General features: G+C 31.5%; 3 protein-coding genes across 3 annotated transcripts; 1 reads left to right on the forward strand and 2 right to left on the reverse strand.

Annotated features, from left to right (window-relative positions):
* Positions 1-23259: 23259 nt before the first annotated feature.
* LOC129285101 (multiple organellar RNA editing factor 1, mitochondrial-like) lies at positions 23260-26222 on the reverse strand. The gene is made up of 5 exons (XM_054920654.1): positions 25759-26222; positions 24926-25023; positions 24744-24809; positions 23806-24587; positions 23260-23510 (listed from the first exon to the last, which is right to left on the reverse strand). Exons 1-5 carry the CDS (start codon positions 26139-26141, stop codon positions 23499-23501), a joined length of 1341 nt encoding a protein of 446 aa, XP_054776629.1. The 5' UTR covers positions 26142-26222; the 3' UTR covers positions 23260-23498.
* A 7148-nt stretch (positions 26223-33370) lies between these two features.
* LOC129286658 (transmembrane 9 superfamily member 1-like) lies at positions 33371-40364 on the reverse strand. The gene is made up of 12 exons (XM_054922635.1): positions 40174-40364; positions 38206-38398; positions 38019-38123; positions 36673-36690; positions 36478-36575; positions 36236-36388; positions 35933-36067; positions 35650-35816; positions 35321-35415; positions 34822-35195; positions 34028-34301; positions 33371-33858 (listed from the first exon to the last, which is right to left on the reverse strand). The coding sequence occupies exons 1-12, from the start codon at positions 40267-40269 to the stop codon at positions 33791-33793; spliced, it is 1776 nt and encodes a 591-aa protein (XP_054778610.1). The 5' UTR covers positions 40270-40364; the 3' UTR covers positions 33371-33790.
* Positions 40365-46718: 6354 nt separating this feature from the next.
* Positions 46719-52343, forward strand: LOC129285862 (serine/threonine-protein kinase SRK2B-like). Its single transcript, XM_054921802.1, has 9 exons — positions 46719-47404; positions 47610-47684; positions 47773-47874; positions 49846-49899; positions 50021-50113; positions 50218-50310; positions 51023-51127; positions 51213-51311; positions 51757-52343. The coding sequence occupies exons 1-9, from the start codon at positions 47285-47287 to the stop codon at positions 52084-52086; spliced, it is 1071 nt and encodes a 356-aa protein (XP_054777777.1). The 5' UTR covers positions 46719-47284; the 3' UTR covers positions 52087-52343.
* The last annotated feature ends 16406 nt before the right edge of the window (positions 52344-68749 follow it).

The raw sequence follows: 68749 nt of genomic DNA on the forward strand, positions 1-68749 counted from the left end.
ATTTCTTCGAATACATCATACATTTCGAACATATTCAAAACTCCGTCATTGGTCATAACCTCAACAACTCCTAATATGATCATATATGTATTACGAGGCATTTTATCTCGGTATACTCCATTTTCATTCTTGTCATTTGTAAATTAAGTTTATTCAATATATAAGTTATAATAAGATCTCATTTATTAATTTAAAAACTTTTAATAGAAATAATCATTGAAAGATTTTTTAAAAGAAGTTGTGTTATAATAATTAGTAAGACCTTATCAAAGATTGTAGCATGCCTCTTGATACCCCATTAAATAGGTAAACATTATCGACTATGGAGAAAAACATATGGTTGCAGATACTTCTTCAAATAAGTTCTGCGAACAACTTGATAACTTTCTAACCATTTAAGTTCTCAACCTTGTGTCTTAAACACATATAAGTTGGTATCCTTTTCTTGAATTTTAAAGCTTGGATTCGATGTAAGAAATTCAATACTGTATCTATCTTTTCCCTCTATATGACAAATATAATAAAAGACTCATTTGGGTGAGATGTAACTTCGTAGATCATTTAAAGTTGATGAGAAAGAATTAAACAACTAGTAATAAAGGATTGTCACATCATTGAAGGGTTATTTTTGTGAGAGGTTCCTTACATCATTGAATTCTTGGTGCAAAATGATTTTGTAACAAGAACTTAAATGATGTAAGAAACATCATAAGATAACCCTTCAATGATATGACAGTTCTTCATTGTTAGTTGTTTTATTTTTTCTCATCAATCTAAATGATTTAAACAAGTTACATCTTACCTAAATTACTCTTTTATTATATTTGTTATAGAAAGAAAATGTTAAGGTAGTATGGAGATTTCTTACATCGAATTCAAGTTTTGAAGTTTAAGGAAAGGATAACGACTTATATGTGTTTAAGATATAAGGCCGAGAACTTAAATGGCCAAAAAATTTTTGAGTCACTCGCTGAACCTATTCGAAGGAGTATTTGTGACCATATATTCTTCTCAATAGTTAAGAAAGTTTACCTATTTAATGGGGTATGGAGAGGCATGCAACAATCTTTGATAAGGTTTTATTAACTATTATAATATAACTTTTTTCAGCTTTCAATAATTATTTTTATTAAAAGTTTTTAAATTAATACATGAGATCTCATTATAACTTATGTACATTGAATAAACTTAATTTTTAGATGACAAGAATGAAGATGGTCATATCCGGAGCCATTGAGGTTATAATCAATGACAGTGTTTTGAAAACATTGGAAATGTTTGACAGAGAAATTAGCAGCTCTGCCTTAAACTTCAAGCTTACACATACTGAATAAAGACTATCACCCAACTTTTAAGGCTCACATGTAATGGTTTGAATGAAGCAATTCAGAAAAAGCAATGATAGAATGAAAATTATGAAAAATTTGTTCGAGTAATTGCTACCTTACTTTTTCATGTATGATTAATTTGTCTATTGTTTAGTTTTATGATTAATTTTTGATAAAACACATGTAGAAATGACTTGGGAATGAGGTTGCTTCAAGTGAAAGCGTGTGAGGCTTGAACTTGAAAATGTTATTTTCCTTGAAGAGCTTTTAAAATCAGGTTTATAGTTATAGTTTAAAGAGTAAGATCTTATTTTAGAGTTTAAGCTATACATATTTTAATATAAATTTGTAGATAATATGATAATTCATTCTCTATCATTTAGTTCTAAAATTTCTCAATTGTTATTACAACTAGTGCCATTTAAGCATGAATATTTAATTGATTTAGATATTTTAGCAGCAGCTTATACCATATTTCATAATCAATGATACCACATTATCATTTCAAATGATTTTTCCCCACCTTTTTCTTTTACTTATATGACCATTTGTTTTCTCTCTTTCCATATGATCTGCTAAATGGCCATCATAAAGAATCGCTTAATGGCATAAATTTTTAACCATTGCTTAATTTTGTCATGTTTTAAAATTAGTGTCAATCATGATAGCCATCACTCCAACAATGATAGCTATCACCAAATGAAATTTTATAATCAAGTCCAACAAAACGTCAAGATTAAGCTCCATAAAACAATGAATTCAAGGAGCTAGCATCGTTCAACAAGGCAAGAATGAGAAGTAATGCTGCCTTTTGTGGGACAGTTGGGTATGAATGATAAAGATTTAGTTATAAGGTATCCTTATCCATGTTTTGTTTTGTTTTAGCCTTAATGAACTCTCATTTTAATTATTCCCTAGGATAAAAAGATTTTATTAGCATAGCCTATGAAAGTTCGACTTTATAATATTTAGTATTTTTTATTTAGTGTTTTGTAGAGGATTTGACTACTTGTAGGTTCAAATTTTTTGTACTTGTAACTCTTATTGATTGCATCGCCTTCTTCTTCTGCTTGGAGAAAATGAGACAAATGTGATGGTGAGGATAATGGAGCTGTTGCTGTGGCAAAAATGATAGACATGCATGTTAACTTGATTCCATTGGATCATATCCGCAAATTGTTTTAAGGTGTACGGATCAGAAAAGTAATTGTTTCAAGGACATTCAAATTAATTGCTCTCTTCACTTGAACGAGCAAATTTAGAACATTCTTATATATAAAATATTTTAATTGAATCACGCAAAATAATAAAAGTCAGTTATCTAATTAAAAACATAAAAATATTTCATTTATTCCTAATTATTATAAATAAAAAAATAATTTTTTTAAAGTAAACTAATTAGAGTATTTATTTTTTACTCTTTCTATTTTAATAAAGGTAAAATGGTTGATTGATTAAAAAAATATGTTAGAAACCTGGACACAAAAGAGTTATAAAAAAATTTTATATATAAAAATGGAGGGAGCATTTCGCTGAGTGGCGTGTGGTGGCAAGAAAGAAATTTTCATTAAGATGAGAGTTCAGCATACAGGGATTATAATTGGATATTTCAAGGATGGTTTGTGACATTCAAAGATCATACTCTCGCTGAGAGTTTTTATTGGTTGAAATTGCTCCTTGGCTACTTGTAAGTTTAAAGATCATACTCGTTCTTTTTCTTCGATATTTTTGACCAATCTTTTTTCCTCGTTCGTTTTTTGTCTTGTCTTTTTCTTTAATAATTTCACTGAAGAATATTGTCAGTGGCGGAGCCAAGTTGGGTGAGGGAGTGCAAATGAGGCATGTAAAATTTATAACTTTACACCCTTTATTTTAATATTTTACTCTCTTTGAATTAAATAAAAAATATTTAAATTTAAAAATTTATTAAATATATAATTTTAATGATTTAAATAAGATATAAAGAACATACTTATAATGAAAGATCATATCAACTTATTCAGTATAATTTTTTAAATAAAAAATGATGATAAATTTATTTAGATTATTATAATTTTAATCCTAGCAAAATTATTATTATTTTCTTAAAAATATTAATTTGTTATTAATTACTCCACACCCCTGACCTAGAGCCCTAGCTCCGCCACTAAATATAGTATTGATAAAAGTGCCTATACAGAACCTGAAAGGACAGAACCTGAAAGGAATCACAGCTATTTCCCTTCCAACTTTGATTGTAATTAGCAAATCAAACCCGACAATTAGCACATAAATTAATTGGTTAGAGATGGTGTTAACTTAATTAAAAATCTTGAATTTGAGTCTAGAATATATTGTTGAATTAAATATTTGTTAAAGTAGCATTTGACTGGTGAATTTAAATTATAGATTTAAAATCTTACATTTAAATCTTAAATTTAAAATTCAGTATTAAAATATTTTATTTGGATAGTTTAATAAATTTCAAATGAAGAAAAAAGATGGGTTGAAATTCAAAATGAAAACAACAAAATGCAAGACAGATACAAGGGGGCCAAGGTTTTCTTTATATTTTTACTTATAACACATGTGTATTCATATATCATTATTGATTTTATGATACTAAAAGTTCACAAAAAAAAGTTTATAAGTATTTTTCAATTTATGTCACACCTTTTCTAATGGCAGACGATAGTCAAAATTTAATAGAATAAAGAGATTATACATTATTATAACAAGTTCATGATATTTTGTAATTTTGTTTACTTAACAATATGTAGTGCTTCACGAGAGAAAAACGTACTGTATATTCTTGCCATTTAATTTTTTTTTTAATGAAGTGTGGAACTATATTCACTAAAAAGGGAAAAAAAAATACAAGGATCCCTCATCATACCCTATCTTTTGAGAGAGGTGGTTGATGGTCAAAGATAAAAAATCATAAAAGACATTATATTGTGACTATAAGTTGAAAGATAATCACTAGAAAGAAGATTGGCTTGCGAAGAAATTTTTATTAATTATTAACAAACTTATGCAGCGACTTGAGAATATTGCCTATTGCCTTGAAGGATTCTATTTCTATTTTTTCTTTCTTTCGGTGAAGGACGTAACTATCAATAAATTAGGAGGAAACAAAGTTTACTTTGATAAATTCTTTGACAAGGCATTAACAACAATACTTTGGGTTTCAATGTTGGCAAGTTAAGATTAATATATTGACTATATATCATGCATAGATCATTATTTTTGTATTTCATCATCATATGAGAAATTTAAAATATTATCACTTATCGCTCAAATTAATTTAAACTTTTATTATGTGAGATTATTATTATCAACTTGATCTTATGAGTACTTCAGGGATTTTTTGACATTTTTTTGTATATCTCAACACTCAAATTCAAGATTCTAAAATAAGTTAATTCAACTTTTTTGATCAAGCAAACCATATACCCACTACTACAGAATTATGCATATTTGACGGTCATTTTCTTATATATTTGATGGTTAGAAATCGTCAAATAAGCCTTCGTCATTTATGCAGCTCCATATATTTGGTTATTTTAACTGTCAAATATGTGTCATTATACTTGACAGTTGTTAATATTAGTCAAGTATAAGGTACCAGAACTCAGACTTTGAATGAAAAACAAGGTCATACTTGACGGTTATATATGGGAACCGTCAAATATTGCTAACTATATTTGACGGTTATATTAGATAACCATCAAATATATGTACCTATTTGACGGTTATCAAAATAACTATCAAATATGTTGTAAAATTTTTTTTATATGGAAGCTGCATTTTAAGCAGCTCCCCTGCAACAGAATTGACATTTCATAATCCAAACAATCTCGCAAATATATATTATCATCAATAATATTTTTTCAAAATTAAAAAAACATGTACATATATACACACACACAGTACACATTAATTGAAAACAAAAAAGTTGCAAATCTTTAATCCTAAATCACAATTCTATCCTAAAAAACTGAAACAATAATTCTATCTTAAGCCACATTCTTTTTGCCTTCAAGCTAGACCAAATGTGCACTCACTAAATGCGTGAATTTTGCATGATCCATAGTTAAAATATGTGTTGGCACCACTCTTCCATGACTTCATTAATGTGAGCATCCCCAAATTCTTTATAATAAGCATCATTATAATGTTGCAATTTAAATTATAACCATATCAAAGTTAATTAGCTAACTAATGAAATTTTGCCATATATAAAATGTATATTTAAATTAAATGTGAACATTGGTAGGGATTGAAGTCTTAGCGTGAGTGATGATATCCTTAATGAATCTCATCATGCAATATCCACAGTCCACTGAATCTGGTCTTTGATGTGAGTGCTTTAAAAACAAAACAAACAAAATATATTAAATTATTGAATAATTGTTAATAAATACTTGAATAATTAATGTCTAAACATGTATCCTTATTATTATCCATGTGAACAATTGGTCAAATGGTTTGACCCTAGGGATAGTTCATATGTTGGTAGGTTTAAAATATCAAAAAACACAAGTATGAACTTAATTAATGCACTTACTTGTTGATTAATTCCATCATATCTTTACAATTAGCCAGTTGTCTAGTGGCAGAACACAAGTAATAGATGGCCAATTTTTCATATTTTTGTTCAGCCGGATCGAGGGTAATCAGCATCTAATGATCCCTACAATAATTAACAATTGTAAAGAATATATAATAAATTAAAGTAGTTAATAAAATTGAGAAAACACATTAAATATGTAAACCGTTTCTTCACTGATATACTGTTCAACAATGCAACTCTCAAGTTGACTACGGTTTTTGACATATCCTTTTAATATTTTCATATAATGCTCCACATGATACATCCATCTTAAATAAGTTGGGCCACACATTTGTACCTCCTTTACTAAGTGAATGGTTAGAAGAACCATTATGTCAAAGAAAGCAAGTGGGAAATACATCTCTAGCTCACACAATGCTTTTACAATTCGACTTTATAACTTCGGCAATTTGTTGGGTCAATAGCTTTACTACAAATGGATTTGAAGAAGAATCATAAATTTATGATTGTGTCTCACACCTTATTAGGTAAAATAGAACGTATCACTATTGGAATAAAATTTTTCATCAAAACATGACAATCATGAGATTTTAAACCCTTCAGTTTTGAGTCTTTCATTGACACAAGGTTTCTAATGTTTGATAAGTAACCCTCTGGAACTTTAACTGCAGCAAGAAACTCATAAAAAGAAATTTTTTCTTTTCTAGACAACGCGTGAGCTACTGGACAAAGAAAGGTGCGATCCCCTTCTCCTTTAGTGCTAAGTCTTCCTTATCTCCATAGAAAGCATGTCTAACCTTGCATTGATGCCATCTTTGGTCTTTCCAGAAATATAGAGTAACGTACCAACAACACTATCACAAATATTTTTTTTCGATGTGCATCACATCAAGAAAATGCCTTACAGAAAAACCTTCCAATATGGTAGCTTGAAAAAAATAGACTGTTTCTTCCACCCACTTGTCTTAAGGTGCTTTAAAAAAGGTTTTCCAAATTTGATATGCAAATCCTTAACCTTTTCAAACAATTGGTCACCAGTCAACATTAAAGGCGGGCCACATTCTTTTGAATTTCCATTAAAATATTTCTTCAATTGTCGATAATAATAACTTGGATGCAACCACTTACAATGCCCCATATAAGCATTCTTCATACCATGCTCTAACCTAATTGAATCTATGTTTTCTTCACAAATAGGGCATCCAAGTTTCCCTTTTATACTATACTCTGGAAAGTCATTTATGGTACCAAATGAAAAGGCTCTCAAATTAAATTTTTCTTCCTTGCACCCATCATACACCTTAACCCCTATCTCCTACAATAACTTAAAGTCTTCAATTAAAAGAGCTAAATACGTGTCTATGTCATTTTCAAGTTGTGTTGGCCCTAAAATTAGCATGGATAGCATCATGTATTTGCGTTTCATGCATAATCATAGAGGCAAATTATAAATTATCAAAATCACTAGCCAAGTGCTGTGGGTACTACTTTGGAGCCCATACGGATTTATTCCATCTGTAGATAATGCAAGGCGTAAGTTCCTTGATTCTTGTCCAAATTCAGGGTACTCATGATTAATCCTTCCTTATTGGGGAGAGTCAACAAGATGATGTAGTTTCCCATCTTTAATCCTCTCATCCGCATGCCACATTAAATTTTTTACATCTTCTTTACTACTATACAATCATCTAAATCTTGGCACAATAGAAAAATACCACAATGCCTTCTCCAAACTTTTCCCGTTATCTTTGAAATTTGATGTAATAGCCCATAACAACAACAACAACAACAACAACAACAATAATAATAATAATAAGTATAAGTATATATTTAAAAGTTGGTGTTTAATAGTAGTTATATTAATTTGGAAACATGTTTAGTAAGGAGAAGTGTTGGTTTAGTGGAGGTGATAACGGTCTTGTAGCTATCAAGTCCTAAGTTCGAACCGATCCTGGAGCATAAAGGAGAATTTTTATTTCTTTTACCTATATGAAATTACCACTTTGCCCTTAGAATAATAAATAAAATAAGGTGAGCTTTAGACAAGAGCAGATGTGTACTCCTCAGCCATTTGAGTCGGTTCATAGAGTGAGAAAGAGAAAGAGAAGTTTGGAAGCTTATAGAGATTCTTGCTCTTCGTTCTGTAGTGGTCATCGACTGTTCTTCTCTTTTATATTCTCAATGGTCGCCGGCTAGAGTGGAGCTTGGGTTACACTGGGTTGATCTATCCATGCTCCTTGTCTCTATTTTTCCTCTTTATTTTCTGCTCTGGTTCTATCTGTGTTGTCAACATCCAACAGCAACTGGGACGAGGAGCTGAGTTGCTGAAGTTGCGACAGTACTGTAATGAGTCTGGATTGTTACTGTTGATTCATTTGCTGTGTTTCCTTGTGAGTAGAGTCCAGTTTTTCTTCTCCCTTGTTTTGCTACAAGCTTCATTTTTCTCCTTCCATAACATGTGGCAACATCTATTGTCTCCTATGTTCAACATTTAAGGACCTTCTTCTCCCTCCTTTATTGTTCGTCACTATCTAGGTCAGTCAAGTTGAGGTGAGGAGTTTCAATCCTTGTATCATTAATTTTGCTGGGTTGTGAACGTAGGCTTCTGTTGCTATGCGTGAGAATATAAGTGCTGTGTGTGTACGTGAAAATGTAAAAGTTAGTGTGTGTGTGTTGCTGTTACTGCTCGGTTATGTGTAGTCATGGCAACTTCAAATTTTTTTCCTTTCGCCTATATTGTTACGCAGAGAGGAGAAGACTAAAATTTAAGGAAGAAACCCATCTAAACTTAGTGATAATATATGATAAATGTGGGTTGAGGGTTGAAATTTCAAAAATTCATCCTTCCTTGTGATTACATGTGCATATATAGAGGGGAGTGTTTTAAATTAAATGGATATTGTAGTTGTATAACTAAGGAAAGTGATTGAATTAGTGATAATACTTGGATCGATTTTAAATCATAATTTGGCTTTGAATTCTAGATGATGATGGTTAATTTGAAATTGTACTAAAGATTGGGAATCTATGAAATTTTTTTATATCCTGATAGAGGGTGAGGAAGAACGAGACCCTGATTAAAATTAAAAGAAAGGATATTTTATCTTTAAGAATTTGAAGTTCTTACGAGTAAGTGAATAGCATTCCATTTATTTTATTTTATTTTAATAGCCTTTTTCTAAAATATTTTATTCTTATGAATTATATTAATTTTGAAAATTATGAAATATCAATGAAGGACAAATGAGTTATGATATGTGCATTTATTGATTCTTGAAAATATATTTCCAAGATTGATGAAAGCATTTTGGTATGGTTGTTAAATTTTAAAATTTATTGGATACTTAATTAATGCAAGTTTATGATTTTGACAAATGTTGAGATTTAAAACAATTCATGCAAGTTTGGCAGTAAGAATGATAATTTATTTTAATGATAATTGTTTTTCTCGCATGTTTGAAGCGTGATTTTAAGAGAACTCAAAACAGAACACTACTGCGAACAGCAGTTCTATTAGCCCATAGCACGCTATGATTAAATACTAGCTAGTTTGTTTCGTGAGTTTTATTCTCATATTTGATATTCGTGGGCTTTGTACCTATATTTGATTTTGTGGTATAAGCCGTGTTTGGTTATTTACCCTTGTGGACTGTGTGTCCACGTTTGTTTCGTAGTTTCAACTGTGTTTAGTTACTTACCCTCATGGACTGATGTATCCACATTTGTAACCTGTTCTGTTAAGTTCTCAAAATTTTAAATGTTGATTAATATGCTTTTTTGAAATTTACATGATTTTGGCTAGTAATTTGTACCACTTGAGTTATATGTAAGCAGATTATTTTTTTAAGCATGATAACATAAATTATTTTTAATTTACTCTTATTTTACAAATATGGTTATGACTTACAGGCTTATAAATTTTTATGAAATTACTTTGAATTAGTTGATACCATTATTAGAGTTTGTTGATTTAAATTTTAAGGGTTTTACAATGGGAATGCTATTCACTGAAAAAATTTATTTTTAACCTCAGATTTGTTAGCTGACGCTAATCCCACCATCGACTTGTAAAGGGCAGAATAGCTACATTGGATGAAAACTTTTGGTTGGTACAGTTGCTTTTGATGTAAATATATAATTTGTATGTCTTTTTAATTTAAAAAAAAGAGTAGATGCTCCACATAGATTGTTGATAAAATTTATTTTGGTTTGTATATTGGTTGCTGGCTGGAAGGAGCTACGCCTCTGATTTATATTGTTATTTGTAAAAATTTTTGTTGTAGAATTTTTGGGAGATCCTAGTTAGGAGGTTCCACCAAAATTTTTATAAAAATGTTGACACTTTGTTATGATAATGAGTTTAAAGGAATTATTTTAACTCCCATGTAATTTGATTAATTTTTTATTTCCTTTTGTAAAATGGAATAAATGTTTATTCTAAGGCTTACGGGAATGTGTGAGTGGTTCACACCTGTGTCGGTCACCCTCTATTTTTGGGGCGTGACATGTGATGCTTTACATTTTAAACACTTAGTTAATGATTCATATTCATTTCTAAATAATATGCAATCATTTAGGCAAGTAAGAATTTTCTCATAGCTTATACTAATAGCACGTAACATTTGTTTTGCTTGATACATGTTAATAGAAAGCTCATTCAATTTGGATAGCATCATTTTAAAAAGTGCAAGCAATTCACTAAAGCTTTTATCACTCCAACCGCTACTTGCTTTCAAATTATACAAACTTAACACCCTTGATAATAATGTGAACTTGGTACAACCACTATACAAATAGCTTTTCCGCATCACTTTTTAATCTCTCAAGCATTTTAAGACAATCCTTCAGTTCCTCTTCAATTGCCCTGGTCATCTCTTCAAGATGGTCTTCCTCATCAACCTCATACGTACTTGTATCAAAATCATGTGACAAGTGGCTCTTACTATAACCTCGGTTCGCATCTCTTGCCTCTCCATATTTGTGCCAACACTTATAACTCTAATCAATTCCATAACATACTAAATGATCTTCTAATTTAGATGCACAAACCTACTTCATCAGACAACATTTTACATAAGGGTGCACCATACTAGTATGATCGTTTGTGTGCTCAAGTGCAAACTTAATAAACTCTTTCACCCCATTCAAGTATTCTTTCATTAATCGATTGGAAGACATCCATTCCTTGTCCATCTTCCAAATCTAGAAAGAATTATTTTGAGAAAAAATGTGATTAGTGACTCATTGATATTAGGTCTTTATCAATCAAATAATGAATCATGAGTCACTTGCTTTCACACATAATTCCTCAATAAACTTTATTGACTACAAGTACTTAAACTAATTTGAAGAATTTAGTTTCAATAAAAATTTCACTATCTACTAATAAGTAATAAAACTTCATAATTTATAATCTAATTCACTCCTACATAGTTAGGATAACAACCAAATTCACAAAAATATAATTTCAAATATTTGAAACTTAATAAAGCCATAAATTTTATTACTATTTAACAAAATTTTGACAACATAACGACTTATAATTGAAAGTTTTCTAAGCATTTTACCCTCTGTTTGAATTAAATTCAATCCCTATATAGTTCAATCAAACTTAATTCAACAACAACAAGTCAATTTCCTTAACGTTAACTAAAAAAATAAATGTAAAATATTTTTATTCTCTTACTCGACGATTAAGCCAAAAACCAACAACTAGCTAATGTCATGTGTACAAGCATGTATTTTTTCATTATAATCAAAATATATCTATACCCAATGGAATACTTCAAGAATAGTAGCCTCTCTCTTTTTTTTTTAATCTTCTTTTCAATGAATCTTGATTTTTATCTTGACATAGGAATTAAAGAACTATCAAATAATGATATCTCATCTTTGGATTCTAATATCAATAGATATATAAGCTACATTCATAAATATTCCTTGAAAGAGATGCTCTAAATAAATGTTAATTTTGATATATATAGGCTAGATTCATAGATATATAGGCCATATTTAGACCCCTCATCTTTAGACTCTACCTCAAAATCTAGCTCTTGCACTAATAAGGAACGTGTACTAAGACTAATTTTGAAAGAGATGCTCTAATTAGGTATAATAATTAATATTTCAATCTAATTCTCTTGGCTAAGAGTGCTTGGGTGATTTTCAATTTCTTAGAGGCATTTTGTCGAGCACCTTGCATGCATCCATGGAAAGAAAAGCAAACAACATCATCGTGCTTTCATTGAGCACCTAACCACAGAAGAAAATGATCAATGTAAAGCAAGTAATCCAATACAGGTATCAATCACAAACCATAGCTACCACAATCACCAATTCGAACCTCAACCATTTGAACAAAAAATGAGAACGAATAGCTTAAACACACCTAGGAATTTCTTCGGTCAATGCAGAACGAAATTGTAGAACAAAATAACTCGAATGGATTCCACCAAGCTAACAGAGTAAGAGCATAAGAATGCTGTAATTCTTCCCAGAGCAACAGCTCAATCTCTTGTGAAGGCTCTAATTCTTCACCAAGCTCTAGTTACAGAGGTGATTTTGTGCTCGGAGAAGCCAGGGCATGACGATGAATAATGGAATCTTCACAAATCAATGCTTCCAGAGGAGTTGAAGTGGCAGAGACATTTGGGTGGAGAAGAAATTTCAGAGAGATTTAGAAAGAGTTGTTTTGGGTGTCTGGTTTAGCTCCTTTGCAAAAGCAACGCGTGATATCATGCAGGTAGAGCTGATTTTAAATTATATAAGTTTGACGGTTACAAGGTTTAACCATCAAATATTGTGTCATTATATTTGATAGTTAATGATTTAATCGTCAAACTTATAGAAAAAATTTCTAAAAATTACCTAATTTAAATATTATAATTTAAGTTTAACGGTTTCATATATAACCGTTAAATATATTGATACATATATTTGACGGTTTTTGTTGTAACCATCAAATATTATTTTTTTCATTTTTGCCTTTCCTTATTCAATGGATTTTTCAATAACTGTCAAATATATAAGCATCAAATATGATAAAATTTCTAATAGTGACCACTCAACTTCGTCAATCATTATTTCCTTTAGAATTCAATGTTACAACTTGAACGGTTGTATACATTGATTTTCTTATGTATACAATGCAAACTATAATGTAGAAAATAAAGTAAATTTTTAAATGAAAAATCATAAGTAAAATTTTATATTTTAAAATTAGTTTATTAATTAATTTAAAAGTTTGAAACTTTTTTATGAAAAAAACATATTAGTATGTGCATGAATAAAAATATATAAAACCGTAAACCATAACATACACAGCTCTTCTTTTTGTCCTCTTCTAATTATATCAACTTCGTCCTTTTTTATTTTTCACTTGTATAAACTATAAACCCTCAACTTTGTCCTTTTTTACTTTTATGTTTTTCCCTCCCGTCGTCTTTTTCCCTTCTTTCATTCTCCTTCTTCATCCATTTTCCGTTGTCCTTGTTACTTGGATCGCGCTCAGTGCTCACACTTTCTTCTTCTCGCCTGAGATGCTTCGTTGTTCTTCTTTTGCCTTGTGTCTCTTCCTTCTTTCTTCTTCCCTCTGAGTGGTTGATCTGCAAAGCCTCCATCATTTGCCGTTTTCTTCTTCTCCAGACTTCATTTGTGCTCGTGTAAGTGTGTTCGAGCTGCTTCCTCCGCCTTTAATCACTTCCTTAAACTAACAAATACCTCTTACCTTTCTTGTAGCAACAGGAAAAAGGACATCTGCGAAGAGGATTTTAAAACGATGGACGTTCGAGAGAGAAGAAGAACCGAAGAGATGAAGCATGGAGATCTGATTGTGAGTAACCATCTTTCTCTTGCATTCATGGCTTCTTTTAACTCTTGTGTGTTATTTGCTGTTCTCGGTCATTTTATTTGGGGTTAATTTCTGGCTCTGGAAACGTGTAAAAGCAAATACCTGTTCTCACCAGTCACCGCCACCATCAATTTTAGAAATAAGAAGACACTACTGAACAAAGAATTAGCTGTGTCTCTACATTGCAGAACTTTCTAAATTTCCAATACAGTTGCTGCAACTCTTGATTTTTCCGCTTCCATAGATCTATACATGACCATTTTAACCTGTCAGTTTGCTGAAATGAAATCCTCATATTCATTATAATGGGCCCTTTGACACGGCCATTTTGCATTAATATAACTAGGGTCTCCAACTGGTTTCTTTGATGGTGTCTCAACACTCTGGTGTAAATCCATATTAAAAGGGGTAATCTAAAACAATGAAACACGGTAACTTGGTAATCAAGTATGTTCAGACAATTACAATGACAATTCACAGCTAGTCCCAAATCATAACAAATAATGGTTCCTTGAGAACTAATTGTTTGCTCATAAGAATCAACGAACCAAAATTAGAAGTGACATTAAAAAAGTCTCTTAATGCTTAAGGGGTCAAGAATCCACTAATTGTTGTCTTCGTATGTAATGATATATTGTTTGATAATAATTGAAGCATGAGATCCCAGTTGACTTGGAACAACTCGGGGAACACTTTGATTCTCTTTCAATTTTGCAGCATGTTTCAATTCACATCCCTCCTAGAGCTTCAAATAATATTCAGAATGCATGGATCAACTCTCCATCGTGCAGGATATATAGGTAAACTTAGCTAGCCCACCAAATTTGCATAATGTACAATTAAATTTTGTTGAGAAAATTGAAGAGAGTAAATAGTGAATATATTATGCAGGTGTTGGGAGAGTTTTATAACGATCCTGACAGCATTTTCAGCATGGCTCTCTCATTTTGAAATTGGGTTTCTGATGGTTGGTCACAATCATGTCCTTAACAATGTAGACATTCTTGGTGTGAGTCTCCTTTGCATAATTGACGCTTACCTCACCTTCTGCTCTGCTCTTGTTACCCTCACTCTTCCAGATCTCAATATTGGAGACTTAGAAAATTCTCTCAGGTTTGTTAATCTTTACATTAAATTTTCTGTATGTGTGTGCGTGTGTGTGTGTGTGTATTTATGCATTTATGTATTTAAAGAAAATGTAACATGAAAGAAATGTGTTTATAGCATTAAACTTTGCGAACGTCTTTAAAAAAAAAAACAAAGAAAGAAAAGCGATTAATTGTGTGTTTTTGTGTGCGCGCCCGAATATATAAACTGATATATTTTATATTCATACAGTTAAACAGAAAATATTTATATTCATATAGTTAAACAGAAATAAAGTATATACATTATCCTGTTATATGGAATGTACATTAACTTTTAGTTTTTTTTTGGTAAGAACTTTTAGTTTTATATGTTAATGAAGAAAGTAATTTTCCATATTTATCTTATACATGTTAGGTTATTTTTTATTTTACTAAATTTTTAGAAGAATATTTATCTGAAGTTATAAAATTACTATAAAAATTAGGTAGTTCGATAGATATAAATTTTATTTTTAATTTTTTTGGTTATTTTTGTGTGTTGTTATGTCAAACATGATTTATTTCTAGAGTTTATATATATTATATATATTGATTCATTTTTGCAGAACTTGAAAAATCTAATTTTTTTATCATGTTCTTTGGGTATGTTTTTGAGTACATTTTTTAAAATTTTTATAATATTATATAAAATTTATCATTCTGTCACTTTTGCTCATTATCAAAACATTTTTATCAAGATGGTTTGTATTAGAGGTGGCATCATGTATCCCGCATCGAGCATTGTGACGGTTGGTGGTAGATTACCGTTTTCATTTATCTTTCTTATTGGCCGTTCTCAGTCGTCCAAGAATCCGGAGGGACAATGAATCCTTCACCAGGTATGTGTGTGTGTCCACACACACACACACACACACACACACACTCTCTCTCTCTCTCTCTCTCTCTCTCATGTAATGTGTTGTATGTTTAAGTTCGTTGTACTGACAATTTATTATTGTCATAACCATAATTTTATCGACAGGCTGGTGAACGACAGCAGCAATACAACATCAATAATTTTTGTTGGATCAGATGGATTAGGATTCTCTATGTACGTTTACTCTTTGTTTAAGAGTTTTTTTTTTTTTCCAATTCATATCATACATTTTTTTTTACAATTTTTGAACCTTTTTTGAATATTTCAAAATATGTTATTATTTTTTTATCAGAGCAAAAAGATAACAATAACACAATTTTTTTACTCGCAAAGCAGCACATGAGCCCTAAAAACACAACTAATGCTCCACATCATCCTTATATATCATCAAAGCTAACTGGCCAATACATTACACATTTTTTTAGTATTGATGCGTCTTGAAGTTAAAAGTATTTTTTATTGTTAATTTTTTTAAGAACGTTGGACATCCTATGTTAAAAGACATTACTCTACTTTTTAAGTATAGAGAGCTCAACACTCTGAAAAAAAATTTGGTGGGAAAAAATTAGAGCATGACAATAATTTTGTTTTGGTTGAATTTTTGTGTAGATATCATATTGTTTTATAACACACTGTAGTGGATGTTTGTACGCCATGCTGGCGAATATGTATTCCCCTCCGGAGGTAACATGGATGGGTGCAAGGGATATAAGGTTCAAAGATACAAGCATTTGGATTAGATACAAGACAGCTATGTACTTTTCGCTCACCGCCTCTAATGCTGCCCGTTATTTGACACCTGACCGAGACCGTGATTGACATGCTTTGGAGTTGATCTTTGCCACCTTTAACACAATGCTCAACTATATCCTCTTTCATATCCTCTTGCTCAACACTGCAACTCTAATTCTTCAACAAATTATACAAATTTGTAAGTATTGCTTCTTATTTACAATTAAAACTTGTGTTTTTTAAACTTAGATCTCCCCCCCCCCGGGGTCAGCGCTGTTAAATTTTTCTGAGTTTTATCATAGTAAACACTAGTGCTTGTTTTGTCAGGGAGCTGGAGCATCAAAAGCAGAAATTCACGGTAGAAACATGATTTGGAATGGTTGGGTTTTTCTTTTTTGTTTTTTTCAATGTTTTTTGTGTATCATTAGCCACTTTTTTGTTGTTGTTCTTGATTTGGAAATCATATTTTGCTGGAAAAAACACTTGTGTAGTGTAGTTGTTAAGTCCTATGGAAAAATATTATGAATTCTCAACCGGTAAATTTACTAAGATGAATTGTTCTAATGTTTACCTAGAAGTTCTTTTCATATTTATTTTCTTAAATGGGAACTTGTTGTTCTGAGTAACATTATTACTTATTAAAATACTTTTAACATTGCATCATTTTTTTCCCTAATGGATGGGAGTAGTGTTATATAACTTTCGTATCTATGGCTATAATCTAGCAGTGGAGTTTTAAGATTTTGTTTTTTAAAAAAAAAAAAAGTGATACAAAAGACATGAACCAAGGGTAACAAGTTAGATTATCAACATTATTCTTTTCTTGACAATTTAGGAAATTTAAATTTTATTTAAAGAAAATAAACTACCTTTTCATCCTAAGTTTGTTTTTAAACCATGAATAATCAGTATAGTCCTTTAAGATCTAAGCTGAAGACAAGAAAACATGTAGAATAAAAATATCAAACATTTTGTCATTTGGAAAGCGGAAAAAATCATATGTAAAGCCTCATGGACTTATAATTTTGATGATTGGCCGTCTATAAAGATTAAAATAAACTCTTTACATCTATCAGCAAATCTAATCAAGTTTTCAAAATTATGCTTTTATATACACATTTATTCATTAGAAATATGTCACATTTTGATTGCAAATTCGAATAAATAAACTGATCAAGTTCTTTCTTGTTTCCCTCTTTGTTTCTTCGCCTTTTTCTTTGTCATATTTTCCTTCATTCGTTTTGCTCCATTTTCTTTATTACTTGGATACTTGCTCATTATTAGCCACTGCACGCAAAAAAGAACAATATCTTACTAATTGAGTTCAGTTTCTTTATTTTTTGATATTTTCAGCGATCTTTTTCCCAGTTCTTCTTTTGTCAGATCTACCATTTTTCTTCTTTTTTCAATGCTCTCAATAACTGAACCCTCATCACGTAAATTCAAAATATTAAAAATCCTTAAAATCATTATAAAAAAAAATCCTCTGATTCAGTCCAATCCACAACTCAACTCCCGTCCCAAAAAAAAATCCATGAGAATGAACTCATGATTTATCAGGATATTAAAAAATTGGTCTAATCATCAAACCGATTGAAACATTGACCTAAGGGTTAGAGATCTGATTGTATTTGACTTGAGGTTAAACTGGTCAAATAAAAAGTATATATAAGATCTTAATATAAAATAAATAACAGAATATAATATTTCTTTAATATATTATCTTAAATCTCTGCCTATTTGCTTTCGTGCAGCAGTAGGAAGATGAGAAAAGTTGATTTGAGGGAAAGGCTTTTCTTATGCACATTCACGATTCTCTATGCTGCCACTTCTGGGTTTTTCATTTTCAAAGCAAACTGTCTCTGATTAGGAGCAATGGCCAGGAAAGCAACACTCAATTCCTTCCTTTCATGATTCAAATGGCGCGTTATGTTCTTGATCGGCGTACATAACTTGGGCCCAGACTGAAGGCAATGCCTCTCATATTTCAGTCTTCATCTTTCTTCCATTCTCACATCTGCATCTGCTGCTAGGGCAGGCATTTCTTTTCTTGTTCCATCTCTTTCTTCTTACATTTTCATTAGGTTTTTTATCTTGTTAGTATCTTCCCCTCAGATTTTTTTATATTCTTCTCTTTTCTTCTTCTTCTGTCTCCAATGGCTAACGTAGCAAAACAAGAGAGCCATGGAGTGGAAGAAACGGCAACACTGGGCATCTGATTTTTCTTTTTCTAATTTCTTAAACTCTAAAACGTTGTTGTTCTAGAGGCTTTGGCAGGAAAGAATTAGCCCGTCCAACCCATCGTCCGATCCAGTGGGACATCCACACGGTTTAAAAAGAAGACTGGACCGGACAAGTGGTTGGTTTGCCCTTATTGATTTGGAACAATGTGAAGAACACTATGATGATTCTGTTTCAATTTTCTTGCAGATGGTCAGTTTCCGGGAGCATATAATGATACTTGTGATAATTTATTCAATGTGGTTCGCCCCTTTCGAAATGGAGGGCTTTCTCAAGTCTTCTCCAACCGACGTGCTTTGTTACGCCGATGTTGCTGTCAGTACAATCTACAGAATTGACATTGGCTCCAGAAGGAGTTCTATCAGGTTTGTTAATCTTTAAAATTTTCTACAAGAAAAATGTTTTTGCCTTTGTGAAAGTAAAAATTACTAGTCGTGTTAAATGTCATAAAACTTTGAACAATTAATTTTTGGATGGTATGGTGGTTATAGGTACTCATCAAGAAGGTTTCTATTAGAGGTGGTCTCGTGTGTTCCATTTCGAGTATTGAGGTTTGTGCTTGGAAGCTATTACAGAATTCCTTGCTTCTTACTGGGCATTCTCAGACTGTGTCTAAGACTTCCCCTGGTCAACCATTACTTCAACAGGCGTGTTGTATATGTGCATGTAATGTAAGTTCATTTATTACTTTCATAATAAATAACACCATGATTTTATTCCACTTCCACAGGCTTGAGGCAGAAGCGTTACTGAGTTATTCTGCAGGGTATGCTATCTTGATGTTTTTACTCTTCTTTAAGAGTTTCTTTATTTTCATTCATGTCATAAAATTTTGTTCATTATTTAAAAACTGAGACGAGATGGGTTTGGTTGACCCGTGAATCAGTCATCTAGCCAGTTATTGTCTAATTAAGCAAACTAACAATTTTTTGTGATTAACTTGACCCAATTTCATCTAGGAAAAACTTGGCCAATTTGGAGAGTTAAATGAGTTAGGCGGCTTTTTTTTTTTTCTTTTTCTAAATTCTCCTTTTGAATTATGAATCTCAAAATAAATCTAAATCTTTTAATTAATATTTTTAATAATGTTTTTTTATTATTGTCAAATACTTATAATTAATATTTGTATAAGAAATCTATAAAATTATATATGGATGAATATTCCATTTACTTGAGAATTAATAAATTTTTTACTTAAATATTATTTTTATCCATAGTCAAATATAAATATTATATATGTATATATTAATTTTGATGATATTATTTTTATCATGATCAGTTTAACTTCATATTGACTCTAGCTAAGTTATTGACTTTTGAATCAATGCAATCATAGATCTAAAAAAATTTAGTAATGGGGGCAATATTAATATTTTAAAAAAAAAATATAATTTTAAGTAATAATTAAAATAATATATAAATAAATTATATGAAAATTTTAAAAATATATCTTAATTTCATTTACATCATATATTTATTTTTATTATAAATAAAAGGGTAAACAATATTTTTAAATATATATGTTTGATAGTTTTAAAGAAAATATGGAGAAATTGATTTTTTATGGGGGCAATTACAATTTTAAAGAGGGGGCAAGTGTCATTTAAACAAACAAAAAAATAAGTGTAATTTTTACAAATTTTATGGGGCATTTGCCCCCTCTTTCCCCAACGTGGATGCATCCCTGTATCAGTGTCGTGATTGTTTTCATTACCAATCCTCTCCTAGGTATCTTGACTTTTACCTATGAATGAGGATTTGAACCCTAAACACTACAAACACTTAATACCATCCATCTTCATAATCAAAGCTAATTAGTATCAATACGTAGCACATTGTTTTTAAATATTGATGCTCCATGAAATTAAAGTGTGTGTGTTTATTTTAAGTTAGAGGATGGAAATAATTTTAATAGAATTTTGGTGCAAGTGACATATATAATACATTATGGTGAGTGCTTGTGGGTTATGGCCACAATATATGTATTCTCAACCAGAAAATATATGGATTGGTGCTAGGAATCCAAACTTAAAAGTTAGATATGGCATTTTCATTTTATTGGACAAGTCATGAATTCCTCAATTCACATGTGAAAATTCAATGTGAACAAGTAAATAATCAGCAATTCAGCAGAGGTTAAATTAGTGGCCATTAAATCACAACAAAATGTCCAATTTCAACACAATTACATTGCATTTTGCATAACAAAGTATCCATTTCATATACACCTTACTATCCCATATAAAACTCACATGTAAAATCTTGGTGCAATTTACAATAGGACATCTATAAATAATATTAAAAAGTTCATACATTAATAACACAAGGTTTGTATCTAATACATTATTCATTTGGTTTAGTAAAACTAAAATGTACTAGTTACTATAGTAAAAGTTACAACAAAACATCTGTAAATAAGATGACAGGGTCTATATTTTAACAACATAAAGTATGTCTAATAAGCTTATTGTCCAAGGTTAAGTCTAAACCATGATCTTGTTTTTGAACACAATACTAAGCAGCTTTAGGTCGTTGTTCAGTTGCAAGTCTAAGCAACAAAGAGAGATTAAGGTTTTTCGGCTTCTTATTTCTCTTAATCACCTCTTCATCAACTTCAAGAATATCTGATTGGCCAGTCATCTCATCTCCAACTTCTAGAGTCTACTTTCCCATTCGCCAAAATCCTATCGTTCCTAGCCAAAGCACCGAGTTCCAACTCTGAAAGGTCCTTCTTGAAAATGAACTCTTAGAGACCCATGCTTGCATGTCGTCCAAGGAACGAGGCCGTCTGATTTCTATTTCTGGCAGTTCCAAATTCAAACCCATTATTTACACCATTAGACAAAACCAAAAGCACATAGAAGGGAGAGCAAAGAAGAAGAAGAGAGGGAAGAAATTGAGTCAGCGCCGAATGAAGAAAGAGAAGGAAGAGCCATAGAGAAGAAGAGAGAAGGAAGGAAATGAGAGGAGTAATTGGGTCTTTTCTCCCTCAAACATATTAATTAGGGCCTAGATACGATTCTCCCAAGTAAATGGGCAATACCTCTCATAATGACTAGACTAGCAAAAATGTCACTATTAACAAGCCAGTACAAGAAATAATAAAGTTTATATAAAAAAATAATATTTTTATTAGTTTAAAATGGATGAACAATAATTTAAAAAATAAATTTCTCTAGTTTTAGAAATAAAAAAAATGGATCTCTGAAAATTTACGTGCCATAAGAAAGAAAGTGGATAAATTTTTGTTTATTAAATAACAAGATTTAAAACAGTATTATTTTCTAATATTTATAAAATTTTGGTTGTATCATGACATTATTATGTTTCTATTATTCTAAATTTTATATTTATAAAGATTTAAGTTTTTCTTACTTATTTTCTTGAATGGGACTGGTGAATATTTTATTTTCATTTGAACTTTTGAGATTGGATCTGTTTTATTTTCTAATTACATTTATAGGAATAGTGTAGTGTTCCAAATATAAGCTTCGTATTTGCGGCCATTATCTAGCGTTTCGACTTTCAAGAATCATATTTGCTAATGATAAGAATTAAACATAAAATGAAACAGAAAGTAACAAATGAAATTAACAAAGTGTAACAAGTTAGATACTTTCGTGAAAATAAGGAACCTTCTAATTCTAAGCAAGTTTTTTCAACTTTCAGTATAACTCTTTAACATCTAAACTAAAACATGAGAAAACATTTAGAACAAGAATTTCAAATTATTCCTTATAAAAAAATTCAAATGTAAATTAGGGAACATCCTTTTCAACAAAGTCCATGAATTCAAATGTAAATTAGGGAACATCTTTTTCAACAAAGTATGAAGCCGCATGGACTTAAGAGTTTTAAAATCGCATTGTTGTACATTCGCGTTTATTCTTGCAAATTGGAATCCAGTCATATTTTACTTTGATACGTGATAATTCTATGAATCAAAAACTAGTTCCACAATTATTAAAAGGAACTTGCACCATCAAAGTTCAACTTGGATATTAATTATGCAATTTTTTAGTCTTAAAATTTTGTTTATGTCATGTTTTGGTAGCTCATCCAAACCCTCAACTAATCTCAAAAACTGAATAATAGAAAAAAAAAATACCTTGGCCACTCCAACCAGCTTCTCTTTAAAAGCATCAATTTATTTCAACAAAAAAAGCATAAAATACGCCGAACACTCAGAACCCTTTCAACCCGGGTTCTCTTCCATCCCAAGTAGTTTTGGTTTGGTGCGATGGAAGCCTTGCACAGATTAGGGAAGCCATTAGGCCAATCAAGCCATTAACTTGGTCGCGTTCAGGTCGTGGGATGAACGCAAGTACGAAAACTTAAACCAAACCATCCAAATTTACTTGTTTATCCTCCGATCATATCATTTCTCTTTCTAATCTCCCATTCCATACAACGATACAAGCATTTTTCATGCCTACAGCTACAGATTACCCAAATTTGGGGGAAAAAATATGGACTATCCTTTTTATCATGCTGATGGTGGTGATATTATATGTGAAATGTTGGGTTTACGGAATAAGGGACTTTAACACTGCCTGAAGGAAGCCCAAGACCTTTTGGCTGACAACTACCTCAGATTACAAATCAAAAACGACATCCAAATGTAACAGAGCAACACATAGTAGTGGTAACTTGAGTAATTCATTTTTCCACGAACACCCGCGAAAATGTAATCAGGAATGCACTTAAAAATTCCACGCATATTGTCCAGAAAAATAAAAGAAAAAGTTCTACTCATGCCACCTGCGTCTCAAACTCTACCTGCCACAAATCAATATCTTCCCTGCAGAAAAATTCACAAAGAAAAGGGTCATATTTCCATCGCTTGAAATAGAGTAGACAACTTTTCCGATAGCACCAAGTACAGCGACCAAAGGAACGCCAATAACAGTTTCATAAATGTCTAATACACAAATAAATGTTAAATACCAAGCTTATCAATATTATTGGTCTTTACGAAAAGTGTTGTTCTCCTTTAGTAGGGACTCTCTGAGCGGGGAAATAATATGATCCTTGCCCAGTGTCAAAATGTAATAAACAATTCATGATCAATGCTAGTTTCTGTGGAAGTGGCTTACTTGTTCGGTGCCTGTTTGTCCAAAAGGTGCTTGGCTCCTCTGCTCTCCATATGCATTCCTTTGTTCCCCTGGCACAAATCTCTGACCTTCCCCTTGCCCTGAGAAATTTTGCCCATACCCCTGGTTTGTTCCATACGTATTTGCTGTACCCTGATACCCAAGTCCTTGCCCATAATTTCCGCCCTGTGAAGGATCATAATTCCTATTATCCCCAGTCAAATTTCCCTGTCCAGGTGGATATCTTTCCTGAGAACCCTGTTGATTATAAGAGGGTTTATAACTCTCCATATATGATGGGCTGAAACTCTCTCCTTGCCCCTGGTAAGCACCAGCTCCACCATGCCTATTCATAGGATCTCTCCCTACTCCTTGTCCTGGTGGTCCGAAGTTAGGTTGTGGTGCATGTTGCGATGAAGCAGGACCATATGGTTGCTGTGGTGCTTGTGGTGAAGCAGGACCATATTGTTGCCGTGGTGGATATTGCTGTGAAGGAGGACCATAGCTTTGTCCTTGGGGATAACTCTGTGTTGCTGGACCAAAATTCTGCTGAGGTGATTGATTTTGTGAAGGTCCAAAGTTCCTTCCATCACCTTGCATGGGCCCCTGATAATTGTAAGGGCGATTCCCTGGTGGGTTTGACATCTGATCCCCTTGCTGATTATATCTAGGTTGATTATATCTAGGTTGGTCAGGATTTCTATTTCGGTCACGTCTTCCTTGATTCCTTGCATATTGTATTGGTGGAGGTCGAGGAATGATTGTTCCATTAATGTACTTGTCTCCTATTTATCACAGAAAACAAATTACTTTGGAAACATTTGTGCATTAAAAGACCGGCTTATTTTTCAACAAGTTTAAAACACGGCCAAATAATATGACAAGCTCAGCCAACAAAATATATTTAGCCTAAGTGAGTATATCCAGAAAAAAACCCTTACCTCCATATTCCTTGTTCACCGGATCAATATACGAATCTGGTAGCACAAAGATCACTCCAGGAAGACCTGTTAAAAAGAACCAAATCAAAATATCATTGAAATCAAAATATCATTTTCTACTTTCCTCCCCAACCCACCATAAAAGAAATAAGTATGAATACGTGACAACATTCAACACCTACCATTAAACTTTTCTGACTCTTCTTCAGTCATGACAGCCTGAAATCCTGTATAAGTAGTTGTGCTACAGGCATAAATCTTCTTTTTTGCCTCCTCCACACTAAACATTTATTTAAAACAAGAAAAAAAGGAGAGAGGAAGTTTAAAAACAGTCCAAAAGAGAGATGATCCTATCACAAGATGACACCCCATGATGAAAGTATGAAACGGAATCCTGACGAATTCTTTGGAGAGTAATGAAGCATGAAATAAGAATCAAAATAATTAATTTAAACCAGTGCACTCTCAACCCAGAGCAAGGGTAACCAACAGCCAATTAATTGTGCAAATTTTGGAGAGCAAAAGACCAGTAAGAACCGCAGATGCTTCTAAACACACATTTTTGTTATTACAGCGTCAACATTAGTGCCGCCATAATAAGGAAAAGAAACCTGAAATTCATCACAAAAACACCAGAACAATTCCAGCCTAGTCAATTAGAAGTCATTTCAGACAATGAGTCAAGCACAAGCTACAAGGACTCAAGCCATCGTACACTTGGGAGACACCTTTCAGGCTACATTTATATCTGAGAGAACTTACAAACTAAAAAAAAAAAAAAAAAGGATCAAAGTATATGTCATTAAGAAGACATTCTAACATTTTTCAAGTTTCTAGTAAACATGTGGTCAAAAATGTACTTAATTTTTGTCCAACTGAAAACCCCAAATTAAATTGTTTTGGTATAGTCATTCGGAGACATGAGAGAATATTCATTTTCCATAAAGTTATGTTACTTGTTAAGGTCATGTTTACACAACCCACAGTGGTGTTAATGAAAGAGAAAAATAGAAACCTGATATTCAAACCCTTGGCACAAGTCTGCTCATAGGTCTCAACCATCTGCTGAGGAGTGGGCTTATTGTCCTTGGGGAAGTCCATGACAATAAGCCAGTGATTATAGTCACAACCTTCGAAAAGTATAGTATCGGGGCCGATCTCGTCGGAATTATTGGCGGACGGGGACCGAGCAGACAGAAGCGATATCGAAGAGGATCTGAATGCCCGGGAATGAACGAGAAGAGTCGGGGACTGCGATGGCGGTGATGCTGATGAAACGGCATGCCGAACTGGAAGGAATAGCGGCGGGGCGGAGATGGAAGAGGTTGCCGATAACGAGCGGTGGAGACCGGAGAGAGTTCTCAGGACACGCCGGAGATGGAGAGAGGAAGAAGCCATGGTTGACGCAATGACGACGATGTGAGAGCTTTTGGACCCCCGAGGGTTTAAGCCTTAAGGAGCTTTCTAGAGAGGCGAGGATGAGTGAAGGGAGGTGAGAGAAAATGCCATTAAAAATTTTTCTTTTTTTTTCTAAACTTACCGAGCCTTGAGTTACATCTTTTCTATTAAAAAATATAAAATATTTTTAATTAAATTTTATTTTTTAATAAAATAATTAATTATTTTTAAATTTATTTTATTTTTTATATTTATCTTTATTTAATAAAATATTTTATCTTAAAATAAATATAAATTGATTCATTTAATAAAAATAATTTTTAAAAAAGTAATAATTAAATGTCTTATATTATTTAATATTTAATTTTTAAAAATATTTTATATTTTAAAAAAAGTAATTACTGGTCGGCTGAATTTAATTTACACATCTCTAATTTATCACTTAGGTTTAGTGTCATGGGGCTCGCATTTTTTGATAAATTAATTTTATAATTGTTGGTTGTAGGGATCTTGAAAAACTAAAAACAAATGAAAGTGATCGAGGAGAAGTAATGTCTCAAAAAATTTTGACAAAAAGAAATGTACGTGAACAGTTATGGAAATTAAATGTCATTGAAGTATTCAAAAAATATCCCAAACATGCTTTCATTGTTTTTAGCTTTACCTATAATAATATTGACTTGACCTTGAATTTAAGGAACAATGCAAATAATTTTCTCACTAATATTAAGATAAAAAATTAAAAAAAATTAATTAAAGATTATTAAAGAAAATTTATATCAGTCAAGAATCAATAAATTTTAAAATTACACTGCAATTCCTTAATCATTGACTGATGTCAATTTTTTATGTGACATAATCAAATTGCTCTTAAAGGTTAAAATTTAAAAACAAAAAAAAGCTACCCCTTATTGTCGCCGGCACTAGCTGCCAGAGCCCCTACCAGCAGCGAGGTTGCTAAAGGTTGATCATTAATACTCCAGCATTAATGATGCTTTTAATGAAAAATAATAATTGGTAAATTAAAAGTGGCCAAAAGAAGGTTCAATCTTATAAACCTTTTAGCCACCTAAAAAGCTTCTAAACCTTATTAATTCCCCTTCCATGTGTTAATCTAAACTACTTTTATGTTAAAAGTGATTTAGATTAACAAAAAAATTTAATTATAGATACCAAAAAAAAATATTAGTAGTAATCTAAACTTCTAAACCACTTTCATGTTATAACATAATAATATGTTATTAATTTATAAATGACACTTGTTATTTTATCAATGTTACTTGTAATTTTACATGAATAATTGTAAATTTAGAGCTTTAAAACTTCATACATTTTATTTGTTAAAAATCCAAAGACAAAGTGATGCAGAACGAGGAAAGAGAATCTAGCAAAGAGATGAAAGCGATTAATAGAGAGAATAAAGAGAAGGAAAAAGTCAAAGGAGAAGTAAGATAACAATAATTCTTATTCAATCAAATGTGCGTATGAATCAAATGAGTTAAGATGCTATTTATAGGTCTCAACCTAACTCTAGAAATAAATGCTTGAAAATCCTAGAAATTCTTAAATTAAATAAAAAGATAAAATAAATGAAAAAATAATAATAAATGTTGAAAGATAATAATAATTTAAATTAAAACAAAATATTCATAATTAATAGGGGAGTAAATTATCTTTGATTTTCAAATCTACAATATTCTTGTAATATATTTACTAATCTCTTTTTACTTTTATTTCCATCACTTCCCCCCGACTCAAAAGAACTCTCCTCTAAAGAGGTATGGAGTTGGTAAGACTCGATCAAGGTGAGATCAAGCCGGTTAAACTCCTTTTTAGTAATCCAAGTAGCGTCTAAGTCTGAGAAGTCCTTCCAACAAGCAAGGTAGTCGCAAACAAGACCATTGGTAGTTAATATAGTTTGCTCATCCATGATCATATCAATCTTATCCCTAGCGAGTAGAACATTTGGCAATAGAGGGATTGAAGTATTGTGAGATTGTGCACTTGCAAAACCATCACTAAATAGTGGAGGAGGCTCAAAAGTGCCTTAGTATAGGAAAAGATCCTCAACATTAAAAATTAAACTAATAGACATATCAAGAGGTAATTCAAGTAAATAAGCATTGGTACTAAGTTTCTTAAGAATGTAAAATGGCCCAGAGGCTCAGCATGCAACTTTTTGAAAAAAAATTTAGGATAATGCTCAAGGCAGATATGAGTCATGACATAGTCACCTTGATCAAAATTTTGAGTGCAACAATGAGCATCAGCTGATAATTTATATTGATCATTACTAAGTGTCAGCTTGCGCTTAATTTCACCATGTAATTCATGATGTGGTAGGGATTCTATAGGTTCAAAAGTACTGGTTATCATAGGAAGGGGTACCAAGTCATTGGGATTTCAAAAGGGCATTTTCTTATAGATCGATTGACTGAACTATTAAATGCAAAGTCATCTGTAGGTAAGATTAAATCACAATTCCCTGGCTTATCTCCAACTAGACTTTAAAGTAAGTTACCTAGACTATGATTGGTCAACTTAGTTTAGCCATCAATTTGAGGGTGAAAGGCAAAAGAAATTTGAATTAGGTTCCAAAGAATTTCTAAAGTGTCTTACAAAAATAGCTAATAAATTTAATATCTCTATCAAAGATAATAGAAGTAGGTAGCCCATACAAGCATACAACTTTTCTAAAGAAGAGCTTGGCTAAGTAGGAAGCATCAATGGTTTTATTGCAAGGTATAAAATGAGCCATTTTTGAAAACCTATCAATGACAACTAAAACAAAGTCATATTGTCAAGCAGTATGGGGTAATCTTAAGACAAAGTCCATGCTAAGATCCTTACAAGGTACATCAGGGATAGGTAAAGGAGTATACCAACCATATTTTGTTTTCTAACCTTGGAAGTGTGACAAGTGTGACATTATGATAAAATCTGAGCAACGTCATATCTAAGAGAAGGCCAATAAAATCTATCCTCAATTAAAGCGATAGTTTTATCTCTACCAAAGTGGTTAGCTAATCCTCTTGCATGGAGTTTCCAAATTGGGAAGTCTCTCATATATGTTTAAGGAATACACAACTTAGTGCCACAAAAGAGGAAACCATCCTTAATAAGGAAAGATGTATGGTCATGATGAGATCCATTACCAACTTTATGATAAATGACTTTAAAGTCAAGGCATGAGGTGTAGTCATACTTTAACCTCTTAAAGCCTACAACATTAATACTCATAGTGTGCAAAAGGTTAATCTTATGACTTAAAGCATCTACAACTTTATTCTCAATTCTTGCACGATACTTAACAACAAAAGTAAAATCTTAAAGGAATTCAATCCCTTTGGCATATTTGGGGTTTAGACGGCATTAAGAGTTTGTGAACTTAAGAGCCTAATAGTCAAAATACACAACAAATTGTTTAAGGAGGAGATAGTATTTTCAATACTCAAAGGACCTAACTATGGCATAGAATTCCTTGTCATATATGGAATACTTCTACTTAGCTTCATTAAGCTTTTTACTAAAGAAAGCTACAAGGTGACCATCTTGACTGAGGACACCTCCAAGAGTGTTATTAACCTAAGCTACATGAAAAAGGTTTCAGGTGAGGCTTAGTCTTAAGGCCAAGTTAAGCTACTCCTTAGCCAAAAATCACATTCCTCTCACTTTCACTATCAATGACTAGTTTGCATGACTTATCTTCACATTTCACAAAGGTGTGAAAGATACTATTCCTTTTTCAAGAGTCTTTAAGTATAAGGATAGACAAGAGATATTACATTACCCTAAGCTGTCTTGACTCATACTTTTTCGCAATAATTTTTCATCCACATTAAAGGGGCACTCAACAGGATCTACTTATCAAGAATAGCCTCAGCAATCATCTCATCCTCTTACAATTCAAGAAGTAATGCATGTAGTGGGCATTTTGATGCTATATAACCCTTATAATGGCATTTGAAACATCTAATGGCTGAGCCATTAGGATAGGAACTAGAACCTAATAGATTCATTAGGTTTTCGTGTATTTCTCTTAAAACTAAAGGTTTGACCAGAAGGAAGTTGAAAGCTTGACTTAAAGGAAAAACCTATAGTTCAATCAGTAGGAGGAAGGTTGCAAGTTTATCGAAACTATATGACTTTGTATGGTAGAATGCCTAATAGAAGGGTATTAAGATAAATATTCTATCTTACGAGCTCTATGTCATTCATATTGTACCACTCAAAGTAATCATTTAGGTTAGCTAACTAATTTAAGAAAGTAGTCAAATTTAATGCACCATCAAATTTAGGAGTATCTACCTTGACTTTTTTAGTGATGTCCTCTATGTGACCACGTCTAAGGACATCTCGACCATACCTAGGGATTGATTCATCATTCCTAAAATGGTCTCCTATGACTTCATTTCCATTTTAAAGATAATCCATATCTTTGAATTAGTTGATATTAGGTCTACATGGGGATGCTATATGGTGGTTAGCACTAGTATTTATGCAGAAATTGTGTGTACCAACATAAAGTACTCTCTGTTGATCAAGTGTAAAGATAGGTTGGTTTGATATCTTACTACTATTAGAGTTTAGTAGCAATCTTTCTTTAAGATTTGGATATAGGCTTGCTTTATCTTTACCTGTGTTGTGGTGGCCTAAAAGGTGAACTGCATTTAGGGTTTCTTTGATAAGAGTTCTAAGGTCATCAATCTTAGCACCATTCATAAGAGTTGACTTCCTAATTGAATGGTCCACATACTCTTTAATAGCCCTTTCAAGGTTATGAAAGTTAGTAAGGGTGCTTTCATTATTTTGGGTCATGGTAGACTTTAATGTTGTAAGTTCTTGGTCAAACAAGTCTTGTTTATCAAAAATGTCTTAAATGGTCATGCAAAGTCAACAAGTATTATATTAATGTGCAGGGTTTAGGGTGGGTCTAATATCCTATTGGATAAAAGGTCCCCAAGTTACCTCTACTAAAAGATGAATACTTTATTTAACAATTTTAATCCTCTAAGAACTTAAAAGCTACTCAGGGATCACACTTCCTAAATAAGTAATAACTTGAATGAAGTCTTCACAGTGACCTCCAGGGGCCTAGAAACCCTTTAAGGAAATTGATAGAAACTTCAACTAATTTAAAGTAAAATTTAACCTGGGTGTAAGGTTGAAATATTTGTGAGGTGATTGCTTCCTAGGTTTCTAAATATGAATAATACTGAATACTAAAGCAACAAATTAAAATAGATAATAACTAATATAAATTAAAAGAGCTCAATGATAAAGGAAATAAACTCAAAATGTTATGAAAAATGACTCTCTCTCTTTCTCTCTCTATGCTTTTTTTTTGCCCCTTTTTTTAGCATGGATCAAAGGAAGAATCAAATGAGTAAAGGAAAGTATGGAAAATATAAAAAATAATTAAATAAGAAAATGAAGGGAAGAAAACAAAATAATAACAAAAAGAAGGAAATATGATAGAATGGCTTGAGATGAAGGAAAATGAAGATAATCAATAATAATGAACAAAGAAATTAGGAAACAAAATAAGTAGCAAAAGAACCAAAATAAATACCTCCGTAATATCCAAAAGACCCAAAATTAAAGTTTGGGATTAAAGAACCTTACCAAGAAACTTAAGGACCCTTAAATTATAAACTTATCTCCCAAATCGTTTCTGTATGATAATTATGGGTACTAAAAAGGTAAATTAGGGTGGGTTTAGTAATAGAAGTCGAGTGAGAGCCTTGGCTCTAATGCCAATTAATGCGGGAAGGAGAAGGGGGAAGAAAATATAGAAAACAGATAAAGAGATCAATAGAGAGAAGAGAAAACTCAAAGACAAAATAATAAAAATTCTTATTATATTAAATGTATATACAAATCAAATGAGTTGAAATGCTAATTATAAGCATCAACCTAATCCTAAAAGCAAATGCTTGAATATCCTAAAAATTCTAAAAGTAAATAAAAAGATAAAAAGTAATGAAAAGTAATAATAAATGTTAAAAGATAACAATAATTTAAATTAAAATAAAATATATATAATTAATATAAGAGAAAAATATCTTCGATCTTTAAATCTACAATATTTTTATAATATTTTCACTTTTTTAAATTTTTTTTTCCACCACAAAGGCATTTTATAAATATGAAACTCGAGACCCTAAGAGCTTTGAATAATGCATTGGACTTTTCGGTCAAAAAAAATCATGCATTGGACTTGGTGATATTGAAAAATGATTAGCAATGTTCTAGCTTGTTGGGAATCCATGTCACTAGATGGGGCTCCTGAGTTGCAATTAACAGCAGAATAAGTCTGCCATACCAAATCACTGGGAAGAAATAAGAGGATTTAGACATTAAATACCTTCTTGTTGTTTGTCTTTTTAGCATTTATATAGAAAACTTGTTGTCGTACATTCTTGTTTTAATGAAGTAACCTTATTTTGATGGACAAATAAGCATTAACACAACAACATTGATTTGCCATCCCAAAATATCCGTACATGCTGCTATGTTTCTTTATAATATACTTTGGATACCCAATAAAAATAAAAACTCATTATATAATTATACATATACATATATATATATATATATATCCATATAATATATATAAGTGAAAAAAAAAAAGATGCACGTTTTGACTTGACAATTCTGATGAAGTAATAATTTTATAATTATATAATATCATTACAGACATAACATTTAAATTTCATAGTTATCATTTTATAATAAAATTTAAATATTATCAAGTTTAATTAAAGATAAACACTTCTAAAATTATTTTTACATTTACACAATTCAAATTTAAAATCTTATGCTTAAACAACCATAACTTATTCCATTAAAACCAACGTATGATAGAGTAACTCTTTTCCTGCAACACAAAGACTGAATGATTATTTGTACCTTCAATTTTTTTTTAAATAATAGTGCAAATATTACATTCAGAATTTTTTAAAAAGAAAAAATCATTTTAAATTTCTATTAAATGTCACTATCACTATCAAAAGACTCTCAAAGGAGATTTTACTTACAATTAATAATAAAACATACTTTATTGTGCTTAAATTACAAAATAACGCTCAAATTAGCCACCGCACCCAAATTCCCAAAAATTAAAAAAAAAACAAAAACGAGAGGAAAAGAAAAGGAGAAAAAAATAAATCCAGCCCAACCTGACTTTTAGTTGAACAAGGAGGAACTGACCGGACGGCAAAAACGAATGAACAGAACAGACAGAAAAGACTGTTAAAGATTTTCGTACAAAATTCATATCCGAGACTTCACCCCACTTTGAATGGCTAAACCACCTAACTACAAGGGGGCCAGACATGAGTTCTTGATTAGAGCAACTACATATAAATTGTTGAAAAAGTAACGAGTCTCATATTTGGCTAACTATCCAGATTATAAAAAACAATCCCTGCATTCTAAATTACGGCTTTCAATCCAATCTGGGGGAAAAATCTAAGGGGTTCCCCAATACATAATTGAAAGAATACATCCTCATGCTCAAAACCCCGTGATTCTACAGTGAACACTGCCTCATTCCCCCGTACATCCACCAGAGGCTTCCTCTAGAAACTTACTGTCTCCAGCAAAAAAACTAGGGAAGTTCTCAGGTTTCAACTCACAGAAAAGCCCTAATCGCACTTAATGTTTCGGTATATCCTCCTCACAAACAAATTTGAACCAAGATAACCCACCGCCCCTGCACATCATTTGAAGGAACACTTCAGGCCAAACATTCATGTGAAAACAAGATTACTCAACAATAATGGATGATCAATGGGTTGGATCTGAACGCAAAATCCAACCAGAGCTTCAAATGAAACTGAAAATACACAGTAAAAGATTATAATAATAAAGTGAAGACTTACCGCAGAGAATTCCAAGTCCGAGACAAAACATCAAAGTGTATCCAAAATAGAAACTAGTTTGGAAGAAGCCTGACATCTTTGTCTTCACATAGTAGTAGTATATTGAATACAGATACACATAAACAGCAGTTGAGGCAGCCGAAAAGAAAGAAGTCCATTGCCAGTGGTAGTTCTCAGCATTTAACAGGAAGTACGTCCCCACAATTGTCACACAAACAGTAACAATAATGAGAATCAGAAACACCAGCAGCATGAAGCCATAGACATAGTACACCTGTCAGCCACATAGGATGGAAATAAAGCACGAATAAGCCAGGTTCAAAACATCAAACATACAAAGCATGCATGTTTACATTACTTTTACTCAAATAAAAATTTGTTTATTTCAAGACTATTAGCCATTTCAAGAAATATTTTTTTGAATAAGGAAACCAGTTTCTCTACTCTATTAGCGAGAAGGAAGATGTTGGCAATATAAAATGAAAACCTGTTACAGACCATTAAACTTTTGGGGTCAAATAGTATCAAAGCTTCTATACCATGCAGTTGAATTTTATTGTTGCCACCCCATTCTTCATAAATAAATTGAAATTTCAACATAGGGTGATGATGTGCTTAATCAAACTTCAAGGCGTGGGGGCATGATAGAAATATGAGACCCTGTCATAGGTCTTCACTTAATAGCTTAAGCTTTTCTAGGAAAGAGTGGTTTTTGACCAGAAACCGAAGCTTTCCAACCATAAGCCTAAGAAAATAACTTTGGTACCCACACAATGCATTGGGTTTTGATTCACCTTGTAATTCCAGAAGGATGTAAACACAAAATACATCTCAATGAAAATGCTGCCAAACGGTAGCAGTCCTCCCATCATAGAAACTACAGACGGTGTGAGATACCACTTCTTCTCAGGAATGGGACGGGGGATGGTCTTTACACGACAGGGATTATTTGGGGCGCCACTCCAGTTTCTTCCAACAACTGTACCCAGAAGTGCTAGAGGGAAAGAGATGAAAGCCCAAATGACAAACACAACCACCATTGTGCCAAATGGAATTGCTGCTAGAGACCCATAGAATATAGCAATTGTATTCAAGACAAACCCAATTCCAAAGCACATAAATGGGAAAAGAGATGCTGTGAGAATCATGGATTTGATCCAACTTTTACCTATAAAAAAAAAAAGGAAAAGGAAAAAGAGTGGTTACAAGCATTCAGAATATAGGTTGCAGTAAAGTCACTAAAACAAGCTTGAGGAGGGATTGCAGCAACTTTTCTTGCAAATGCCCGCTTACCCCCATGTCTTGAGTACATTCCCCCGCTCACATAACCAGAAATGAACGATGTGAGGGCATAACATACAATGAAGGTTGTGACAATTGCTCCTCGCCTGAAACACAAAAAGCATTGAAGGAATTTACGTAACAATGAAGGGGGGAAAAGAAGGGGACAGATAACAGATAGCCAGTCTGACACATAGACTAGGATAATGGATAATCATTAGGATATGCATGCAGCAAATGGCATGAACATAGTTATTTAACACATTTTGTGCACAATCTCACTATCATTAATAAAATTGTTATGCAGAATAATATAACAAGCAGTTTAAGGAATTACATACCCAACATACAACATCCCAACAATAGCCAACAAGATGACAAGAAGAACCAGCAACGCCAGCTGTGCACCAGTGCCAACAACAGCTGAAAGAATAACTAAATTGCGAGGAGGCCGAAAAACATCACCATGCACAAGTTTCCAGCCAGATTCTTCACTAACATCTCTCTCCTGGAAATATTTTCGTTAAAACAAAAATATTGACATTCAGAAACACTTCCCAGGAAGAAATTATATATATATATATATTCAATAAACATATGATGAATAAGTCCAAAAGGCATCACCAGGGTTTCCAAATCATCATCTTCTCGTGCATACTTGGCATAATCATTTCTCAAAGTTCGCATTAATATCATTGACACCAATCCAGTGAGAAAGATGACCATCATGAAAGAATTAAAAATGGAAAACCAATGTATCTGCAAAAAGCCAGAGGAACTTAAATTCATTTGTTAACAAAGCGAGGGAAGGAGCCACATGGATGTGATCCCTCAGACAATGAAATATACAACAAATCTGGTCAAGAAATATATATATGCACAACGAAAATGGAATCTGAATGCAAAGTTTGCTACAATCTTTTTAACCTGATGTTCGAAGAAAGGATAATCCAGGTAGACATCAAAGCGACGTCCAAACGTGACATTAGTAGGTTCCCATTTAACAGAATATGTCATGTCCAAAGATCTACTAGCCTCCAGAGGCTTGGGGCTCTCTTGAGTGAGATTCACATGAATAATCTGCAAAATACAGACCCAAGTACATCACCTCATGGCTCCCTAAACTCTTTCTGATATTAGAATTGGAAAGTATTCAAATAACTACTGACCTGATCCTTATTGTATTTAATGACAATGTTTTTGTGTGTGTAAAGGACATGCTTGCCATTATCACTGTTCTTATCAGGATGCAGCTCCCCAACAAACCCTTAAACATGAATAAAATTACTTAAATTGTGATGAAAAATATTGAAGACAAAATTATATCAATAAATAGAAAGAGATAAGGGCAGTCTTCAGCATACCCCACAATGGTAGATCATCTGAACTTACGTAGATCAGGTCAAATACCAGCCAGCAAATGAGATAGGGCAGTCAACAAGAAAGAGATCAAGTGTAAGTTACTCAGAAAGTGAAAGAGAACTTAGAACAAGAATAATTAAGCAAGATCGCATGCACACACGAGTGTGAGAAAGAGAGAGAGATAAGCAATGAGCAATTCACAGATGAAATCTCCTACGTCACACTATTATGATAATCCAAAAGAAACATGATATTGGTGGCCTTGTACTAAAAAGTTATTAAGAATTATCTAGCACGGGCTTCATGTGATATTTTCTGGTGATTCTAAATAGTGAAGCGCATATAAAAAAGCACCAGAACTATGGACCTTCTGTTTAACTATTAAAATATAAATAGGAACCAAATCACTACGTCCAGGGCTAGGTGTTTCTAAACAAGTCCATGTTAATAGATCATCCACATCAATAAATATAATCCCACTCTCGCAGGATAAAACATCAATCTATTTCCATTTGATTTAAATAATGTCAGACTAAGTAATTTATAATTTTAATTCCAATAACACGAAATTATAGTTTCCTTAAAACACTATCCACCAGAATTCCAGCTAAACATAGGGTAAAAATGCTCATAAATTTACATCTTGCAATCACTGAGAAAGCCACAAACCCTAAGCCATAATTATCTTCACCACCCCCTCCCCTTTCAAGAACAAGCTCAAGTCAAGATCAATTTTGCAAACTTACAGGGCACTTAGAAATCATTTTTTATGTATCCCAAAAAAGAAATCATTTTTTATCTTAGTTTCTGCCATATCAAGTCAGTGAATGAACACAAGCAATAACTTGAAACTGTGTGAACAGTGACACTCACAAAATTCTGAAGATCTAACCGGCAGGCTCTCCTGGTACCATAAAACTAGGCTTTCCAACATTCCATAGCAATCACAAGAGTAGAAGCGCAAACTAAGGGTATTTGAGTTTCCTGAATCGTTTTCAGTTTTCATTTCTCATTTCCATTTAAATCTATTTACATTTGCAAGTGAAACTACTGGAACTTCTTTTAGAAGTGTCACCATTGTAAAACTTTTATTGAGAATACTTCCATAAAATATTTCCTTCTACACTCCACTTAAAAATTTCACTCATTTTTTCTTTGATGTTTTTATTTTCATATAAAATGAAGACAGGAAAAAAGGAAGCTAAAAAGACAATAAATTTCCGTATGCTTATCAAGAAAGAACAAGCTTTCCGTATGCTTCTACTTCCAACATTTCATGGCTTACAATAAGCATAACATTTTTACCCGTTCTCTTTGTAACAAGAAAAATAAACAACAAAAAACATACCCATGAAAAATTCAAACCAGTAACTATTTTCTATGGCATCCTTAAATTGTTTAGCCTTCACATCATCGAGAACCAGCTGACAAATGACTGCCTTATCAACATTTTCTGAAAAAAGAACCATAAGTCATGCTGATTTGCCTATTGATAACTCTTTGTAAAATAAATAGCAAGAGAAAAGCCTACATACTTCGAAACTTGATGTCAATTTGGCTATCAATGAGTTCATTGCCACCCAGCACCTCACCAAGACCGCCCCATTTATGTGCAGGGTTTTCAGATGGATGACAAAATGGAAGGCTGTAATAGTTGTATGTTTCTTGTGGATTGTTATAAGGTCCAACTTTGTTCACCCAAAGGGTAACCGGGTCTCCTTGCTGATACTGCAATAAAATTAAATCCAAGCTTTAAAAAAGAAAGCTACTGGTCATAAAATGGGAAATTCCAAATGAAGATAGATATTCTATCCATGTCACTAGCAGGGGGAAAGACTTTAGGATAATTGACATATGAGGGAAAACTACTTTAAAATACAGGGCCAAAGTTATTGTGCAGTGAGGACCTCTGTATACAATCATCGAAATGCCAAACTACCCACTAAATGAAGTAAGATAAACAAAATCTCAACAGATACTGGGCTACAAGTATGATCTATAGTATGAGTTCACTCTGGGCAGACTTGTTGATTTCTTTCGAGAATAGATACTTAAGACACCAAGGGCATGGACTAGTCTGGTGCAACATGGAGCTCAACTTTTTAAACCTTACAGAGAACGTTGAAAAGTCATTCAATGTATGTTCAGTAGAACCAAAGACAAATTTGCAGTTAAAATCAAAAATTAAAGATTAAAGTGGAAGTCTATGTGCACTGAAAGCCAACTCTACATATTCAGATAACGGAATTGTGGTAACACAAAATAAAGAAAATAGCACATAAAAGAAATATAGAATGCTCTAGTCTCAAATACAACTAAATGAATTCATGTGAAAACTTAATTCAATAATCAGACACTGCACTTTTGAAAGGCATAGCCCAATATGAATTTTTATCTTTAGCCCACTAGAAAGTAGAATTCTGATGCCCCCAGACTGTCATCATGCATTCAACTATTCTCAAGCCCAAGTTTCTCGTAAATTGAGTTACTCTGTTCTACATCAACCATTACAATAATGGAATCAGTGAAATGACAACTAGTAGATAGCAAAGCCGACAACAAATTATGAAGCTTCTATGCTGATATCACTTGTGAAATCTAGGATCAGAATAGGAGCACTCAAGGCATCAAACAACAATGACTTGTCTGCCCTGTTTAATTCTAGCTTATGTCTACCAGTACGAATCTATCCTTGGGTTCTGTGATCTGTTACCTCACATCTTAAACCTCTACCATTATATGTCTAAAACCATCATTAATGTATGCTCGAGATAACAGAAAATTTAAAACAATAAGCACCGCTCTAGCTGTCTGGAGACTTTTAACATATATTGCTAGGTACCTGAACGTGAAACCACTAATTTAAAAGAAACACGGCACAATTTCTGGGCAGCCAACATTGTTGTACAGGCCGTTATCCACAACTTTCCATTTGCTGCCACATTATATTACGCCAAATCCAAAACAATTCAGTGTAAATTTCCATCAGAAGATGGAAAAGCTTTTCCAACTTGTTTGAGAAAACAATGATCCAAGATCACCCATTGACCATAATACGGCGAAGAAGTGAAATTGAATTTCATATAAAGGGGTAATGAATCGCATCTAAACATCTGCATTGTACAGACACCAATATGATCATAACTGCTTAATCAAACTCAAAGCCCACCAAAGATCTAGCGCCAAAAAGCCCAACCATTCCACACATAATACAAACGAAAAAACACGCCCCAAATATTCCTCAGCTGAGAAAAACCCAAGAAAACAGTATGAATTTACTGAAATCAAATTCCAAATCAAGATCATCACCCAAAACACCGAATGCAACAGATGGCAACCCCACTCGCCAGCAGATCTAATTCCAATTCAGAAATCAAACGCAAGAGAAAACTAGATCACGGGGCAGAATCGGAAAGAAATGAAGAACAAACGAACAGAAAGAGGGGACAGTCATGGGAAGGGTTTGAAAATAACGAGCAATGGATAAGAAAGGGGGAACTTGCCTTGTGATCTGACTCTGACGCGAACGCCGGAGAGAGGAGCAGGAGGAGGATAAAAGAGAGCACGGAGAAGTTGAGGTATCGGAATTCGAAGGACATGGCGGGCACGGCGACACTCGGATCTAGAACCTCTCAGATTGAGAAGTGACTTAGTAAGAGAGAGGGAGGGAGGGAGAGGAAGAGGGAGAAGTCCTTGCATTGAAGAATCCACGGAATTGGACATCGAAACATAAAACGCTGTGTACCGATAGTGGGCCCTACTGGGTCCGAAAAAACTTATCCGGGCTCTTTTGGATTTGGTAAAGATCCGCTCATCAAACAGCCACATTTTTTTCTGTTTGGGTGCACATGCAACAGTAGCATCCAATATTAATTGGGTTTATAGCCCAAACAATAGGATTTTAAAAATCCACAACACGATCTTTCACCAAAAACGCAATTATTATAATTGTAATTGTAAATTAAGCGAATATTCGTTATACCTCTTCTTGTAACCAATTACGCCCTGGTTGGCAATGACTGAACGTTGCGCAAGATGCAATATCTCTTAATTCAAGCTTCGTTGCTGATCTTTTTTTGTTTAATATTTTTTGTGGGTTGATATTTGCTAGTTAAGCCACTAATCATCAAATCAGATTAGAATATAAAAATTACAAATTGCAATATCCATATCACTGAGCATTATGATTTTCATTTTAAGACTTACAAATTGCATTAAAACTTATTATTGAAAGTTACTGATAAATATGATTAAAAAATTCAATTGTCTTAATAAGTTTTTAAGTTGGATTGTGTCTCTCGTCCTTGTTTTTCTTTTTGGCTTTAGCACCTGATATTTTAAGTGGCTGCGCTCAAGTTTTGAGGATTTAATGGGACTCATAATGGAGACATGACAAGCATTATTTTTGGGCATTTTCTAATTATTTACGTTGATGCATTCTCAGAATTTTAAAGATTTGTTTGGTTATATTATTTTTAGCTTTTGAAAAGCACATTTTTACTTTTGAAATGTTGAATGTTGTTTGAAAATTTTATGTTCAACTAAACTAACTTTCTGAATATACATTTAATAACCCATTAAAAGTGGACTTGAGAATTTATCAAGAGGAAGCTTTGAAACACAGCTTTTGGAATGTTATTGGCATAACACACGTGGCATATAATGGGTGGTTCACGTGACTTTTAAATGTATATGTGAAAAAGAAAAATAATTTTGGATGAGTAGGAGACACTATGAGTTATCAATTTTTTTAACGAATCTATAAGAAATGTTGATAAGAATTACTTTTGCATATAAAAATTAATTGGCAAATTTTTGATGATGAATTTCGAATATAATTATGAAATAATAATAATCTTTTTCAATATATCTAACTTTATATTATTATTATTATTATTATGTTTATTTAAAATTTTTATCACATTTTTTAAACTCTCTAATATATTACATTATATAATAAAAAATTACAAATCATCATAAATTAATATTTTTTTAATAATTGTGCATTCAAAAATATACTTTATTATCATAATTCAAATAACTTTCAATTTATAAAACTGGCTATTAAAAAAATTTATCCAAATATAAATATTGTTATAATAACTGACTTTCACTAGAATAATTTTTACCAAATAAACTTTTAGCAAACTGATTTTTGACAAACTAAAACTAAACACACATTAATTCAAGACCCATAGTTAAGATAAAATAACTTTAACTGATCCAAACGCATGTGGTTTTTCTTGTACATTTTTTTTAATGCTATACTCTCTTTCATTTCGTATTATTGTTTTCCTCTTTAATAAATTTTGAATTAATTTATTTAATTAATTAAATATATACTCCCTCCGTTTAAAAATGTAAAATATTTTTTGACGAGTTAAATGTTCAAAAATATAAGATATTTTTAATCTTTTAAGATGTAATTATTGCTTTTTTTAAAAGTACCCCTATTAATAAATGGCTATATATTTATTATAGGATATTTAATAGAGATAAATATAAAAAAAATAATTAATTTAAAAATAAATAATTATTTTATTAAAAGGTGAGATTAAATTAAAAATGTCTTATATTTTAAAATAATATGTGCGCGCGCGCGCGTGTGTGTGTGTGTGAAGGAACAAGGCGTGCGTTGACTTGAAATGGAAGAAACTTCTTGAATAAATTATTTTGATGACAATAAAAAATGTGGCTTTATTTCCACTAATGGCTGCCTAACATTCAAATTCAAAATGTAGATTGCGTGCGGTATGATCCAACTTTTGCTATCAGAAATGAATAATTCAATTCGCGTATGAAAATCAGCGTAGGAAAGGGTATGAATTCACAATCGGCAAGCACATTGAATTGCAGATACACAAAGCAAATGGGTTGGTGGCTCCGAATAAATGAATGGAGTCAATAGACCATTGGTACTTGGCAGAGGGCATAATCACGCTTGTGTATGAAAGCGTCAATTTCTAGTCATTTATTATTTTAGACTTGCAATAATAGGACAACTGTAGATGGGCGGGCCCTTGAGCCCGTCTTCCAAAAAATATGAATTTTTAAGACTCAATCTTTTTTTCAAAGCTAAGTTTATTTTAAAAAAAAATAAAATAAATAAATATAAATAAAGATATAAAATTTTAATTAAGATTTAAAATAAAAATCAAAATTTTCAATTTAAATTAATTTTATCAAATCTGATAAATATAAAAACTTGTGTATCATATAATACAACATTAATCAAAACTAATAAATAGACCTTACAAAGTAATTGTATTTAAAAAATTAATAAAAAATCTGCTAATATTGTGTTTAAATAAATAGCAAAAGAAACAACATCAATTATTTTGATAACACAATATTTAAAAAATTATTTATCTTTTGGGAAATAAGGCTTGAAGAATTGCCTGAGCCCAACCCTCTTTTTTCAAGACTTATCAGTGCTGAACTTAAAAACCCGATTTTCTAAAAAACTTTTAATTTTTTAAATTCAAATCCTTATATAAATAGAGACTCTAAGTTTAACCCTTCACGCTCAACCTTATTTCTTACTTTACTCGTGTTTGCTCTATCTTCATACTCCTTTTATAACTTATAACTAGAAAACATAAATACTTTTTTTAATTATATAGGACAAATACTTGTGTATAGTAATCCTCATACACATTTTAGTGTAGTTAATTATTTTTTATCATTATTCCTTATTAATTGCATAAAATTGTTGGCAAACTTTTAATTCATATGTACATTTTAGTGTGTTTATTAATGTCGATGAGGAATAAGATTGACAATTTAAATATTTTTTGCAAGTTTAAAAATTATTAATTATTAATTATTATTCCTTAAAAATCGTGAAGTTAATCAACTGTGTTCCATTATTTAAACCAAGGGCAGCACTGCCTGTACATCTGTGCATGGAGTTTGAGATTAATTTAACTATTCATTACTGATACCATCCCACTCTATAAAACACCTTGGAAGAGGTTAAACATATTAAAATATAAGATATTTTGATAAAAATAAAATTTTATTAATGATATTTTTAAATATTATCTTTTTTATTAATATTCTTTCACAAATGAATTATTAAAAGAAGGGTATTTTTAAAATTTTATATTTATTTTTAAAAAATATTATAATATATATTTAATAAATGTTATCAGCATGCTCAATTTTATCTAAATATATTTTATAAATCAAAATGGAGGGAATATTTTCTAATAACTTGACTTCATATGCAATATTTATGCTATATTGTTTGGTGACCAATATTTATGCAATATTTGATAAGTATAAAAGTGTTCTGTAGGCAGGAAATGAAACATACACCTACCATATTTTCTTTTGAGTACATCTCTCATTTCCTTTAAAAAGAATAATTTTGGTGTACCAAGCATGCATCTCTCTTGCATGCAATGACTGGACACGTTATTTTTTTATGACTTTTTTAAAGTAGCATTTGGATTAGTGAATTTGTATTTGAATTTGAATTTTAGTTTTAAAATCTTACATTTTAAATATCACATTTTAAAGTCTTGTATTTAAAGTATTTTATTTGAGTAGTTTAAAAAATTTAAATAAAGAAGAAAGATGGGTTGAGATTCAAAACAAAAACAAAAACAAAAACAAAAATCAAAAGCAATAATCTTACATATATTTTTCAATTAAAAAAAGATAAAAAAGAGATGCAAAAGTTATAAGAGCATCAATAATAAAAATATAAAGAAAACAAAGTATCTAAAGTGATTAAAACTTTAAATAACTAGAATATAGGAGAAATTTAAAATTATAAAAGAAATGTAATAAAAAATAGATTTAAATTTAAATCAAATTCAAGTCTATAAATTTCTGTCTATCTAAATAAGAAATTTGATTTAAATATAATTTCAAATCCAAATTTCTCATTAAATCCAAACATATCATACATGAAATGACTTATGTACTTTTAAATTTTAGCTAAGATTGGGCAGAAGCTTGAACGATGGAAACTTATTATTATTGGCTTTTTTTTTCAAACCTAAGTTTTAGATTTGTTTCGACATAACTATTATATTAAATTCGAGCATTATTAAAATAAAAATAAATAAAAATGCTCGCGTCGTCGTAGTTTCCCGCACCGAGTGGGAATGGGCTACGAAGGAGGACTGCTCTCACGAAGTGAGCAGAAGATTAAGACAAATTTAGTTGTGTTTGGTGAAGATTCAACGAAGCGTCCATTCTTGAAGGAGGATGAGGTAGGCTAGGGGATTTGATCGCGTAGTCAGATGTCAAGTGGCTATTCGAGCATTATCAGGTCCCTTGTTTATCTGAATTTCAGCTTGTAAGCATTAGTCTCCAAAAGTTTTAATATTACAAGTATTAATAATTCGAACACAATAAAATAAGTTAGTTGCTGTTGAGTAAACTTGACGGTCCAGATGTGTGCAATTATGGGGCACCGGAGGAGGACACTGCAGGGGATCCGTATCTTTCTTTTACCAGGTTTTATTTTTATTTTTTATTTTTTCTGTTTTTAATATTTATCTTTTCGTCATTATTTTTGGATAATCTCACTTAGTGTCTAATAACATAAAATTTTGCATTTTAAGTCAAATACAATTTGAAGATTCTCTACATTAATTGAAAACATATTTTAACAAAAAAAAGACACATTTACCTTTAGACAATTTGTAAAACATTGTGTTGAAAATTTGTAAATATTGTATTTTGCATTTATAGATATTCTATTATTCTTTCATCTTGAGCAACTTACACATTTCAAGTTAAACCATTTTCATTAAACTAATTGCACATTACAGGACATTGTGTTAAAATTTATGAATATTATATTACGCATTCATAAACATCTATTGTTCTTTCATCTAGCACAATTTGTATATTTTAAATTAAATTATTTTTACTAAATTAATTGTATATTATAGGATATTGTGTTAAAAAAATATAAATATTATATTGTACATTCATGTAAAAAAAAAGAACAAATGTATCTTTTTATTAAATATATTTTCACTTGAAGTTTTTGGCCTTGCAAAAAATTTTAAATTATATTAGGCTTTAAATACAAACTAATGTGCTTTGGCCCCTAAGTGGGATTCTCCCCCTTTTTTTTTTATTTTACGTCTGAGAATATTAAAATCATATAGAACTCTTTTGTCAAATTGCCATGTCCATCTGCGGCGCATGCACATCCATTTCCCATCAACTGCCAAGTGTCTCTTTCTTAAAAATAATTATAATAGTTATTTTTTTGACAGTAACATATATCCTTTTGTCAAATAATAGTTATTTTCAATAACTAGTGATTTTAAATTTCCCCAATGAATGTTCTCCAAATTTGGATTAACGTAACAAACAAGAATAATCTTAATTAGTTAATTTAACGGGGATGGAAGCACTTATTATAGCGAGTCATTTTATAGAAAAATTTTCATTTCACATTCGAAGTTCATGGAAGTGACATTCGATGGAATAAAGTAAGAAACCAAAATATATAAATTGTGAAGGACACATCTATCTGCAGGAGCAATTTCACATTAAAAATCAAAGGCATTGATATTTTTAATATTATCATATAATTTATTTTTGTATCAGAAAAATATTTAAACTTATGGGACCATGTAATGTTCTTGTATGATATAAAAAATATTCAGAGACACAAGTAATAATTTATATGGTAAAAAATTTATTGTTGATGATTTAATTTTTAAATTTTAAATATAAAAAGTATGAATTTTATAAATGTTAGATCAAATTTTATTAAGAATTTAAAATAAGGTTGAAAAGAGTTTTCCTCCGTCAATTCATTTAACCAATAAATAGGCTGGAATAAAAATATTAAATAGTAAATTTTGGGCCAAAATTTATAACACACTGACAGTTAGGTTCATTTTTGGCTTGCAATTAAATTTTAGATAATATATCTATTATAAGAAATTATTTTCTGATGATGATAATAAGATAAAATTTCACGTGATTTGGACATCTGATAAGATTCCACTCACATTATTTAAAAGAGAAAAAAGAATAGCGAGAGAGAGAATTCTCTCATCACTACATCAGTCTTCAGTCATCATCATGGGAACTTCTGTCCCCGAAGATACAGTGAGAGAGATACTTGCTTTGCTAGTTTTCTTTTCCCTGCACGCAGACACGGCCTCCCTTTCTCTCTATCTCTCTATCTCTCTCTCTGCGCACTCCCAAAGCGTTATAGCAGCTTCTGTTCCTTTTCAATTATTATTATTTAGTATCTTTATTAATTATGATATATTCTGCTGCTGATTTTCTGCTCAATTCTTTGCTTTCCTTCAAAACTCTCCCAAATTCCACCACCACCCCTTCCATAAATCTCAACCTTCCCGGCTAATCTCGAGCATCCATTACCATTAGAGTCTCTCTCTCTCTCTCTCTCTCTCACACACACACACACACAGCGTGACCCCTGTCTCTGCCTCTCTCGTTTTCCGGTCCTGTTTTGGTGCTTGAAAGTCGAGTTTTTGGTTCAGTTTATTGGGTTCGATTGATCTTTGCTGGTAACTGCTAAGGCACGACGGAAGCGGGTTTATCGTGGATTTGACGTTGTAATATTCGGCGTGTTGATTCGGCTGAAAGGAAGAGGAGAAAGGGATGGATAAGTACGAGCTGGTGAAGGATATAGGATTTGGGAATTTCGGGGTGGCCAGGCTTATGCGGAACAAAGAGACCAAGGAGCTCGTTGCCATGAAGTACATTGAACGAGGCCACAAGGTGCATGCAATTTCTGAACTTCTTTCATGCTCCGTATAACATTTTTGAGCTGAAAGCTATTCTCAGCAACTATTATCTTGCAATTCCTAAACAATTTCTGTGTGTCTATTTGTCTGTGTAGTTTTTTCCCCTTTTTCCTTTCTGTCTGCATGCACTATTTTATATGCACGTCATTGGTTGTGGACGCTTAATCTATGTTTTCCAGATTGATGCAAATGTGGCCAGGGAAATTATAAACCACAGATCTCTTCGCCACCCCAATATAATTCGGTTCAAGGAGGTCTGTACCCATGTGCTTATGATTTATGAGTCAATCTTACTTTGCTTTGTGAGTAGGTATTGTCTAATATGGGATTTTAGCTTTGTAGGTGGTACTGACTCCCACACATCTTGCAATAGTCATGGAGTATGCTGCAGGTGGAGAGCTCTTTGAGCGAATATGCAATGCTGGAAGATTCAGTGAAGATGAGGTTATCTCTCTACCCTTTATTCTTATAGTTAATTTTTAAGCGAGTCTATGGTGCTCAGGTGTTCGTACGTTATAGCTTTTACAATTGTTTAATCAGTGGACATTGGATTCATTAGAGCATGAGGGTGTTTGGCTAACTTAAACCCGCTAACCATGGTTAATTGCTTATTAGCTAGGCAGCACAGTCGGAGCTGTTACCAAAGTGTACAATCCCACGGGTTTAATGTGTATTTGGAAACCCGTTGATCTTGGTCAAAACGTGGTTATGATGAGAGTAGTTTTGGTTTGAAAGTTGCAAAAGCTAGTGGTTGAGATGAGAATGTAATGTGTCTGGGGTTAGCGGCACTATTGGATGTAAATTCTACCTTAGAACATGGAATCTCTTTGTGGATCTTTTAGTTCTAGTGAATTATAGCTTAGGAGCATGAAGTTTCCGCATAAGTTTCTTTTCTTTTCTTTTCTTTTTCTTTTTCTTTTGTTAGAGGATGGGAAAATTTATTCAAGCCAAATGAGGAAATAATACAAAGTTAGGCAGCGCCTAAGATGTTACATGGCTGTAGAAAAATGAAAATAGAAGTAGGCAAGAGTTACATAGTAATAAATATGGGCATTGTGATCTTTTCTTGGGCCTGGATGGTATGAGCTACAAGGGCGTACACAACATTGTGCAAGCTCCGCATAAATTTATTTAGTTCTACTGTTCTAGTGTGGATTGGGAGATCAAATTATACCTCAAGTGGAAAAGTTTAGATATTTGGGAGCCATTATTCAAAATGATGGCGAAATCAGTGGAGATATTTCACATAGAATTCAAGCTGGGTGGTTTAATTGGAGAAAAGCTAAAGGAGTTATTTGTGACCGTAAGGTGCCTAATAAACTTAAAGGAAAGTTTTATCGTACTGCTATCAGACCGGCAATGTTATATAGTAGTGAATGCTGGGCTCTAACGGGACAGCAAGAGCATAAAGTTGGAGTAGCAGAGATGAGAATGTTACGATGGATGTGCGGACATACACGTAAAGATAAAATTCGAAATGAGCACATACGTGAAAAAGTGAGGGTGGCACCTATTGAGGAAAAAATGGTAGAAAATCGGTTGAGATGGTTTGGGCATGTACAAAGAAGACCAAGGGAGGCACCAGTGAGAAGAGTGGAACATATAACTTTGAGTCCAATTAAGAGAGGTAGAGGAAGGCCTAAGAGAACACTCTTGGAAGTTGTTGAACGTGATCTCTTAATTAATAATATTTCTAAAAGCTTAATAAATGATAGAGCACAATGGCGTCTTGCAATCCATGTAGCCGACCCCACCTAGTGGGATAAAGGCTTGTTGTTGTTGTTGTTCTAGTGTGGATTGCATGCTTTTGCCAGACTACAAAGGTGTGCGTAAGCTGGCCTGGACACAACTTGACTGAAATACCAAAAGCAGAAAAAAGTGGGATTTTTTTAGCAACAAAATTGGAATTGTTAGTTGGACTCTGACACCTCACAAGTAAATATCTTCTAGATTTGACTGGATCCAAAGCTGCCATAATTTCCAGCTTGTTAGACACCTAGCAGAATTTTCTACTTTATAAAATCATACTTTGTCCCTCGTTGACTTAGTGGAGATAATTTAATCAATTGAACATCCAACTTAACTTAGAACATTATTTAAGAGGACATAAAACTAATAAGTTCTCTTAAAGAAATATGCTTTCAAGTAACTTGATTTATTTTGAATGTTGAGGTGGAGGACAGGATGCTGATAAGTTCTCTTAGAGAAATATACTCTCAAGTAACTTAAGTTATGAAATTGAGTGCTGAGGCTCCATTAGTTCTTTAACCTTGCAGGGAGCCGTCCCTGTTTTTTTTTTTTTTTTTTTTGACAACTTGTTAAAGGGAGAAAGTTGCTTCCTATCTATTTGTGCCCACTTTTTGAGCAACCTGATGTAGGAAGGAATTTTAATTTATCGTTCTTGTTATATTCCAGGCAAGGTACTTCTTCCAGCAGCTCATCTCAGGAGTTAACTACTGTCATTCCATGGTAACTGAACATTTTTCCTGATAATGGACTGTGCCATTTAGAATGTGTTTATAAATAATTAAATATGCTTCCTTTCCTCTTCTCTTGTGTCATTTTCTTTGTAATTTTCCTTGCTCTGCAGCAAATTTGCCATCGAGACTTGAAACTAGAGAACACCTTATTGGATGGCAGCCCAGCTCCGCGTCTGAAAATTTGTGATTTTGGTTATTCTAAGGTTCGAATGTGGATTAATATGATTATTATCATTATCAGTTTTAATTGTTTTAGATAATTAGTTGCTGGTATATTTGACACTTTTTGTAAGCTTTCTTCTCTCAGTCTTCTCTGCTTCATTCAAGACCTAAATCGACTGTTGGAACTCCAGCCTACATTGCACCAGAGGTTCTTTCACGTAGAGAATATGATGGAAAGGTAATCTAGCTTCAACCATGCGAAAAGTTTTAGATTGTGATGCATGGTTCATTAAACACGTACATGCAACACATGCTGCATTTGAAGTACTATAAATTGTTACTCCTCTGAAGTCCTTCCTCCCAAAATTGACTCACTTTTTGACAGTCAGGAACTTTCTTATGCATGGATTTTGATGTTTCTTGTTTCTCCGAGTTTAACATGGGCTCGTCTTTATTTACCTCAGTTTTATGTTTCTCTCCATCCTTTGCAGCCTGTGAATATAGAACTGTTAGACTAAGCACGAGTGATAAAAAGAACTCAAATTTTGTTAAGAATTTCCCTGTAGCAAAAAAGCATTTTAGTTACCAGCTATGAACTGCAGTAGCATGTGATCTCCTTCGTGTTAATGCCTTGAGATGTGGAAAGCACTTTGACTTTTACCTGTTTCACATGTAAGCTCTGAAACTTCATTTTATATTTAATAACTGGGAAGAGCTATGTTAGTTATATACTTGGCAATCAGGTTGGACATATGAAACTGATGTTTCAATGACTGTGCAGCATGAACACTTCACAAAGATCCCTTTTGTTGTCTTACATTTTCTGATTCTTCAAAATGTAGCTGAACTTTTTGGATATTTGTCATGTCACTCTAAACCAAATCAATGACATTGTTGGGTACTAATGATGTTTGTTTTTTGTTATTTTATTCTTTTATGTGTTTATTCAGTTGGCAGATGTATGGTCTTGTGGAGTAACTCTTTATGTAATGCTAGTGGGAGCATACCCATTTGAAGACCAAGAGGATCCTAGAAACTTCAGGAAAACCATAAGCGTAATCTTTTCCTTCTCTTTTTACCACATCAGTTGATAAATTGATAAAACGCTTCCCCTTTCTGACTTCCTGCATTTTTATCCAGCGAATCATGTCTGTTCAATACAAGATTCCGGACTATGTTCACATATCTCAGGAGTGTAGACACCTGCTGTCTCGCATTTTCGTGGCAAATCCAGCAAGGGTACTATATGACATGTTGCTTAACACTAAGTTTTTATTTTAATTATTTATTTTTTGATAAAACATGTCGAAAATATCCAGCTATGCCACTATAAACACTCTAATTGTACTCTGACAAGTTCATAAGCATAGATGCTTAGGGTTCTCTTTGCTCTTTTCCGTGTTGGGTCCTTGAATGATGATGTGTCTGATCCATCAATTTAACCTTTTGTAGATAATTCCTGTTATTTGATTCCAAAGTTTTTAAAATTCATCAATATGATTGAGTCTTTTTAATTACCAGCAGGATCAATGTTGATGGGTTTTTATAAAAATGAATTGGTCAAATGCTGATGCTTTTCTTCTAAAGGCTAGGTTCATGGAGCATGTATTTTTCAAGGATAATGAATTACAGTCATAATCTTGCAAATAGTATGTGGTGACTCTATATGATGATTGTATCACAGAGAATTACCATCAAGGAGATCAAGTCCCACCCATGGTTTTTAAAGAACTTACCAAGGGAATTGACGGAAGTGGCTCAAGCTGTTTACTACAGGAAAGGAAACCCAACCTTTTCTCTTCAGAGCGTAGAAGACATTATGAAAATTGTTGAGGAGGCTAAAACTCTGGCCCAAGTTTCGAGGTCAGTCAGTGGATTTGGCTGGGGAGGAGAAGAGGAAGAAGAAAATGAAACAAAAGATGGAGTTGCTGCTGCTGAGGAGGTGGAGGAAGAAGATGAATATGAAAAGAGCGTCAAGGAGGCACAGGCTAGTGGAGAATTTAATGTCAGTTAAATGTTTGTTGAATGGATTTTTGGTTTCCTTTGTTCTCTGGGAACTTAAAAGGTGAGTGTTTGTCTGGTGTGTATAAAAATTGGGTGTTCTACATTGGACATGAATGTCTGTCTATTATATAGACGTTGTGAATTTCTGAAGTATTGTAGGCATTAGGCTGTCTTTTGAGTTTTGTGCTTGAAAGAAAAAAGATATTGAATTGCCTGTTTGGATGCTTCGTAATTAATTTTAGAAGTCAAAACCATGGTTTCATATAAGTATGTCCAAATACTTCTATCATATATAAAAATTAATTATGAATTTAAAATCATGACTTTTTAATGTTTTTAAAAGAAAAATACTTAAAGGCCTTTAAAACAGTTGAAAAAGACTCTCTTTCTTTTTACCTAGTCTCTCTTTCTTTTGTTAGATTTGCCATATTTGACTTCATATTAGTCTTGGTAGGAGAGGAAAAAAAATAAAAAAAATTATACAGAGGTCTCATAAAGCAAATTTATTTATAAATGAGCCCAGCAAAATTTAAAAACCACAATAAAAGTTGAGTATAATTTAAAATTATGGTACAAAAATATTAAAGCCTCTACTTATTAAGTTACAATGATAAAGATGCTCCTCTCCCTTAACTAAACCTTGTGCATTATCTATTTGTTCATGCTCGCTTTGTTCACATTCCCGATCACTTTGCTGTGTTCTTGTGATCGATGCTCTCTCTGCTTTGTTCTTCCTCATGAATTGAAGACTACAAAATTGTTTGTGATCGAAGCTCTCTCTACCTTGTTTATACTTGCTTTGCACACTAAATGCCTTATCTAAATCAACAAGGAAGATTTTATTATTCAGTTTAAATTTTCATTAATTTAGGTTTTAGTTTTCATTATTTAATATTCAAACTTCTTTACGATCAAAGTCGCTAAGTGCAAGATAGTGAAAAGGAGATTTAACAATTTACAAAAAAGTTTGAATATTTGATATGCTAGATACAATTTTTTTTTTGTTAAGAAAAGAAAAGACCAAGTTTATTTATGGGGAAAAAATTATGGAGAACAAAATTGGTTTGAGTGATCCTATAATTACTATTTACTAAAAATGCATAATCAATTTAACTACTAAATCTGACAGTTGTAAATTACTGATGAGATATTTATAAATACTGTGCGTTAAACTTGTTAGTAATACATGATCGCTTTAACTATTATATATGTAAAGTTATAGTGATAAAATATTGAAATGATAGTTATAAATTACTCATGCGGTAGTTATATACAATTAGTATTAAATTTATAATGCATGATCAGTTTACTTATTGAATATATGAAGTTACAATTGTAAAAAGTTGAAGTAATAGTTATAAATTATTAATAAAATAGTTGTAAATTATTACTAAAATAGTTGTAAATAATTAGTGTTAAACTTTATTAATAATGCACAATCGATTTAACTATTAAACATGTATAGTTATAATTGTAAAATGTTAAAGTAATAATTGTAAATTACTGATGAGGTAATTGTAAATAATTAGTGTTAAACTTTGTTAATAACACATGATCAATTTACTATTAAATGTATGAAATTATAATTATAAAATTTTGAAATGATAGTTGTAAATTATTTATGAGGTAGTTGTATACAATTAGTATTAAATTTATAACGCACGATCAGTTTAAATGTTAGATATATGAAGTTATAGTTATAAAAAGATTAAATAATGTTTGTAAATTATTGATGAAGTTGTAAATGTGCTCAAGAAGGGGTGAATTGGACTAAACAAAAACTTAACAAGTTTTGCATAATAAAAGAGAGAAGATAAAGAACAATATTAGTAAAGAATGGAGAGTAAGGAAGAGAAGCTTTGCACAAATGTTTACTTCACTTTAGCTTCAACCATTCAAATCTATGTCCAATTTTCAAGTCATGCTTGGGATTTTTCAACTTACTCTACCAAAGTTAATCTAGGTTCTTGATTGCTTCAATACAATCCCAAAGTCTAAGTTTGTAACTCTGTATTACTTCCCCTATAAATGTAATGTAATAACCCATTTAATCTCTTTGAGCTTAAGTCCTTTGTTTCCAATATAAAAAATAGGAAAAAATAGAGTCTGTTTAAGAACGAACAATTCTTGTTACAAACTCTCTTTAAGGTGAATATACAATCAATGAAGCTCATAAATAATGAATATCATTATAAAAGTTTGGTAAGAAATTGAATGCTTAAGATCACATAATAACTCTTCTATGTCTGTCTTCATAATATTGAACCCTCGTTTTGATAATAATAAAATGAGAGAAGTTTGTGTTTTACATATTTAATAAATATATATTAATGGCTTGTAAGGAAATTTGTGTTCATTGCTTTAAAATTTTGGCTCACGGCCTTATTCCCAAATAGGCACTATTATTCCAATTAAGTGCCTTATTTTCAAATAGTCAAGAAATATTTAAACACCTCTCGTATTCTTTCTTAAATTATTTTTCTTTTAAAATTAAATATTTGATTTAATTTTAATTCATTAAGAACCTTTTGTATTGCTTGAAAGGTATCTCAAGTAAATTTAAAATCAAAATTCAAATTCTGAAAACTTTTGTCACTTTCAAAGAAATTGGTCCTTATTTTGGAATAAGCATCCCTATTCCAGAATAGCTTATTCCTTTATGTTGTCTCTATTCTCAAGTATCCTTTCATTGCCTATTCAAAAATAATTTATTTGGCAATAGCTTGCCTTGTTTTGGAATAATGCATCTTTTCCTTTAAGTTGTTCACATTTTGTTTCTCGTAACATCATATTAAGGAATAGTTTATTCAGGAATATTTTGTTTGGGAATAGCTTCTCTTATTTTTAAATAAAGAATTTTCAAATCAACGTTTACATAATTTTCTTTCAATATAAGTGTTATACTTTGAAATAAGCTTCGCCTGCTTCTTGTTATTGTGTTCTTCAATGTTTTTTTGAAATAATCACATCTATTTTGAAATAAACCCAATGCTACATGCTCTGTTTCTCACATCCAAAATAAGGGTTATTCGAAAACTTCTCTAATTCCTTTCCTTTCACTATTTAAGTGTTGAGTTAGTTACTTAATCAGCCTAAAATCATTCTAAAGACAACCTTAAGTTAGATTAAGCTTTCTTCAATCTTATTCAAAAAAATTTTATTCCTAAATAACTTTATTATTTAAAAATAGTTTCTCATTTACCTTATTAAAACATTTAATGCAAAGAAATGTTACTTTCCTTACTTGCTGTGAAAGGGAAAGCTCCACCTTAGAGCACTGTTACATTGCCTCGTTTTGGAGAAAACTCAAAGAGAGAAGAAGATGACTTTAATAGTTATATTCATAAGTCTAATGGATCATTTGTGAAGGTCAACTATAAATTGAAGCATTTATGACAACAGCAAACAAGAATGCACACGAACAAATGTGAGTTGTTCTCATTTATTGTTTACCAACTTTATGAGTTTACATTTATTATGAAGAGTTTTTATTGATTGTATATCAACTCTTAAAGAGAGTACTTGCCAGTAGTAGTTCATTCTTGAACTTACTTTATTCATCTTTATTTTTCTATCTTGAAATAGATGATCTTAAACTCGAGAAATTTAAGAAGGGTTATATCATTACTTTTGTTAGGGGTAGTAATTCAGACTCTAGTGTGAATCTGAGATGTACTGAGGCTACAAAGAGCCTAAATTAATCTTGGTGGAGTTAGTGAAAAAAAAAATCTCAAGTGGTACTTAAAGATTAGACTTAGGTCAAGTGATTGGAGCTGAATCAGGATAAACATGTGTGCAAGTTTCTTTTCTTTACTCTTGTGATTGGTGATATCGTTCTAATCTCATCTCTTTAATTTTAATTATTAGCCAAATTTTAAAAAGCTAATTCACCCTCTCTTGGGCGAACTTTCACATAAATGTGCCTAATTTGGTTAGAGTCGATTAATGATCTGTTAGACATGTTTAATTAGCCATTAAACTCTCCATCTTCTTTTCTTTTTAGTTTCTTTGAAAATAAGGCAATGACATATTGCTCTTCAGCAGAGTTGCATGCTCGCATCAAATAAGAAAAATAACAACTATATGCATTTAATGTTCTGACAAAAATTAGGTAAGCTAATACCGGTAGAGCTAAATATTATATGAATATAAATGATAGTGTAAGAATTTATGAGTAGTTAATCTACTCGAGGTTGCATTTAAAAAGCTTCTAGATAGGTAAAAATGTTGGTACAACATTTAGAATATAAAGAGTTTGAGTAATAAATGAGAACAGAAACCCACAAGACTTTGAAACAAGAAATAGAGCACATTTCTTCATGTTTCTGCCAGTATGAACATTCACTATACCATTATAAGCAAGAATATTCTGGGAAGAAGTGCTAAGGTAGTGTATGGGTATAAATGAATTGTATTGGAATAGCTTTTCATAAAAGACGGTGGTTGAAGATGTACTGTATGAGAATAAATGGAGCTTGTACCCTAATGAGAGATACATGTACCCAAATTGGCATGCTATACCCATACAAGATGATTATTCCTAAACAAAGGCATTTGTACCCAAATGAGAATGTTTCTATTGGAACAGTGAAGTTTAAAGGAACAAAGGTCATTATAATAATATAAGAGAAGTTTTAAAGGAATAAGGTCACAGTTTCGATATAAAGATTGTTTATATTAGTATAGCTAAAATTTTAAGGGAACAAAGTGGCTCTATATAAAAGTTGTGATTGCTTAAACAAAAAGTGTGACTAGAACTTTTTTTTTAAACTTTGTTTATCAATTATAAAAGAAATTTCATGTGAAAAGTTGTAATTTTTTATTCAATTTTTATAATTTACAGAATAAAACTATAATTACTTAAACAAAAAGTTATAATTGAAAAAATAGATCCATACCCATTATTTTTATTTTAAACAAAGGATAATTTAGTTATTTAACCTAAAATAATTAATAGTGGAAAGATGCCTACAAATTTTAGAGAAATTATGACATTTCAAGAAACTTAATTGTTATTTATATATTTTGGTAAGATTTTATTATCATTTTATCTTCATTCATTATAATTCCATAAATTTTCTCCTTACCTCTGACGTTCGTGTTGTTATAAAATACATCTTAATATTTTCAATGAATGTCACCAATTATTCTGCCATTTGAAAATGAATTTTTTCATCCCAAAGATACAAAGTTTGGTTTTACCAAATGATATGATAGGCCTCTTAATTTAATATTTGTGTTGATTAAAATTTATTTTATTTTATTCCACTACTTTACAAGTATTACAAAGGATTCTAAATAAATTGCATCGGGAAGCATTTAGAATTAGAAGTGGACGTTTGCCTTAAAAGAAAAGAAAAGAAGTATGGCTGGTTATTTTGAAAAGCGAAGCAATTGAAGGGATAGAATTTGTATGATGGTGAGTGAAGTGCATAGTAGTATTGGAGAGTCCGAAAGGGGTGAAGGAGGTGCTAGTGGTGGTGGAAATGAGAAGGATGACGGGGATAAAGCTTGTGGGTCACAAACTAGTGATCCACAGTTTGTTTTCATGGCAAATAAGGATTTGATTAGTAAGGAGACAGGGATGGTCCAGCCAAAAGCTCCTAAGTCATGTAGAGAGTCTTTACTCAGTTTTAATTCCTCTGGTTTTTTATCGTGTAGCAGGCACCATGAAGATCTTTTGAAGGGTTGGAAAGGATACTTTGCTAAACGTAATGAACAGGAGAAGAAGCAGCATGGTGAGTTATCTGATGAGGATTGCCAGGTTCTAGAGGATGTTCATGATAGGAAACCAGAATTGAAGTTCACACAGGCAGAGTAGGAGCAGTGGTGTTATCCTTAGTTGAATTCTTTAATAGTCAAATTAATGGGTAAAACTATCCCATTAAGATATCTTAGGCCAAGGTTAGTTAGAATGTGGAAAATTCATAAACCAATGAGAATTACACTGCTCAGTAATGGGTATTTTATTGTTTCTTTCACAAAGCAAGAAGATTTGGATTATGCTTATTAGGAAGGTCCATAGATGATAAATGACCATTACCTTCTAGTACAGAAGTGGCGACTAAATTTTAATCCTTGGAAAGCAGATACCCAGAAGAGGATTGCAGCTTGGATTAGAATAATGGATTTACCGATTGAGTTGTATAATGTGGAATCATTGAGACGTATTGGAAACATGGTTGGAAGGACCTTGAAGATAGATTTATCAACTTCTATATCAGATATGGGGGCCTTTGCATGAATCTGTATTGAGTTAGACTTAAGCCAGCCTTTGCTCCCTTCCTTTACGCATTTTGGTGAGGATATAAAAATAGGATATGAAGGACTGCACCTAGTGTGTTTACATTGCGGTAAATATGGTCATCATAAGGATGTTTTCCTAGAGAAAATCGTTCCTTCAAAGCTAGAGAATACTGATACAGTTGAAAAGGGCGGTGAAGCGGATCAGAAAGCGTCTACCAGTGAGGAAAGGGATGAGTTTTGAGTTATTTCTGATGAGTTCCCTATGAGTAATGCAATGCCAGTAATGGAAAAAATTAGAGAGATGGAAAACACGGTGGCCGGAGACAGATATGGACCGAGATGTTGATTAAGCATTAGTTACATTGGAGATATGAAGGTGCGGATTTGAAGGGATTATACGATGGAGATGTGAGATTGAAGGATATGGAGAGAGAAGGAGGTAAGAAAAAGGGAGTGTAGATTGCAACAAGTGAATTTAAAAGAGGCGATCATAGAGGAAAGAATTAGAACGTTGCAGGAAATTGGATCTTCAGCAAGGAGAATAAATTAAAAATCACTCAGAATGGGTCCCAGTCAGTACAAAACGTAAGGGGTCAACAATTGGGAAAGTCAAAGGAAAATAAAATATTCCTCCTGCTGACCGAACCAAATCTCACGTGATGAAGAATAGAGAAAATTATAGTTTAGGCCTGAAAATTTCAAAGACTTTTGGGGCATTAGATAATGGGCTTTAAGAAATGGGAGAAAATAATTTCAACCAAATGGTGATGCATATGTGCCCAAATAATGAATTTTCTTCTAAAGCCCTCAAAGAAGTGATTTATGCAAATAAGACAAAAGATGAGACTATTTTCAAAAGAAAAGGTAACAAAGATGTTATGGCTGATGGGATAGACACGATTTTAGAAGTTGTCATGCATGAAGATAAAAATCGTGAGAAGGGCTTCGGCGAGGGGAAAAATTTATTAAGCAATAAAGCTCGTTCCTTTTCCAATATGTCTTGATGAATTTTGTCTTCTAGAATAGTAAAGGAACAAGTTTGAAATCCTTCCCTGGGTTGGTTAAGGAAATTTCAAAAAAACACTTTGTGGATTTTTTTACCATACTAGAGACACGTACTAGTGGTAGTAAGGCTCAAAGACTAACGAAGGTGATGGGATTCCATAATTTTGAAGTTGTGGATACTAGAGGATTCAGTGCAGTTTATGGGTTTTATAGAATGATGCTTCTTGGAAGTTTGAAATTTTACAGAAACATGACCAATTTATTCATTAAAAACTTACATATGGTAGCAATGAATTGTTTATTACAGCTGTATATGCTAGTCCTAACCCCATTCTTCGTAGAGCCCTTTGGACAAATTGAGAAGAATTAATCTTTTTATGACCGGGGCTTGGTGTATCGGAGGTGACTTTAATAGTACTCTTTTTTTACTTGATAGAAAATCTTCTCACCAGACCAGAGCTAGTATTAATAAAGAGTTCAATTCCTGGGTTGAGGAGCTTGAGTTGTCAGATTTGGATGTAAGGGTCCTTACTTCACGTAGAAGCGAGCAGGAAGTGAGAATAGGATTGACAAAGTGTTGAGTAATGAAAGTTTTAAAAATTATTTTCCTGAGGCAGTTGTTACTCACCTCCCTTTTTTCAAATCAGATCATCATCCTTATTACTTCATTTGACTGGTCAAGGTAGTGCTAGAAAGAATAAAGACGTCGATCTTTTTCATGATGATTTCGAGAGTTTGGTGAATAAGAATTGGTTGCCAAATGAAGATTGTTATCTTTAATGTTTCTAACTTTACTATTGCAATCAACCAGTGTCATGATGTTTTTAGGCATATTGGTAGAAAGAAACGTCATCTTCTCAATAGAATTGAAGGGCTTAATAACTCAGTGAATTCGTGCTATAATGCGGATTCCCTTGAGTGTCTTAAAAAGAAACTTTGGCAGGAACTTAAAGAAGTTATTCTCTAGGAAAATCTACTTTCAGCTCAAAAAGCTAAATGTGAGTAGTTTATTTTGGGAGATAGGAATTCTAAATACTTTCATGCTCGGGCTAATGCTTGAAAGAAGAGGAATATAATTGAGGCCATTCAAAATGACAATGGTGAGTGGATGTATGATTTTGAGGAAATCAAGACTATAGCTTTGTCTTTCTTCAAGAACCTTTTTCATGAAGATTATGCTCTCACTACGGGTAATTCCATCCCCTGCTCTATTTCTTTCCCTCGCATTGATAATGGTTCTTTACATGAGTTAGGTAGTAATTTTTGTGATGAGGAAATTAAGAATACTTTTAGTATGGGGCCTTTGAAATCTCTGGGGCCAGATAGTTTGAATGCGCTTTTCTTTCAAAGCTAATGAAAGTATATCAGTAATTCTGTTACAAATATGGTTCAGTGAATTTTCAACAACCCGTCTCTTGTCCATGATATTAATGGGACGTGTTCTCATTCCAAAGAAGGAACATCCTGAGTCCATTCGCAATTTTTGGCCTATTAGCCTTTATAATGTTATTTATAAAATTGTGACTAAGGTTATTGCTAATAAAATTAAATCTCTCCTTCCTACTATTATTGCTCTTAATCAATGTGGTTTTATTCCGGGAAGAACTAGCTCGGATAATGTCATAATATCTTAGGAAGTTATTCATTCTATACATAATATGAAAGGGAAGAAAGGCTTTGGCGACTAAGATTGATCTTGAAAAAGCCTATGACAGAGTTAATTGGGATTTTCTTATTTCATGCCTTGAGGAGATTAATTTGCCAACTAAGCTGGTTGAGGTTATTCGGTAATGTGTAAGATCTTCCAAGATGCAAATCTTATTGGAGGGAAGTAAAACAGAAGAATTTAAACCGGCTAGAGGCCTTCATCAAGGAGATCTTCTTTCTCCTTATCTTTTTGTTTTATGTATTGAAAAGCTTGCTCATCTGATACAAGCAGAGATTGTTAAAGGTACTTGGAGGCCCATTCGCTTAAAAAAAGATGGTCTCTTCTCTCCCATCTTTTCTCTATTGATGATCTGGTTATTTTTGCTGAAGCGGCTATGGACCAAGTGCAAGTGATTAGATAGTGTCTGGACCATTTCTGTGCAATGTCTGGACAGAAGGTAAGTCACTCTAAAACTAGGGTGTTTTTCTCTAGGAATGTGAATCATAATAAAGCACAGCAGCTTAGTGACCTTCTTGAATTTAATCGTATGGTGGATTTGGGTAAATATCTTAGGGTCCCTCTCCATCATAATCGTGTAACCAAAAATACTTATCAATTTGTGGTGGATAAAATGAAGCAATGACTCTCTAGTTGGAAGGTGACTTCTATTTCTTTTGCAAGACGAACAACCCTAATAAAGTTTGTGTTGGGTACTATTCCTCTTTATTGTATGCAAACTGCTCATCTACCTAAGCTTATGAGGAGATTGATAAATGTTCTCGTGGTTTTCTTTGGGGCTCAACAGGGGAAAGGAAAAAGATTCATCTTGTAGCATGGGATGAAGTGTGTAAACCAAAAAGAAGTGGTGGCCTAGGTTTCGACATGCACATCTTCAGAATAAAGCCTTTATGATGAAAGCAGGATGGGGCCTTATACATAACAAGGAGGCTTTATGGGCTAGAGTTATAAGAAGTAAATATAAATGTGGAAGGGAGTTAATTTCACAAGTGAATAGGACTCACCCCGGATCTCAGTTCTAGAGAGGTTTGAGAAACAATTGGGAGAAAGTTAAAGCAAGGGTAGAACTCACAACCAACCATGCAAATGAGGAGGTCGTTAGATGGAAACCTGAGAAGCATGATATGTTTATAGTTCATTTTGCTTATGAATCATTGATAGATAGTTATGCTTGCCCTGATCAGATGTGGGCCAAGATTTAGAAGCTTCGAGTGCCTCAGCGGTGTAGATCCTTCCTTTAGCTCATGAGTCATGATCGTATCCTTACTAATAAATCTCGCTTTGACCGTCATCTGGACAATCAACCGTGGTGTAGTTGTTGTCCTGAGGAGGTTGAAGACACTCTACATGTGATGAGACAGTGCCCTGAAGCTAAGGAAGTGTGGATGAAATTATTACGCCCTTCTCAAAGACGGGCTTTCTTTACTGCAAACTTATGTGAAATTCAATAATTACGATCTTCATGAGGACCGAGAGCTTATTGCTGAAATTCAACAATTACTTTAAAGAGACTGGCAGGTTGATATGAGATGCATTGGAAGGGAGTTCAACTCAAAAGTTGATTCCTTAGCGAAACATGCCTTATCTCTCCCCATGGGTCTTCACGTAATGGCTGGTGACTCTATTCCTTCATTCATGGAGGAGTTTTAGTTTTTTTTTTTTAGTTGTTTGTTTTGTTTGTTTCTTATTTATCAAAAAAGAATTAGAAGTGGACTATTATGGACTCTTAATAAATTGCATCGGAAAGCATTTAGAATTAGAACTGGACTATTATGGAATAATCATTTTGCTAATATAATTTAAATAATAAATAAAAAAGATAGATAGATATATTATTATCCAAAATATAAGTGATTACAATTTTATTTAAAATTTAGGCAGTTGGATGAATAATGAAAAATTATAATTTATAATTCACCAACAAATTTATAATTTATAAACTATTAACCATTAACTTTAAATTCTAACTCTACCTAAAGTTAGATTTCTTTAGATAGATTTCTTTTCCCATGTGAAGGTAATACAAATTGTTAAATGGTTAAGATAATAATAATTTGAATGAATAAAAATTAATATCTATAGTCTAAATATGGCATAATATTGTTATTGAATGACACGTTCACACATTTCTCTATTTTTTTTGGAATTTTGATTTTTATTATACAACTAGCTAGTTATATCATTTGCATCAAATTCGACCCTTTAAGTCTGCAGTAGAAATCAATCGAATAAAATTTTTATTTCAATGGAAATTATCTATTAAATGAAAATAAGCATTAATGATATTATTTATTTTTTAATATTACATGAATTACATAAATATTTTTTCAAAATGGAGAACTACGCTCCACTTAACATTTTTTAAGCAAATGATAGTCAAAGACATAAAATTTTTAATTAAGAAGGCAAAATCATTTTCTTAAGGAAAAATTAGGAGAAAGGACCTAGTTGAAACCAAAATTGTTCCTAAAGACTAAAGTACATTAAAGAACCAAGTCTATTATTTTATTCATAAAATAATTTGATCAATTGACCAAAATGCTCCTCTATGTTAACTAAAAAGAAATTGAGAAAAAGGCACAAAATCTAATCATCAAAGCTCCAATAGTTAACGGTGCTCTTAACAGATCTCCGGCTGGCAAGCGAATGGTCATCAGAAAAATTCAACACCCTTTGATTACATGTAATCATCATGGACTATGTCTAAACTCAATAACCAAATGGTTCAAGGCTTCTGACTTTATATGCAAGGCTTTTGATTTAGGTGAAAGGCTTCTGGCTTAAGTGAAAGGCTTTTGTCTTTAAGTGTAAGACTTCTAACTTAGATAATTACATGTAATATCTTATAGATTACATGTAAATCAAACATATAGAGAGTATCCATTATCAATGCCTTTACAATTACATAAAAATGACAACTAATTACATGTAAATTAATATGAAAAAAAATTCACGAGCATGCCTAAGAAATAATTTACATATAATTTCTAGTGAATTACATGTAAATTAAAAGTACAAAGAACACGCCCTTGTCAATCTCTCAAAATTACATGAAAACGATTATGGATAACATGTAAATTATTATGGGAAAAAATTTGCAAATATGTTTGAGGAATATTTTATATATAATCGAGCACACAGAGAGCTCCCTATCAATCCCCTAGAGTTATATAAAAAAAATTATGAATTACATGTAAATCAATATGTGAATGTGAAAAAACTCGTGAGCATGATTAATGAATGATTTACATGTAATCTCTAACAAATTACATGTAAATCAAACACAAAAAAAATGTCCCTGTCAGTGTCCCTAAATTACATGAAAATGACCATGGGCCTGTATCTATATAAATTTGGGTGAATAGTAAATGAACATTGATTTATCAAAAATGCCCCTGGGCATCCCAAATCTATATCTATAAATTCGTCATGGCAGTGTAGATCCAACTTTTTTATTTCTTTTAATTTGTTACCCATCTACCGTTTTTCTTTCTTTTTAACTTTCCGAATGGGAACAGTACATCCAACGTTTTTTTTAATTTGTTAATTTTTTTAACATGATATATTAAATAAAAAAGAAAAATAATAATGTGGGTCCTGTAGTAAAAGAGGTATACATGGGATCTACAAAAAATAAACAGTTGATAGGAAACTTATACTTGAAAATGAGAAAAATATTTTGTCTATTTTTATATTAATTATTGATATCTCTCTTCTATTTTTTGAAACTTATATAAATATTTTTTAGCATGGATAGTTATAAAATACAAGCCCTTCTTTTATTTTTAAAATTTTATTTTTATTCATCTAATCATTAATTAACTGTTAAGTCATGTGCGTTTGACTAAAATACCTCTATCTAAATATAAATGTTGTCCAAAAATTATTTAAATTACCAAAAAATAATTTTTTATTATTAAAATGTATTTATTTTGTAAATTTTTAAAAAAATTAAAAATATAAATTGGCCAAAAAAAATTCAAAGATGCAGTGTATGGACTTGATAAAGAGAAAAATAAAATAAAATAATTTTTAATAATTTAGAGTAGTTAAACTAGCCTAAATAAACTGAAAAGCTAAAGGTGTTAAAAATCATGCTCGATTATAAATTTTTTATATATTTAGATATTTTAAACTCAATATAAATTGAGGCTTTAAAGGTAATAGAAGGAATATAATAGTTTAATAAACTTAATTTTTAAAAAATTGAAGTAGTTTGGTTTAAAAAAGTGGTGTGTAGGACCTAGCATTAAAAAATATGAGTGTCGTCTATATTTAAAAATTTAAACAAGGTGTAGAAAATAATAAGATTTTTATATTTTGAGAGATCATATAAGATTTTATATTAAAAATTGATGGTGAATATAAGATTTTTAGTAAAATAATAAGTGTTAGATATATAAAGAATTTTTTATATACTCCGTCCATTCAAAAATGTAAGAAATTTTTTGAGAGATTAGATATTAAAAAATGTGAGATATTTTTAGTCTTTTAAGTGCAATCATTGCTTTTTTTAAAGTACCCTTATTGAATAAATTACTTCATATTTATTTTAGGGTGAAACATCCTATTAAATAAAGATAAATATAAAAAAATAAAATTAATTTAAAAACAAGTAACCACTTCATTAGGATGAGATTCGGTTAAAAATATTTTATATTTTTTAATGAAGGAAGTATTTATTATTAACATAGGGTAACAAATTAAAATAATTTGTGTGAGCATATATAAAACAAGTTTTTATTTATATTCTTCAAATGCAAAAGGAATAAAAATCTATTATTCTATTATTTATATATAAAAATTGATTATGATTTGTACACCTATCAAAAATATTGATGTAATTATGTGCCTCTAGTTCATGCAACAAAAATTATGGGCTACAAATTAATTATATAATATTAATAAATTTATTTTTCATTGCACACCTAATCTTTTCTTAATAATTATTGTTTACTTGCAATGCTTATATGTATGGTTGATAAATGTTAGAATATGGATTATATTATTTGCTTGATTTAGACCATTATAATTATGATTTATAAATAATATTATCACATAAATTGTAGTATGATTCATTATAACATATGTTTTATTTTTTTTAAGGAAATACATGGGGCAACATATTTTGAAAAAAGAACAAGCTATATTATATTGTAAATTGTAGGATGTGAGAAATTTTAAAAAATAATGATATTTTTTGATATATATAAGAGTAGCATGTTGTAAAATAAAAGCCATTTCTTATGAACATCATCCAATTAAAATTTTAGTTTCGTACTTGTTGACTGTGAAGATATCTTAGAAAACAAAAGGAAGAAAAAGAAGAAGAGGAAGAAGTGTTCTTTAAAATTTAACTTACTCAGAATAATACATTCTAAAATAAAATAAGTTTTTATTTATATTTTAAATACATATGAACATAACAAATTTTAAAATAAAAATATTCTTTAGATTTTAATTTGCATAAATTAATCAATTATAGAGTAAAATATGCTAGCATTCCTTTATTTTGTTAGAATTATAAAGATTTCTTCTTTATTTTTAACACTTACATTTTAGTCTCATTAATCAAGATTATAAAATTTAAATAAATATAAACGTAAATTATATTAACTAATTTATCTCTTATTCCATTAAGTTTTTTTTTTTTTGCAGATATGTGTTTGAAATATTATTTTAGTAAATTTACTCCCTTTGTTTTTAGGGGTTATTTCTTAAGAGTTGGATGTTAAAAAATATAAAAATATTTTTAGTATTTAAAATTGTAATCATTGACTTTTTTTTCAAAAATTCTCATAATGAATAAATTATTTTATATTTATTTTAGAATGAAACACCTAATTAAATAGTAAATACAAAAAATAGTATTATTTTAAAGATAATAACTACTTTATTGAGGATGAGATTGGATTAAAAATGCCTTACATTTTTTAAAAGATGAAGTATGTATTTAATTTTTAAAAAAATATTAAATAAATTAGTTTGTATGACTAATAAATTTAAAATATAAATAAAAATTTAAAAAAATATATCAAGACTAGTAACTGTCAGTTAATGATTAGATGGATGAAAATGAGAACTTAAAAATAGAAGGCATGTTCATATTTTGTAACTCTTAACTATTAATTTTAAAAGAGATTCGTATAAATTTTAAAAGTAAAAAATATTTATAATTAAGATAAAATAAAGGAAAAAATAATATAATTTACTTTAAGCATGTTAGAATAATTTTTTAATATTTACATTTATTTTTATTCTCAAAAACTAAAATATTCGTGTGCATCGCGCAGGACATAAATCTGGTTATATGTAAATCAATATATGAAGAAATTAAAAAGCATGCCTAAGGAATAATTTACTTGTAATATCTAGTGAATTACATGTAACTTAAACACACAAAGAGTATACCATTGTTAGTGCCCTAAAATTATATGAAAACGACTATGAATTACATGAAAATAATTAAGCCAGAAGCTTTATATCCTAAACTTGATCCTATGCACCCAAGTCAGAAGCTTTGCATTTAAACCAAACCCCTTGCATCCAAGCCATAATAAGTGCATCTTAAGCTAAAAGCCTTGCACTCAAGCCAGAATCCTTGCACTCAAACTAAAACCCCTTACACCTTAAGTCAAAATTCTTGCACCTTTTAATTTTAACACCCCAAGTGAAAAAATATATCATGGTGAGTAAGAAAAACATTATGCTTATGTTAAATTATATCCTACCCTATACAAAAATAAATGAGGGAACACTTATAATAAGTTATCTCTTTTTAAGTATCATGCATTGTATAACAAGTTATGTTAACCTATAAAAGATGCGGATTCAATAATGTAATATTTATGACAATTGAATTGTTCTGAAAAAACAAGTAAATATGAAGAGCGATAATGAACAACAATAATTTCAATGAAAGAACATTAATTCTATTAGTTTTGGTTTATCTTTCTGTCAAGTACAATTAAAATGATAAATAAAGATTACAGGGCACCCTATATCAAAAGATATACCATAGAGCCTTAAGAATAACATTATGCCTATGTTAAATTACATCTATCCTATAGAAAAAATAAACGAGGAGGATGATCATAAGTACACTTCAAAGTACAATAACAATTTCATTTAATCTTTCAGGGAAATCTCTTGATCAGTATATCCTTATATTTCACTTGAGTTATGATATGTCTAAGTTGAATTTACAAGGTTTCTTGACTTGAACTTATTTTTTCTTATCTTCATAAGAAACTTTATGTTTTAGTGCATCTAAAATATTATGCTTGAAATAAAAATTATTAACCATCACAAGTAAGTCATTCATGCCATGCTATATTTGGGTGTGAGATATTTATCCAAAATGGAATGATTAACCAAAAGCCAAGAGCGCTATCTAAATAAATACATAAACAAAAAAAAAATAATAGCAGATGGAAATGAGAGATCAATGTAAAAAGTATTAGTGAAGGAAAAAAACAATGACATGAAACATTTTTTTTTAATTTTAGATTGAATCACAAATGCCATGCTTTTTGACAATTATTATGCTTGATAACTTTCCAATAAATCTAAGGTAATGAAAATAACTAACACAATGAGGCAAATTGGTTTTGATAACTACTGAGTAATCTAATATTTACACTTTACCAAATAAAAACAATCTCATAAATCTGGTTTGGAGAACAAGAAGAAGAAATCAATTCCTGTTAAGCAGTAATAGAAAAGAAAACTCATGATTTGGCCCTCCAAGTGATGC

This window comes from Prosopis cineraria, unplaced genomic scaffold (genome assembly GCF_029017545.1).
Source record: "Prosopis cineraria cultivar Desert tree isolate PC_DT_omini unplaced genomic scaffold, ASM2901754v1 PC11, whole genome shotgun sequence".
NCBI lineage: Eukaryota > Viridiplantae > Streptophyta > Magnoliopsida > Fabales > Fabaceae > Prosopis > Prosopis cineraria.

Bases quoted from the DNA above. Each gene is read 5' to 3' on its own strand.
- LOC129285101 (XM_054920654.1), bottom strand. From the start codon at position 26,141: ATGGCTTCTTCCTCTCTCCATCTCCGGCGTGTCCTGAGAACTCTCTCC. The intron at 25,024-25,758 runs GTTTCTATTTTT...ATAAATGTTTAG, and splicing joins GCCAAGGGTTTGAATATCAG to TGTGGAGGAGGCAAAAAAGA. The intron at 24,810-24,925 runs GTAGGTGTTGAA...TCTTTTTAACAG, and splicing joins AGAGTCAGAAAAGTTTAATG to GTCTTCCTGGAGTGATCTTT.
- LOC129286658 (XM_054922635.1), bottom strand. From the start codon at position 40,269: ATGTCCTTCGAATTCCGATACCTCAACTTCTCCGTGCTCTCTTTTATC. The intron at 36,389-36,477 runs GTCAGTAGTTAT...TGTATTTTGCAG, and splicing joins TTAAATACAATAAGGATCAG to ATTATTCATGTGAATCTCAC. The intron at 34,302-34,821 runs GTGAATCAAAAC...TGTGGCTGACAG, and splicing joins CATCCTTCTGGAATTACAAG to GTGTACTATGTCTATGGCTT.
- LOC129285862 (XM_054921802.1), top strand. From the start codon at position 47,285: ATGGATAAGTACGAGCTGGTGAAGGATATAGGATTTGGGAATTTCGGG. The intron at 47,685-47,772 runs GTCTGTACCCAT...TTAGCTTTGTAG, and splicing joins ATATAATTCGGTTCAAGGAG to GTGGTACTGACTCCCACACA. The intron at 51,128-51,212 runs GTAATCTTTTCC...ATTTTTATCCAG, and splicing joins ACTTCAGGAAAACCATAAGC to CGAATCATGTCTGTTCAATA.